Source organism: Xiphias gladius, chromosome 6 (assembly GCF_016859285.1).
Source record: "Xiphias gladius isolate SHS-SW01 ecotype Sanya breed wild chromosome 6, ASM1685928v1, whole genome shotgun sequence".
In the NCBI taxonomy this organism is placed as follows: Eukaryota; Metazoa; Chordata; class Actinopteri; order Istiophoriformes; family Xiphiidae; genus Xiphias; species Xiphias gladius.
Genome location: NC_053405.1, coordinates 5353310 through 5424380, shown reverse-complemented (window position 1 = coordinate 5424380; position 71071 = coordinate 5353310). Strand labels below are relative to the sequence as shown.

Here is a 71071-nt window from a genome sequence, read left to right as displayed (position 1 = left end):
GCGGTGGGGCTGCCATGAGCTGCCATGCTGTTATTTGTCAGGGGAGAGAAAAGGAGACAGAGACACACATCATCATCTCGCTCCTCATCGCCGTAAACACTGGTGTGAATGACTGGTCACGGCGAGTCTAATCCCGCCTGCAGACGTATCTCCCATGATCCCCCTCTGCAAAAAGGGTGGTGTGTGATGTTGTTCCGCTACATGACAACAACATGGACGTGGATGCAGAGGTAACAGCAAGGGATAGAAAAGTGTGGCTCGCTTAGATGTGGTTTGATCTTGAGCTTAATACCCTGTTTGGTTCTTATTTATATATATTAATGATGATAATCTTGATACCAGTGATGCATTTACTCTTTAAAAAGTGCTTTACAGATATAAAAACACACACACAAAGATATAATAACGACTAAAATACATGATAATTATTAAAGTTGCAGGCGTTAGTCAATCAACCAACAACTATTTTGATAGCAGATTAATAATTTAGGTAATTTTTTTAAGCAAAAATGCCAAAATTTCACTAGTTTCAGCTTCTCAAATGTGCAGACTTGCGGCTTTTCTTTGTTTTATATCATTTTAAACCGAATACCCTTGGGGTTCTGGACTGCAGGTCGGACAATACAATACGTCTGAAGACATCACCTGGGACGTTTGTCTCAGTTTTCTTAAATTTTGTAGATCAAATAATCGATTGATTGAGAAATTAATCATGAAAATCATGAAAATAATCATTAGGTGCAGCCCTTATACATATATAAGCTAATAGTAAAAGTAAGCAAAATGAATGAAACTGTGCAGGGTTTTGAAGCCAAAATTGGATAAACTAGAAACAGCTCTGAAAATGCTGTGACAATAAAAGATTAACAATCCAAAACAAATTAAAAACCACAATCCTAATTTTAAAAAATGACAAATAATCCTGCTGTTGAATTATGCTAAAATAACACAGAGAATATCCAGCAATTATTAACCTCCATATCATACGTTCAGAATTACACATTTACATTCCAATATTTTGATAGGATCTAAATCAGGAAGTCAAATATATTCCAGTTTTATTATTGGGCCAATAATGAGTAGAGATTGTTTAATGCCAGTTAAAAGAGGAAAAGGGCTTCTGTAAGTAGAGGGGGGGAGGGGCGTTACTAATGATATAAGAGCGAATGTTGGAGCATCTCCTGGAAATCTGGCAGAAATCCTAATGTCGCTCCTGTCCCCCTTTTAATGCAAACCAAATGAGCCTGCACTGTAATAAGAAGCTTCCCAGAATTAGTTTCCGTTTGCAGAAAATTGCGAGAAAAAAAAAAAAAAAAAAACCCTAGTACTTTTATCTATGAATTTCACTCCAGCATAAGCAAAAAAAAAAAAAAAGGCAGACCCTCCTCCGACATTATTTGGATGACGTTCCATCAGAAGCAGCAGCAAGAAATAACATTGTGCAAATTCTATGCATGTTAATGATAAATAGGAATCCACCTGCTCACAGATAAAATGAGTTTAATTTCCCCCCCACCCGCGCCCATGTGCCTGCCTGGCCTTTTAGAAATTACTTATGCACAGCTATTATTAAAATAGGGCCAGAGCAAATGAGAAAGAAGTGCTATCTCTGGAGAGAGTGGCTGGGTTTAGACTGCTGCTGCTGCCTCTGCCGCCGCCGCCGCCGCTGCCAGGACCGTCTGCTTCACACAGTCAGCATTTCTTTCCCCAGCACACACGGACGCACGCACACACATGCACATATGCAAACGCGCCCGGACTGAGGCTTGTGCACACACGCCTCACCTCCTTCGCAGCTCTTGCGGTAGCTCTGACCCTGTGTTTACTAAATGAATCCGAATCTTTTTTTTTTTTGGAGGGAGTTTTATATTGTAATGGAATTTGAAAGCTTTGTGAGAAAATTTCCATTTGTACGAGTGTCTGCCTGCGTGCACGCGCGGGCTAATATGCATGTGTGCGGCCCCGCGCACATTCGTACACTTGTTTTGTATCCAAGAGTAATTTTGTTGTTGGAGGGAAATTTCCTTCGGGTGTACAATGTGCTTGTCCCTGCATCTTCAGAGTGGCTGAGGATGTAACAATTGAACGCTGAAGGCTTGGAAAGTATCAGTCACAAGTGGTGACTGGAATATTTAAATACGCATGGACAAAAAGGGAGGGAAAAAATGAAAACTGGGAAAGGAGGTAGAGAACGTAGGCCAGGTGTTAGAAAGGGGGGGGCGGGGGGGTGTCAGAGCAGGAGTGTTTTTGTACACAGGGCACTGTTGTGTACCGCCACCTCTGCTCCATTAGCGAATCGACAGATTCCTCTCGTTTCTCACTTTGGCCTTGAACATTTCCAGAATATTCCTCCTTTATATCCACACAAGCTGAAGGGATGTTCTGATGTGTGGCTGTGCAGCCTCCCTCCAAGCCTGAACTCCTGCCTTTTCATGGCTCAGATTCAATAACGGGTGTAGGGAGAGGGGAAAAAAGAAAAAAAAAATCCAAACTGGAACTCATTAGTCCAAAAAAAAAAAAAAAAAAATCTAAATTGGAACTGACTTGAACACTTGATCCGCAAGGCTGCCAGGAAAGACAGGGTTAACACACTGATAATTGAGCTGTCAAAACCATATGGCAAAAACAATGATTTAGTCTCTGCTCATGTGAGAGTAAAAAACATCAGTACAGTAAAACACAAAGTCAGGAATGTTGAACGCCGAATGCCCACTGTGGAATGACGAGAATTCAAAGAAACATGATGCCATCAGGTGGTGAGGAACAACTCAGAGGACACACGGAACAATGATGCGCAGACTTGTTTGCATTTCGTCTCGGGGCTTCCTGCTGTGTGCGTGCTCTCTAATGACCGGCTCGCTGGGAGGAGAAAAACGGCCCCTGGGGGATGTTAAGACTCCGATAAACGAGGTCCACTCGCCACTTCGTGCGCTCTCAGAGCAGCAATTATGTCAAAACAGTGTTTATAGTCGTAACAGTAGAGAATATTTCTGCCCTGTGCAAACGGGCCCTCCCGCGCTCGACAGCTTTTCCTGAAGTTGAAATTACTACGGCGCTTTGTGATGATGTCACTACATTACGTTCCTACATGATATACCATAGTTTACAAACACTGTGATTATTATTAAAGAGTGTGAGGACTGAACAAAAACCCTGTAGACATACTATTGTGTTGACGCACTTCACCATTAGACGTCTGCAGCACTTAGTTTAGGACTGAATGATGTATGTACATATATGTAAATTCAGGGAGGCAAAGCATCAACTCAGATGAGGCTAATAACGGAAAACAAGTAAAAGCCTGTGAAATCAGTGCTGTAATGTCCCCTATGGCTGGCGAGGCGCTTTCTAAATTTTGGAAAAAAACGACTGTGATTCACACCAGCTAGAGCGTCCCACTTACGCCAGGGCCTCATGACTCAGTTTCCTAAACAAACAGAGATGAGAGGGAGAAGGAGAGAGCCTGGGCGGGAAAAAGTTACCGGTGAGTTCTGAGCTCAGTCAGAGACTGAGCTGAATACAAACGCAGACACAGTTAGTACTGTACCTAAGTTCAAATGTGAGGTACTTGCGCTTCACTGGAGTATTTTCTCTTCATACCACTTTATGCTTTTACTCCGCCACAATACAGAAAAAAAAAAAAAGTGGTACTTTTTACTCCGCCACATTTATCTGACAGCTTTCGGTTACCGGTTACCTTACAGAAATCAAGATTTTCACACATAAAACATACGAAGAGCTCAGAAAATGATGATGCTTTGCTATGGATTAAACAGCCCGGCAGTTCGCACCAGCAGAGCTGGAACACTTGGTGGATCGATTTGTCAAGAAAAGGAATCAGCAACTATCTTAACCCCCTCAGTCAAACTACGGCAGTAATATGCTGCTTAAACGTTAATGCATCAGTAATAATAATCTGATGATCTGATATATAATAATATAACAGTCACAGGGGTCATTCTTCCCGCTGGAGTACTTTACTTTCAATACTGTAAGTACATTTTTCTGATCTTACTTACATATTTTCACTTAAGTAAAGATTTGCAGGACTTTTACTTATAATGGAGTATTTTTACAGTGTGGTATTATTACTTTGGCTTAAGAACAGGATATCCTCCACCACCGGTGGCAGGTGGTAGCTAGGTCTCAGCTGACGTCTTTACTCTTGGTACACTGGCTGTTCGGTATAAACGTCTGAACAAACACGCGGCCCGGCACAAATGAGGCAAGTCAGAAATTCACTTTACTTTCTGTCTGCAAACGCCTTAAAGTCAGGACGTTTCATCCTCTACTGCTTTCTGTTTTGATGATTCTCTTTAATATCTATCTCTCTTAAGTCCTCCCGAGTGCAATGCCAAATCGCTCAAGTGCCCCTTTAGTCTGAACCCATCGACACACAATGAAGCTGCGGCCTCTGGGGGTCCTTGATGGCTGGGCACTGGACTGAATTGGAACTGAAATCCAGCCCCGGTTACCGCGCTGTGAAAGTCAGACCCACCTGGCTAAACAGCGTAGGGTAGCGGGAACAGAAACGCGGCGCACCTCGCCGGATTAAGCCGCTCAGGACCAGTTCTGGATGATTGCGGAAATTATTTTAGGAAGTTTGAAGTTTCTGTGGAGTATTGTGACAGCGCTGAGACGAGGGCCGGTGACAGCGACAGGGTGAGAGTCTGATTGAATGGCAGCAGAGGACCATACATCTTTAAATTCCTCATTATCCACTAACACACAGACACCACGTCTGCTCCTATTCCATTACTTACTCCTCCGTATTGTCATGCTCCGAGAATTCAATGTAGTACCCTTTATTGTAGAAAATGAAAAATGTCATTTTCCCCTTCTCTCTCTCCCTCTCTCCTAACACTAATTTAAAATGTCTCATCTCCTTCTGCGTGTTCAACAGTCTGATTGCCTCAGTGCTGAAGAAAGAGGCCTAAGAGGAGGAATCCCCTCTCTTTGTGAAAAGGAGTCCAGGTGGGAACAGGGGAGGGGGAGGAGGAAGAGGAGGAGGAGGAAAATGGAGTGGGATGATTCATGAAGGCGAGAATCTGCAGCTTCATCAGAGTCGGTCAAGCAGGACAGCTGCTGCCGCTGACCTCCCCAACTGGCGGAGAGACCCGCACCTTCACGGACTAAAGGTCTTCTTATTCTTTTCCCTCCGGCGGTCACACCGCTCTCCCTCCTTCCGTCCTTCTGTCTTTTCTTTTCTCTGCCACTTTTTCACTCTCAGCTTATTGCAACAGTGCAGGGTCGGGACTTAAAACTCCCCGAGAAATAGAGTCCTTCGGGCTTTCAGAAAAAGGACGAGATGTGATGAGGTGCCTCTGCGGCTCAGATACAGTGTACGTGAACCTGCGTTGACGTGCGTCCCTGAATGAGTTGTGAATGCGTTATTGGTAGGATGGCGTGGTAAACAGAGAGATAACCGTGGCCTCCTTCATGAGGCAAAAAAACAGCAACAGAAACTAAAATGAGTTGGGTCTATCTTCAGAAAAGCATAATTTTGCTTTCCTTAAAAGGCCATGGCCTCAAAAGTATGATATATAGGAAACACATTAGTTGTTTACTTGTGACTTAAAGTTGGATAAATTGAATTTTTGCTGGTTTACTCACCATTACATCCACATAAGGGATGCTTTCCAAAACTATGGCTGTTTTGTTTTTCTGTATTTTCACCATCTGATTCTAATAAAGTTATAAAATGTTCCTATAATATAATATATAGAAATGTTCTGTTTCAAGCGAATATAACAAACACCCCTCTGGTTCGAGCTTCTCAGACGTGAAGATTTTCTGCTTTTCTTTATCTCATGTGATAATTAACTGAAGATTGTTGCGTTGGTTGGACAAAAGAATCAGATGTTTTCACCTTTGGCTGTTGAGAAATTGGGATGGCCATTTTTCACAATACTGTGACATTTTACCGACAATATGACTAATTAATTAATCAAGAAACTAATTATTAGTTGCAGTCTTGGTGAACTTTCTTCTTCTTTGCCTATTATTATGTTCTTATCTATGATCCTTGGTACATTGTTTGCCACACTTTTTTTTTTTAATTTCACGTTTTGTTCTCATTATAATTTATTGGGTTTTTAAAAAAAAAAAACTAAACAAATAACTAAACTGATTTCCAGATTTTTGCTGTTATGTTTGTATAAGTGCCTTACAAGATTTAATTCAGGACCACAACAGTTCTTTTGTTATGGTTTTGGCAATAAGATGAAAATCACGAACACTACTTCACTGGGTTTTCCAATTTTGTTGCACCCAAGTTTTCCTACACAAACCTCATGATCAGTTGTGTTGAATGGAAGAAAAAAAACTTTAAATGAATCAGGGGGGCCAAGACCTGGACAGGGGCCTGGAATTATAGATATAATATTATTGTAAGATGATACGCTCAGTTGGCAGTTTATTAGGGACTCCTCGCTAAAGCTAATGCACTAATGCATATTATTTTGTCCACTGCATTTATATCAATGACGGCAGGCGAAATAACAGCAGCAACTCTCTGTAGCACCACAAACTACGTCCTCCAAAATGTTCAATGAAGTTGAATCAAAACCTCTCAAAAACAATTACAATAAAAACTGAATATTATTTACTATCGTATTAGACCGCATTCGTTTTAGCCAGGTGTTCCTAATAAACTGCCAACCTAGTGTATATGATATTACTGATTCAGGGTCCCAAGTAAAATGTGTTTCAAGGAGACCCAGAATTTCTAGCAGCACCCCTGCCTATGAGGACCAGAAAGGCTGCATTTTTTATTCATTAAAACCAGAAAAACAGTGTTGTTTGTGAAGGGCATCGGTCTGTTTCAGGCTCCCAGATGGATCGCGATTTTAAGAAAAAAAAGAAAAAGAAAAAAAAAATCACATTTCTCCTATATAAAATGCAACTCCGTACGCGAACAAAGGCAGACAGCTGCAGCAGCGTGAATGAGGAGCACACTCCCTATGTTCCCTTCTCTTTCCTAAAATCCACTGCTGGTGTCCACAGGCACGGTGCTCCACTGCCCCCCAGTGGACGGCTGCAGAACTGCCGCTCCGACGCACCTGCACAGTAATGAGGAGTGTATTTCTTCTCCAGCCCAACATGAACTTTTAGAAGCATTTGGGGGTGGTCACCCCTGAGTCAGATCGAGCTGGTTTAAAAGAAGGGAGGAGGAGGGGGGCAGTGCCTTGCTCAAGGACACTTACACTATGGATGAATCCCACATTTCCATAACCGAGGGGTTGCTGTCATGGATACATCTCTACCGGTGCAGTATCTAAGGTTGGCTGACCCTCTGATATACAGTACTGTGCAAAACTTCAGATGTCTAGATTCTTATCCATCACCCTACACCATCAGGGAGGCCTCTGACTGGTCCCACATAAATTCTGCAGCACGACAACGACCCCAAACACACAGCCAGGGTCGAAAGGAACTATCTTCGGAGACAAGAAGAGCAAAGAGTCCCGTCACGGATGGTCTGGATCCCACGGACCCCTGATCTCAGCATCATGTAGTCAGTCTGGGATTATGTGGAGAGCCAAAAGACACTGAGACACACTAAAAGAAGCACAAGGGAGCTGTGGCACGTCCTGTGTGCAAGTTCACCTGGAGGATTTCATGCTCTTTTAAAGGCAAAGGGTGATCACCCCAAATATTGATTTGATTTACATTGTTTCTGTTTTTCTGCACCTTGTATGAAGTTAATTGAGAAATAAAAACCATTCATGCCATTATTTTCTAGAGCACTTTACATTTCAAACTTTTGTCGAGTACTTTTATGTAAATACCATTTAAAACAAGTCTAAAAGGCTTGTGATGTATACAGCAGTGAATGCACTGTATGTGTCTGATCACTCTGACAATATTCTTTGTAGGTTTGTGAATGTAGATATGAAAGTTATGAAGCTAAAAAGATGTAGTCAAACTGAAGGCCGCCTGCAGTGTCCGAGACACCTGTGCTTACTTTGCACGATATTAAAACTGAAACGTCGATCTGAGCGATTGTTATGAACGTAAGGTGGGTCAACCTCTTCGCAAGGAAAAGGAAACGATATGATAATTTACGGAAGGGAGAGATTTCAAGACCCCCTGGATGAAGTGTGACCTTACTCCCAGTTTTGCCATTGTTCTCTCTGCTGTAATGTGTAGAGGGAAACCCAAGTTTAGTAGGTTCACCCAAGAGTCAGAACTCACATCCATGCTTCATGATGACTTCAAAAAAAAAGAAAAAGAAAAAAGTGGAGACTCATCATAAATATACTGTATTTTTGCTCTTCTGACTAAAAAATCTGATTTCATTGATGTCTGTCATCCAGATGTGCACAACAAAGGGTTAAAACCAGACCTTCTCTTCCAACAGTTATTAAACATTAACTTTATGCAGGGTCAAATACAAAATTCTTGGATTTCATATCAACATATTACACATTTTATTCAACAAGGTGTGCAGGCTGAAGATAATATTAGAATTCGCGGATAAAAAAAAATCTGACAACCCTTAATTGAAAGTGCGGCGCAAAATCAGACTGCAATCCATATACCGGTACTTTTTAAGATGCACAATGGCACCAGAATAATCCATGTGCTCAGTGATGCGTCTTGCCGAGGACCAAAAACTCCTACCTCCAGTGCTTCTTTTGAGGTCTAATGATGACCCACAGAGTGAGCACCCGGTGAGACCAGCTGAAACGACCGCAGCCTCTCCTGGAGTCAGTATTTATACAGATTAAGATGTATGGCGTCCGAGACAGAAAGGACAGGATCAGGAGTCTGTGTGTACAGTAATGGATGAAGAGGCTTCTTTGCCGCCTGTATATTAGTGGTTAATCTGCCCTAACAAGATAGAATGCGACATGTAGCCTCTCTGCTGCATCACTGATGATGGGACCAGTAATGATTGAGGAGGAAAGTGAGAGGTTGTCAGCTAAGCCTAAAGTAAGCTACTTTGGAACCGGGGGGGGCGCACACGGCCGGTCGCACTGCCGTTGATCTGTGTGTGCGTGTCCAGTTATTAAATCAAATATGTGACACCAAGTAGCTTAAAGCACCAATAAGCCACAAGGCCACTTTTGGTTTAATTTTGCTAAGTTCAAGCGTGAGAGACAACCGCATGTGTTGGAGCGTCGCATTTTCAGGGCATTACTGCCTGTTTGAACATATATGGAAAAACATAATAAAAATCCAGGACCAAATCTCCACGGACAAGATCTGGTGTTTAACCATTTAGCAAAAAAAAAAAAAAAAAAAAAAAAAGCTATGTTAAATCAGAAAAGTAGTATTAACAAGAGGTCGAAATTTTCTTATTTTTGGGTCTACAGTTCTTCATAGCTTGCGTGGCAGAGGAACAACATTATCCCAGCTCTACTTAATACTCCTGGTTGAGACATTGTCTCGCTTCAGATAATCTCCTCTCAAGTGCCACTCACAGATTTTTTCTGGAGCTTTCCTAAAAGTGCTCAAAAAATTTGGGGAATTTTGAACGTCCACACAAGCAAGCTTCACCGGCTGATAAAGATCACGTGCTGTTACCGAGGTCAAGAATTAACTGTGAAGCTCGGTTCTCTCGCTCAACCCCATGTCGCATCAAGCCAGGCAAGCAGTCCCCGTACAAACAAAAGAATTTAATGGATTTTATATCTTACATTTATATTAATATGCCACATGCTAACATCGGCATGCTGCCATGTTGGTGTGTAGCAGGCATAATGTGTACAATGATAGTGCAGCATGTTGGCGTGCTTACTTTGGCTATGTTGCACAAAGTACAGCTGAGGCTGACGGTAAGTGTCATGAGTTCTGCCTAAAGTATCGAATAATCAGAAATTTTCACCTGATGATGGTGTTGGAGGAAAGATTCATCCTCTGGGGAACATGAAAGTCAGAACAAAATATCCTGGCAATCCATCGAGTAGATGATGAGATACTTTACTGAATAAGTGAAGATTTTGACCTGCTAGTGATGCTAGAGGAAAAGCCCGGGGATCACCAAAGTCACCAGGATTCATCCTCTGGGGAACATGAATGCCAGTACAAACGTTTACGGCAATTCAGTCTGGACCAAAGAGGTGGACCAACAAACTGACAGACGGACATTTCATTCCCTGGAGCTGCCAGCATGGCTAAACACATCAGTAACGCGTCTTTTCAGAGACAATATCCCAGTTAATCTCAATAATCCACATAACACACTGTCAGTTTCTTTCAGTGGAACTACTTCCTACCAAAGAAATTACTAATCTGAGCACCACAAACAAAACGGCATTCCCCACTATTGTATTTGGGTACAGACACAAAGCTCACGGATTAATATGTCCAACATGAGCAAATAAAACCAAAACACTACTGGATACCACACTACGTGACAATACGTTGATTTTATCATTTGTGTGGACCAGCCCTTTGCCAATATCCCAGATCAGTGCTGTGTGATGTGTCTCTGTGTTTTCCCTTTTCACTTTCGGGCTTGTCCCCCAGTACAGTTTCGGTCCAGTAAGTGCAGAGGCAAAGCCACGCGCGCCAGCGATGCTTGCTCTTTATTAAGACTTCAAGCAGGCCAGTTTACAGTAGCTTCCATGCATGTTCAGGATCCATATTCTGCCGGGAAATGACTCCTCTTCCACACATATTACTGAGCCAGAAGGGGTGGCAGGCCCCCGCAAAACACAGTGGTATTTCTGTCAGGCAGGTGTCTAGCTGATCCTGCGCGGGTCACTTGAAACGAGCCCCACAGCTGAGTCTTTCCACCAACACCACATTTGGCTTTAGATTTTCTGCACTGTTGCATTTACAACATCATGGGCCTGGTCCTCACATATGTAAGCTCTTGGCAAACGTAAACTGGAAACTCTGACTCTTTTGATGGTACAGTGTTTTTTTGACCTTGGATTCCTGATGCTGTCCTCTATCATGAAGATGTTTTTAGTTTGACATACAGGGTTGGTCTCTTTAGGTCTGCTCTGGTCTTGATTTGGATTAAAGTGACTGAGAAAATCTCTCTCGAGTGCATTGTGCATTTGCCGCCAAATATACTTTTATATTACTTGAATTTTACCTAAATTTTGGTGGCGCCATGCCTTGAGTAGTTTTTCATCACTATGAACAACTTTGAAGCAGCCTCCTGTTCTGTTATGTGCAGCCAGAAAGTCTGTATTTCCTTAATCAAAGTACTTGCACCAATAATTGTGAAATAGTGTAACTGTTGCAGGAAAACCATAATTTCTCCAAATTAGGTGTTTTTGTTTTTCGTTAACTGTTGTTTCTTAGCACATAAAAGGATGACAAAAGAGATCTATTATTAACATATTACTTCAATGAACTATGTGAATTTAGTAAATTTGAGGTATTAGTCACGTAAAGACCAAAATAGTATACATGTTAAATGAAACACAAGGAGAGAAACAGAGAGCCTATCCAATGAGTGTCAACAAAATATTCACTATAATATTCATTTCAATAGTATTGTTTCAAGTATTACTCTAACATATATATGTATATGTATATATATATATATATATATATATATGTAGACACACACACACACACACACACACACACATTTGTATTAGTTCTAAATAATGTAGTCTTGAATAAGAGCTATAATCTTAAAAATTTTTGGACCCCATTTAGCCTGGCCAATAAAAGGTAATTTAATGTTCATCTATGTCGCTTCGAAGCTTTGGGATTATCAGTAATCACACTTTATGTAGCATAGTAAAGGATGCTGCTTTCCTGTTAAATTAATTAGTAAAATATTAACGGGCTAATGACAGTATAGGGGAAATAGTTGATAGTCAATTTCTGTTCCAGTATTTATAATTTACTATTGTGCTAGACCATCTCAAACTTTATACGAGGGAAATCTTTTCACAAAACAAACAGTAGTAAGTTGGAAAAACAAAAGGCAACAACAAGGGTAAAAAAAAAAAAAAAAAAAAACTGTCGCGATCAACTGTATGCAAAAAAATAAATAACTGCCTTAAAACACAAAGATTTAAATAACACAATATGTAGTTTTGACATTTTAAATGCTTTATTGATTCAATTGAGTTCATTTTACGACAAGAGAAAATGTGTTTGGAATACAACTGGAACATGTGTATTGTTTAAAGCTGGACAAAGTACCGTGGACCTAACAGTCAGGTTGTCTGGGGAGAGATTTAACAAGCCACAGGAAGAATGCACAAACTGGCGCAAGGCAGTGAACATAAGGCAGGATCCTCTCCACTGAAAAAAAGCCTCAACTCAAGATGAACAAAAAAAAAAAAAAAAAAAGCCTGTAGCAACTGATGTGACACCAAACTGCCAAATAATGTCATAACCTGTCAAAGAAAAAAAAAATGACACTTTCAAGTGGGATATTACCCCAGCTAACGTAATAATATTGACTAAAGATGTAATATCTATAGTCAATCATCGATACTCTCATATTGAGATATTATTCTGTAAAGTTATTTAATTGGAAATAATAAGTAGAAATGAATTCCACTGATAGTCACCACTAACAACAGTAATATGACGTTATCACATTATTTGGGATAGTATTTTCAAAAGTATTTGTATTTATAGTTTCAATCCATTCAGATGAACAATTAATTACACTCCGACCAGCTATTACCCAGCAACCATTGCAGCTGACTACAGGCCTACCAGAAAGGAACAGACATTTCAAAGCAAAATTAGTCATTTCCTCCAACACCGAAGGTAACTTACAACGACTTGGACATTCAATCGGGTTCTCGGGTGTATTATCTTGATGCACAGTCCAGAGAATGAATGAATGGTACAACCACCCATTTCAAAGTCTCTTTTCCACAACACTTATATTTGGCATTTTTCGGGGCTTTTGTTTTGGGGTTATTTTTTGGGCTTGACTCCTTTCTCCTTCTCAAACTGGGCAATCTGATTGAAAATATCCCGCAGGTTGGCAGGGAGGTCTTTTTTAGGCCTCTCCCCTGGCACTGAGGTCGCACCACTCGGTTTGTTATGATTTCCAGCACTTTCTGATCTTTTACCGAGTCCACCATCCGGCCTGCTGCTCTCTTCCTCCACTCTCCCCTTTCTGCTTTCCTTCTCTCTTTTTACGTCTTGTACCTCACAGATTTCCTCCCTCCCTCTGTTCTCATACCTACCACCATCGAAGGAGTTCCTCTTTGACGAGTCACATCTCACCCTGCTCTCCAGATGTTTGGAGGCAGAACCAGAGTATCCTGAATATTCAGATCGGAAACTAGATTTCCGTGAATACTCAGAATCAGCTGACGAGCAGGATACTTTTCGTTTTCTGTTCTCGTCTAAGCTACTTCTTCTCTTAGAGTCACTGTTTCTCTTGTTATCTTCCTTCCCTCTTTCCCTGTTTTTATCCCTCTTTTCGCTACCCCTGCTCCTCCGCTGCTCCGTTTCTATGCTTCTGCTCAGACTGCTTTTCCTTCTACTTGTCGTGTTTTCCTCTCTGTCGCTTCTCTTTCTCTCTCTACGTGAGGAGTCCGACTCTTCATTCTCTGAGGCCGCCGACAAAGAATAAAGCTGACAGATCCTTCTTTCCTCAACATCGTTCTCCTCTACCTCCTCCTCATCCCTCTCTCCAAACCCCGGGCCTCCCTTCCGGTTGAGAAAGGTGGCAGAGGTGTTGGGAGGTGCGGGATACCACTCTACCTCGTCCTCATCTTTCTCCCTCCTGTCTTTCTCGCTCATACCCTCCTCACTCCTCTTGCTCTCCCTTGAGGAGATCCTGCGATGGCGTTTACTTCCACGCTCGGACTTCCTGCGCTTCTTTTTCTTCTTTTTGGACCTCCTGCGCGAGGAGGAGGAGGATGAAGAAGCAGAGGAGTTCCTAGAGGATGTGGAGGAGGAAGACGAGGAAGAGGCTGATCTCTTCCGTTTTTTCTTCATCCTGCGGAAAAGAGACATCCACTGATAATCTTATTCCGATCAAACGGCTGGTTGACATGAGATGCTTTACATGCCTTCACCAGCAGTATATTTACCTGCCATACCTTTACAAAATCAGGGCCGACTCACCTCTTCTCCTCTTTCAAAATCTTACGCAATTTCTCAGCGCTGGTCTGGCCGCTCTTAGCTTTCACCTGCTCCTTAGCCAGCGCTTCTTCTCGCAGGCGAATTGATTTCTTCACGGTCGCCGAGCAAGGCAAGACAGGGCAAGGCAAGATAACGGCAGGCGAAAGGCCACGGACATATATTCAAACACATACACACCATGACCCAAAACATGCAACCGCGACCGCAAAAATGGCATTCAGTCAGTCATTCGTTCATTTATTTATTCAGTCATTCATGTCCGAGTAAGAAAGTATGGTGAGGAACAGGAAAGTCGAAAGTTTAAGACGGACAGAAGAACATCACAACAAGCCACAGGCGACAGAACGATAGAGGAATATACGGAGAGTCACATATTTACCATAGAAAAAAGTGGCGTGATCCAAGAGCAAGGTAGTCGGCATACAAGCAGATGGATGGACAGAGGTACAGGCAGAGATGTGCAGAGAAAACACAGAGCATTTGTTCCCCATTGAGACAGAGAAGGTTTCAACGTTACCGTATTGGACCAGAGACACGGCACCACGCCCAGTGTCCAGAAGAGGAGTCATTGTCATTGTGCAGTTTTGGGTTTGTTTGTTTTTTTCGCCCCCCGCAAGACAGGCGACAAGGTTGTGGCAGTTGGAGGGTCAAAGGGCAGAGTCCCAAAGGGCAGAGTCCCAGGGTTGCAGACACACACACACACACCAAAACACTCCATCAGTATTACAAACCACAGCGTCATGAGCATGTGTGTGTTTATGCACAGCAGTCATATTCACAGTTTAAGAGGATGTTGTTCATAGTTTTTTTTTTTTTTTTTTTAAGTGACTTCTCTTTCTATGTACAGTATCTGTACATGATACATGTTAATGCCCATGTAAATGCTCTAAGACATGATTCAGCACCATGGACAGCACTTCAAGGTGCTCCGGTTCAGTTATAGTTAAAGCCTCCGCACAACCCTCGTAAAAACACACACACACACACACACACACACACACACACACACACACACACACACACACACACACACACACACACACACACACACACACACACAGAGGTGCTTTCACTTATTCGCCTTATTAGACCTCTTCACTTGAATGTGTGGGCGTGTACAGACCGCTCTTGACTTTCAGCTCTCTCATTCTCCGTGTCGCTTTTAGGGCGGGACAAATCACTCCTTTATCATTAGCTATGTCCAGAATCCATACTTCTAAAACAGTCAGTATGCACACTGACAACCACCCTGGCGACATAGCTCCGGGAACAGAAAGAGAAAAAAATGTTTTTTTGTTCTTCTTTTTTTTTAATTTTAAAAACTTTCAAACAAAAACATTTTCCTGTCTCCTTGTTTTGTTTAACTGGCAGTGGCATTTTAAATTAGATTTAACTGACAAAACTGTATTTCATCTCCATGTTGATATGAAACATGAAAACACAAAGTGTTGGTAAATATCTTTGATTCTATATGTCTTTTATTTCTTGTACACTATTTGCAAAAACAGTACACTTAAAGGATTGTAATATACCATATAGAATTCGTATGTTGTATGGGCAAAGCAATTCCTTTTAGTGAATGCAGCTTTGACCTGAGCGGACGTCTGGTCAGCCAGAAAAAAACAAAACACATGTGCGGTGCCTTTTTCCAGTGTTGTTACATGATTTATTTCAGTTCAGAATATAAAAAAAAGATATGATAGTGTGGTTATTATTATAAAAGGCGTCTGTATCTACCTAATAGAAATAAACGGAAGCCATTTTATAAGGAATATGCACTTAAAAGTACATTTGTTGTTTTGTTATTTTAATAATCCCCCGAGAAACATTCTATAAATACTGAAATTTTAGTCCGGGCATGCCTGGTGACCAACAGCAAACCGTTAACGAGCGGATAATATTTCTTCTGTGTTACATAAAATTGATCAACTTTTCCTGAGTGAGATGTCGCGCATGAACCGTTTTAGAGTGGTACACACAAAAATGCTGATCTTAGAATGAGTCATGCTTCGATATAAACCTTTAACCAACATTTACTAGTCAACCATTAGCAGACACACTGAAGTTTTGATCCTAACTGTTTAACTATGATCTATGCCCCACCTGTAAGTCTACATAAACGTCTTGTGTAAACTTACAGGTTTGGTCAGGTTTAACGGGCCTTGGTATGATGCTACGTTGGCATCAGAGGCGCAGCTTCATTGTAATATCATCTTAAAATTAAAACACTCAGGTTGCGAGTCTGCTGAGTGCTGGTCTGCATACACTTAAGACTTGAAAGATCCATGTATGTCTCTGTGGTATTTGAATTTAAATACCTGCAATAACTGACATATTATCACCTTTTAAGCCGATATGCTGAATTTGTTTGCGACCGACCAAGTGCTCAAGTTACACCACTGGTCAGCAACATGCCGCGTGACTGAGCGCTGACGTTACACCATTGGTCAGTTTCCCACGTCAAACTCTGAAACGCCCTAAAAGCCACGAAGGATCGGGCGGCAAAAACACTGAGTGATGGTTTTTCATTTGCTCCGCCTGCTTTATTTGTTTTTCTGAAGTCATACATGACACTGCATCAAAGTAAAGGTGTAATAAAGCCTTGCTATCCCCTTTATTGTTAGCACGTGCTCTAATTAGTTAGTTAAGCCTACAAATCCACCGTGCATACCTGCCAACTTTCCTGAACCCTTCGTGTGTGTGTTGTGGCCCGCTCACCTGTATAGTGTCTGTGATCTTGTGCAGGGCCTCTTGTGCCTCAGGGTTGGCGTCGTCTAAAGACAAAGCTCTCCTGTACAGTCCCTCTGCTGTTACTAGTTTCTCCTGTTCTTCAAGCCTACACACACACGCACGCACGCACAAACACGCACGCACGCACACACACACACACACACACACACACACACACACACACACACACACACACAGTGACAACGAATGGAACAGAAAATACGGTCAGGAATTTTAATCAGTAACATTCATTAATTACAAAATTCCTGTTACCACTCCCATCTCTCCGCTGACCTGCTTTTTGTCCTGGATATTCTCAGGGTTTTCCCTCCCAGTATAAGACGTAGGCTCAGAGCCTGAACCGAATGAACGGAAAAAAACTACGCTGAGACTCCTCTACTGTTCTGGAGAGAAAGGATGCTGTATTGGCCCTAATAAAAGACAGTTTTTTTCCTTAAACTGAGGTTTAAAAATGCAGGGGTTGACCTGTATTTCAGGACTGGACAATTGTGTGCCCATTCATTACAACAAATATTCCTTTTTCAATGATTGATTTTTATTATTTTATTTCACCGTAGCATTATTTATCTTAGATTTTACCACTCTGAACTGTTTCCAGTGTCAATTCACAAAATAAAGTGCCAAACTTCTTACTGTTTTCCTCTCTCCACCAGCGTCTGGCAGAGGTACTTCTTGGCGTTGCGGTGATCTGGACAGCTCTCCAGAGCCAGTTCAAAGTCTGTTATAGCCTTCATGATGCTGCCCTTGTTAGCATACCTGAGCACGATGGAAACGCACATAATAAGAATAATAAAAATCTAAAACGAAAAATCCAGCCATATTATTTACAGGGTGTATCACAATTTACTGACAGTTATGTTCTGAGAAGAATTTATTTTCATTTCCTTTTGAAATATTTATGTCAAACTGCTTAAATCTGCTCTTATGGTTTTACTAACTAGATTTTTAACCCATAACTAATGTCCACAGAGGGAGTACAAAGTTGAAGCTGCAGTTAAATTAGTAAGTAACAGACAAAGGCTATAAATCTTTACAATAAATGTTTTGTGTGTGCAATTTTTTTGCATCATTTATGTCCTATGTAATTTATAAATGAGTTACGTTTTCTGTTATCCTTTCTGTTGTCATTATACCGAGCAGGTACCAAGCCAAAGAGCTTTTTATGGCAACGTAGAAAACGAAATTTTGACAGATACTGGTGTGGTGTTAGAAATATCGATCCTCATATCCTTCCAAAATAACTGATGCATCCTCTTCATCTGAGGCATTCTTAGTCAGTGCTACCCACGTTTTTTCAGTTTAATGTATGATTTAGAAAACATTTTCATCAACAATTTCTTATTAAAGAAGACTGTGACTTTTTGTAACATTCACCAAAATAAAAATACATAAGTAAATGCAGCTTGTGAAACTCTAAGCATGGGTATACAATGCATGCATGTCTAAAAATTCAAACATTTGACGTCGATGAAGACCCTTTGTAAGACTTGTAAATATTAGAAATTATAACACAAAACAGTTATACAGTATATTAGCTTCAAAAGTAGGTTGTATGACGTAAAATAAGAATCGACTCACAGAGCTCCCCGTGCCACCAGTGCCTCTACATTATTAGTGTCAATCTCCAAGGCCTTGTTGTATTCATTCATGGCTTCCACATGGCGACCATGTTTGAAGTGGTCCACACCTGCACGTACACTGAAATGACAATAAATAAAATAAATGGATAAATAAATACAATAATCAGACTTGGAAGACTGAAAACAAACATTAATGTCAAGTCAGAAGAGGCCAGAGGGATAAAGACTAGAAGCAAGGTTAGAAAGTTCATCAGTGGCACATTTAAAGGACACTGCTCCTTCTATTTGCAGTGCTCAAAATTAAAAAGGTGTAGCATTACCACTTCAAGGCCCAGGATGCAGACTGTTTCTTCCTGATTGCGGAGGCAAAATCCTCCTCTAGGAAATTTTTACTGTGGAGAAAAGAGGCACAGGTAAGAATTCTGGTGACTTTCCAAACAGTCACTCCCTCGACCTCACAGGCACTCTCTCCTTCTAAAGGGTACCATTATTTACCAGCCTTCCAACAAGGCGAGTCCCTTTATCTCGGTAAGTGTCTCCTTACATGTAAACGCTCACAGGCACACAGACGTTTTTGATTTTAGGGTGTTCCATTCGTTGTCAACTTACCCATGAAACCACATGACATAAAGAAACTAAAACCATCTTTGTTTCCCTTCATGCATCACTGCCTCAGCTCCTCCATGATATTACAGTATCCAATAAACTATGCTGTATGAGTATTATCTCCAGAGTAAGGAAAATAACATTTAACAGCTTTCGGGTTTCATGTCATGTAACTGAAAGAGGTCGGCCAGTCGACATGTTTACCTCTGTAGTCCTCTCATCATTGACGGTGGGTGGGTGTCGCTGATTCGCACCTTCTCCAGCAGGTAGTCCACTACAGAGGGGTTGTGGTAGCCATGGCAGCACCCCAGTATACACTCATACGTCTCACTGGAGTCATTGGCTGCACGAATGCTACGACTGAGAGGAGAGAACTTAACAGTGGTAACTGGTTCATATCATTCAGAGTACCAATGTGACAGAGTCTCGTGCTTGAACTGAATGCAATCCTTTCAAAGAAGATGCCAAACAATGGCTATAGCGATTCATGCCACAATAAGCGAGTTTGTTTATCTCATCTGGTAGCCACAAGAACCTCAACAAGCTCACAAGGTAAAAATTTCAAAATTTCATTTTTGTCATATCACGTTGTGATGTTACCTGTAGTGTATGGGCAGCTCCTCCCGGGTAATGACTCCCAGTTTGATGTGCTCCAAGCTGGGAGAGAGAGACGCCTGGTGGAGGGACACTGTGATTTTCTCCTGGTAGCGGTCAATGTCTTTCACTCCAGCTACAGACCAAGAAAGCGCAGAGCTTAGGAGAAGATTTGTCTTACTTTATCCGTCAGCCATGTGTCTCGACAAAAACAGCAAAAACTCACAGGAGAAATGTTACGTCTTCATATTTAAGGAGCTCTAATCTGATTGGTAAGTGATTCAAAGTCATGCACAAATACTCTCAGATATGAGCTTGAAAGCTTATCAGATGCCAAAACTATGCACAGCGGTTTATATTATTAGGAGGGAGGATTTTACACTGAAAAGATGGCACGGTGGCACTCATCACCCTCTGTCAAGATGATCACGTGGTAAACAGTAGAATTTGATTAGACGGCTTTTACTGCAATGTCAGATTATGTCACACTGCTTTGCAGTAAAAGCCGTCTTTTCCTACCCTCGACAACAGCGCTGTTTTGTTTTATCTTGTTTCGGTTTTTTGCAGGAGCCCTTTGCAGCGGCATCCCCCAGTGTGCCGGCACAGTGGACGAAATGGACGAGGGTGCAGCACCCCTGTGCTAATGTCGGTCTAAACAAAGCTTAAGGCATTCCAAATAATTGAAGGCTCTCTGAAAAGAGCTGGGCTAAATGATTCTGAGATACTGGTGAAGTTGACTGATGGCAACAAATTGGTTGCTTTGGTGATGAAAACTCCCACTGAAGACTGCATGATACAAAAAAAGGTTTCCTCTCATCACCAATATGCTTCCTGTCAGATTAAGCCCAATTACCCCAAAACCAGCAGAAGTCAAAACTCAACTTCTTTGGGATCAAAGCTTTGTAATAACTTTGGGGAACATTTATCTTTGTGTAGACCTTGTGTTAACCTAACCCTGGCCGTGACCACACTACACCCAGCTGGTTGTTTAAGACAAAGCCAAATAAGAAACTTGTGGAGGAATAGTTTGTTTATCATTTATTCACTTTTGGTGATGCTCCCATAGAAGTTTCAAGGTCTCTCCCAGGGGCCTTAGACAGATGTTTTATGAGTCCAGGGGGGCCTACTTATGGAGCAGCCTGTCGCCTTACGCCTTAAGACAAGCTATGCTGTGTCTGGGCGTCATTTTATGGCCAGTGGATGGGTAGCGCATGAACATTATATATGTTTCTATCTTATTTGACGATGTGTTTGGGTTGAACTAAAGATAACCAATTGGGACTAAGTTCTTTGTCTCAAAAAACACTATAAAGATGATTGTAAGACTAATTCTATTGAGAGACTCTCCTTTGACTTCTCCTGATAAGGTTTGTTTGTCTCCTATAATGTAACTATATATTTCACTTTAACCCTATCGGTGTTTTGTGTGTTTAATTGTGTTCAGAGTCTTTTATAGAAAGTCTTCTACAACATACTAACCTTTGATCAAGTCTCCAATCTGGTAGTAGGACAGAGGATCATCATGGTTGCCAGTGGAGGGAATTTCTCTGATGTGACATAAAGCCTGAAAGTAGAAGGGAAAACATGTTTAGTTAAATTTTGGGGGGGGGGCATTTTAGTCTTTATTAAACAATAATGGTACAGAGTCTGGAAAGGTCTGGGCGGCGGAAGGATGATGTCAGGTGTTGGACTAGTTTGGAAGAGGAAACAAACTGATTACACAGCATTTGCTCAAACCAATCAATCACCCGAGATACATACATACCATCCATGTCAGTCATTATACTTTGCTAAGATATGCATCTCAACCTGCGCGGTTCATTGAAAGACACATTGTGAAATCCTCCTGGCAGTCATTCAGGAACTCACAGAACCACAGAGGTGGTATTTGCGCTAAGGCTGGCCAACTGGTGATCTGAGACTTCCCCATTTACAATGGCTGACTAATTTTATTTAATGATCTGCAACTGGGTGTGATTTTTGACATGGTTCATGTACAGTCAACTAGTTTGGCTCGTTGACCTACCGACAACTCTAGGTCTTCTATGTCTCTCTTCAGTCCGCCTGCCATGCACAGCAAAGTGAGAAAGAAGCCGTATTCTCTTATGTTGTTGATCCTCCCCACCACAATGTCTCCTCTCTCCAAGTCCCTGTACAGCATGGATCTTCTCTCCTCGTACGACACCTCCATGAACAACTCCACTGGTGGCATGATGGCGTAGGGCTCTGGGGAAAGCACAGGCAGAAAGCGGAATCAAACAAGTGCCATGCACAGGCACATCTCCCATTTCACACAATCACTACTATTTTGGCAACTATTTTAATACATGAATAATCATTTTTGTCATTTTCTAAAAAAGTTTGCTGGTTCCAGCTTCAGCAAATAGGATGATTTGATCCTTTCTCTGTCGTGCGTATCTTTGGGTTTCTTGACAACACAAGAGATTTGTAGACGTCCCCCTTGTGCTAAGGAAACTTATAACAGGTATTTTTTCATTATTTTCTGACATATTATATAGATAGAACAATTAACAGAGTAATTGATAATGAAAGTAATTGTTAGTTGCAGCCCCGATGAGCTCAATTCAATTTAAATTTGGCCTTATTAAAACGCAGTATAGGTGAAGAAAGAGAGCAGGAGGGGACTGAAAGCTGAGAGCTCAGCATTATGGTCAAGCAAATTTTTGTTCTTTGCCAGCTGAAGAGAGGCAAACAAGGAGTGATTTAGCAGTTTTCCTATTGTTCAAGTATTTCACCCTCAACGGAAATTTTCAAAAAAAAAAAAAAAAAAGACCTGGAAACATTAGTTTGGATCCACATTATTATCTTCAAACAAAAATGTTATTCTAAACATTTGACGGCTTAGTGTGGATGGAGCCTAAGATATGTGGTCAAACCATCACTGACCTGCAGCCTCCTCTTCCTCCTCCTCGTGATCCTCTTCTTGAAGAATGACGGTCTTCCATGCCGGACAGAACAAGATGTCAGCCTTCCTGGCAATGAACTGCTCCACAAGGGGGCTGCCTTGCTCTTCACCCTTGCTGCACAGAAAAAATAAACATTCAACAGTGGCTCTTAAAATAATCTTTAAGCTAACCAATACTTGTCTACGTAATTCACAACTGGTGGACAAGTGCATACGAAAATGAAATCATGCAATAGGAAAAGCTGAATTGTTTGCACACAGTCAGCAATAACTGTATAGGAGATGTAACATTTAGGTAACAGACCTTCATCAGACAGTAAATTCACAATATGAAATAAGAACAACTTAATTTTTGAGCCAAAGGCTGCAACAATCAGTCAGAAGGGGAACCAAACACCTGAGACAATTACGCTATCAACAATTGATAAAAACATCCTTAAACTGGGACTAGAGTTTATACTATCTTTCTGGGTCAATTAGTCGATCAACAGAAAATTAATCAGCAAGTATTTTGATAGTCAATTAAGCATTCCAGTCAGTCATTCGTATTTCAAGCAAAAATGCCCCATAATCAGCTTCTCAGATGTGACAATTTTCTGCATTTTCTTTAAATTAAATATGTTCGGGCCTTGGACTGCTGGTCGGACAAAACAAGCGCTATGAAGTCATCATGCCGGATTTAAGGAAATTGTGACAAGCATTTTCACTACTTTCAGACATTTTACAGACCAAACAATTAATCAATGAATCAAATTACTGGTAGATTACTGGCAGATTGATTTATATCTGCAGGGTTCACCAAGTTAAATGTAAGACCTTTTTAATACCACATGGAGCCCAATTTTATACCCTTTTCATGGTAACACCAGTCAAAGAACGAGAATGTGGTGGAAAACCAGTGGGGACAATACGAGCAAGAATTATTTATATCCCTTTTTTTTCCCCCCCATTCTTCCCAGCAATATGCAACAATAATTACAATAATATAATGAACTGATTAATGCACATTAATCAATGCACCCAGATAAACACCATAAAATTGGTGGATTGACCAGTTAAATATCATTAATTCATTTAACTTCGATTACGTTGGCGCAATCGGATACAAAAACGTTACTGATTAGGGCAGGCAAGAAAAAATATTCCAGAGCTTTGTAAATGAAATCTGAAATGTCTTTAAAACCATGTAAGGCTATTTTTGTTTTGTGACAACGGAATTCAATGCTTTTTAAGACTTTTCAAGACCTGTGGTTACCCTGGAAAATAACTACTACTAGCTAAAGCCCTATATCTACGTATATAAGACCAACTATATGTCAAGATCCATAAATTCTGATGGGCGATGCAAGAGCTTTTTTTTTTATCTACAAATGATGCTAAAATTGTAGGAGATCGGACAATAAGAAAAATCAGAAAATCCCCTTCAAAGGCCAAGTATGTTTGTGCGTGTTTGTGGAATATGACTGCGGTTTCTAGTGGCTCTCTATGTGCTTACACACGGTACACAGTGCCAGTAACAATGTCCAGGGATGTACACATGGACATACAGCAAAAACGAGGACAACAAAGCTGAGCAAAGAAAAATAAAAAATAAACATGTGACTATTGTGTACAAGCCAGTAAGTAAGAGGGAGAAAAAAAAGCACATATATGTAGTTAAGAAAAAGACACAAAACATTCATTAGTATGACTATAATGTACAATAAGAACTATCTATAAACAAGTCAACCATTGTGCAGGTATGGAAAAGTGCAAGAAGTGCTGACATAAATATTAACTGGCTAATGCAATATGTTACTTGACATACACACAGTAGGTGGTTAGGGTTATGTACAGTATGTGCAGTTATACACGTACATGTACATGTACAATATATACAGAGTGCTTGTATTTGCCAAGTGATGGATGATGCGTACATGATACTGCACAATGTGAGTTTTAAAGTATATTAAAGTGTGAGTATTTTTCTTTCTTTCTATGAAAGCCACACGTGGAGCCAAAAGAGACGCCCCAACTTTCTGACTTACCTTTCGGTCGTGGCCTTGCACAAGTCCGACACCACAGCCTGGAAGTCCGGGTTTTCCGTTTGTTCACATTTCAGTTTGTTGAACAAGGACTCTCCGTGATACGCGAGACACTGCCTCAACAAGTCTCTGTCCATTTTCTCGTTTTTAACAGGACTGCGGTCACATTACTGAACAAGTCAAAGATACGATTTAGCTGTTAGCAACATTCAGCGAATGTGGTATTTATGTCGCGACAGAGACGTCATTTTATAAAAACGCCAGGCACAGCAGTTTAACAGATCTGTCTGCAAAGTCGCGAAATGTCTGATTGTTGAGTGAACACGCAGAGAAATACAGTTTAATGGCCTCTAGTTAAATGTCAGCGTTGCTTAGTGTCGTTTAGCTAGCTGGTTAGTCAAACAAACGCTAGTTATACAGGCTAACACTCCGGCACTAGATTTTTTTTTTTTAGTTTGTTATCTTCGTAAAAACTCACAATATCGCGATAGTTTTGCACATGGAAAGTCCACCGGTCTCCTATAACACGACACACAATTATTGTTTTATTTGCACAAAGTTTAGCTTCAGCCGCTTCACCAACAGGCGTAGACGAGTGAGCATGCGCAGGGTGTGTTACACTGAGGCTGTCCGGAGAAACAAGTTCCATCTAGGAACCATAGTGACTTATGATTTGATTTATTAAATGTGTGCATATTATTATTATTGTTGTTGTTATTGTTGTTGTTGTTGTTGTTGTTGATTCTGTTGCTGTCTATATAATAGATTTTGAATTATTAATTAAACAATATTACCTTTTTTTATAGACAAATCATCTAGCTCACAGCTATATCCTAAACCATTTACAAAGCAGTTTAATTCTATAGCACCTTTCAACAACAAGGCATTTCAAAGTGCTTTGCATCACACATAAAAGGCATAAAGAAAACAAACACAAGACAATATGAAAGGAGACATTTTGATGTTGTAAATGAGGTGGTTACCAGGTAGATCATGTGCGGTATTGACAAGTTACACCAAACACATCCCTATCTCTGTACTGGAAGCGATCACTTGTAACGACTATAATTATATAGTGTCATGTGTAATTAATATGGACTGATGAATACGGACCTGACTGGCTTTTATTCATGCTGCCTAGTGACAGCTATCAGCCCTGGAAGAGTGTCCTCACTTTAGTGGGCGTCTTCCCCACCCCCCCACCCCTATTAAACATGCTCAAAACCATGGGGATAAGGGAGCACTTAAGGGATGTGGGACACCAACAGCTCTTGCAGCCGAGGAAGTTCAACCTGTTACAGAAATTGGTGATCCAGTTCTACACAGCAATTTCTGAGTCTGTGCTTTGTACGCCTACCAGTGTTTGGAATAATAGACCTTTTAATTTGGTTCCAGTTATCATCAAAACATACTAGTCTGTCATGTTTTCTTTTGTTATCTACTGCAAGCTCATGCAGTTTTAGAGGCATTTCAGTTAAGATTGTCAAGTGTCATGCAGAGACTTCGAACCAGGCATCCATATTGGCGTGTCTGGCTGGCAGGGTAAATAAAAGTAATACCCCTGAAACCAAACTTGCCTCTTTAAAGACAAACTTAAACAGGGTTGCTGATAGGGAGCCAATAGTGGACTACACAGCCTTCAACCACACTGACTTCTGAACCATCATATTCAGTGCATGGAATTACTTACCAAGGCTAATTAAAACTGGCTAGCTCTGAAACTTTTTGGCTCGTGATCCTTAGAAAGTCCCTGGAAAGTGAACTCATGATCCCTTATTAAAGGTTACATATTTCCAGGGACTGTGAGCTCTTCAAGCAAGCAAAGTTGTTTTTTTTCCCCTTCTTGGAATGTTTGATGTAAATAACTTTTTGGGGCTAAAGAAGTAAAATTATCCAATAAAAATTAAAGATAACTGTTTAATATGCATTTGTAGATTTGTTTCTTTATCTAGTTTAAAGTTCAAATCAATTCAAAATCAAATGGAAAAACATATCAGCTACAATATGCAATAGTACCTCCTCTTTACCTCCTCCCCCAGAGGAATCAGCCAGGAAGTCTATTGGTCGACACTCCCCAGACACTGAACCCTCATCTTATTCAGGCCTTAGATGTTCACAGCTAAAATGCAGAAAATATACACAGTTTCTTTAATGATCCTGTACAGACATGGAAAGTCAAGAGTAAAAAAAAAAAAAACTTGGCACTTACCAGTAGTAGTTCTCCTGGGATCCTGTTCAGGGAGCCAATTTGTGATGGAAATCTTGTGAGCTGCTAGAAGAGTTGTCAGGGGACCCAGACGTCTTAGGCAGAAGCATTTATTGACGCTCGATCGAGGAGAATAGAGATAACACCAGCACAGATAAAACCGTGCAATGCCACCAAATTCTGAAGGTGTTTCTTCCTGCCGGGGGTATTTAAACCAAGGCTACACTCACATAACACTGCGACATGTGCGAAGATTCTACTGGCCACCAAATCCTAAATAAAGAATCACGTTCACCCAAGTCACGTCGAATAAGGAATACTTCCCCCGGGACAGTCTGTCCCTGAGCTGAAGCTCCTGTGTGATGACAAGCCCGGAGGCTTGGTCCATGACATCTGTAGGGGTCTGTGAGAAATGCTACTGGAATCTGAGCCGGCTGGATTTCATCAGTGTCTTCACTGTTCTCCAAAAGACAGACGATGAACTATTTTAGAGCCTATGTGTAAGTAAGAGGCAGGCGGCCACCCACCGCGAGCCAGGTTCTGTTCGCGGTTTCTACCAGTCAAAGGGGAGTTTTTCAGCAGAAACCATCAGTATCATATCGTTGTATGAATAACTTTATTTAGCACAAATAAGAGTTCAGCACAGGTTACTAAACTAATGATTGCAAAGTGTACAAGATGAATTAAGGTTTAAATGTATAACATTCAAGAAGTTTCAGCTATTGCTTTGTTAAATACATAATCATGGGTTGTACAGTTCATATACAGCATTGATTGTTCTGAAGGGAGTTGCATACTGTATGTTGCAAAGAATCTGCACAGTTTTAAATAAGGGTTGAGCGTAGAGTTCACAGTGTATAGATACACTTTAATTAAGAAACGGATCGTAGTAAAAACAAAGTGCTGATAGGAAATAGTAGGGTTTAAACTCATGTACCAAAAAAGTACATGGAGCAGAGGAATAGAGGATTTGCACTACATGAATAAGAAACCTGCTTGACAACCTTGATGAGCGTTTCCAGTAATTATTTGGCCTTGGCAAGAGCCCAATAAGTTCAAAGGCATTTTAACTGGGGGAAACTCACCATGTTGATGCTGCCGTACTTTCCCCCCCTCATTGAATTCCAGTTATTTGATACCAGCTAAAGTAGTTCGAAAACCCAGGGGATCCTCTTTGTTTGACAAGATTTTCCAGCAGCATCTCTACTACTTGCCCACTCTTCCGTGGACATTTACTGATCAATCAGATACAGGAGTGGTTCATTCATATCTACATGAACATATTAATTTAAGATCAAAAGGAAAGGGCCATACCAAGGTCTTACACGGCATACGTTACATCAGCACCTACGTGCCCGGCTTAAGCTCCTGTGGGCCCCTGTGACAAAAAATTAGTCGTTGACCCCCACTGTTAATGGCAGTTTCATTAAATCAAATCTATATGCACCACCTTCATGTAGGAGTTATGCTTAAGATTGTGGTGTCTTATGTGTTTATAGTGCCACATTCCGTTTTAGTAATCTTGTATCTGTGTTGAAATCAAACACACCTTGTCCCTAAACAATTACTGATGAACCGTAAATGATGTACTCTGTCTAAGCATTTCCCATCTTGGCTACAGCTTACAATACAAACTTAGAGAAAAAGAGTCCTTTTTCACTGATGAATAACATTCAAACAAAGACCCAAATGTGTTAAGACAATCTGATCTTGCTAATCGCGACTCACTGGAACCCATAACAGTAACTGGTAGTTATTCATGAAGAACCTGATTGTCAACCTAATGCTACGTGGTGTAAGGTTACTTCAGATTTTTTTTCATTTTTTTATAATGTGTTTTTATGATTTAGTATATATTTTGTAAACATGCGTTTCCGTGAACTTACCCGTTTTTTCAGGTTATCTGAAGGCATAACCTCACTCCCTCTGTAGCTGAGGGAGGAGCAATTCACAAACTACTCCCAAAGTGCAGTCACAGAAGATATACCTGTCTGTACAGGGCGTAGCAAAGAGTCACATCACCCATCATGGAGAGAAACATCCTTTGTTGGATATTTTTCCTTGGATATTTCCATGCATCCTCCGGACAAGGTCAATATTCATCAAAAGTTTCTTTACAAGTTTATTTTCTTTATAAGATCATTTTATGGCTTTGGTTGATTGTATTTTATGATATGTATTTTGGATCAGAGTAGACAGAAGAGTAGTAGTACACATGAGTATTTCCAGAGGAGGAAATTTTCAAACCTTAAAATAGTATGAATATGTAAGTGGGTTTTATTCTGTGTTATACATTTGAAATTCAAGAAAAAAAATGGCTGTATGTTTTTGCCTGTTGTTGATGCCTCCTTAAAAAAAATATTATTGTTGTCTAATGAGTAATTTCCACAGTTTAAACTGCTGCAAGCAAGACCACACGTCAAAAATTAGACAATTAGAAAATGTGTTTATTTGTTTATAGCACTTGCAAGACATTGACTAATTATATGTATAGATACTTGTATGACTGTTAAACCATCTTAAAATTAAAATGAATGAAATTTGATTAGTTTACAGAGATAAAATAAGCAACTACTTATGACCCACCTACCTTAATTAAAATAGGGTTGAATAGAGCCGAGTCATTAGCTTTGGTTTATTTCCAAGAGGGCATTTAATGCTTCAACGGCTCACTGTCAAGGGCACTGGAGAATCATAAACAAGAGCACAAACATAAATTCTGGCGTGCTGACAGCGTCAGGTGCCACTCTCTCACCTTGAGTTGACGAGGTTATCATTTGCACCTTGTAGCAGTATTGGTTTAATAGAATTTCTAGACAATGAAAACATTAATATACCCAAAAATGTATATCTGATTGTAATAAATTCTAAAATCCAGAAACCGTTCATTCCGTATTGAAGGCCATTTGAAGGCCATATAAAACCACAGATCACATAAAACAGTGAAACACTCATCAGCCTCAGCCAAGATCTGATTACCAGCATTTTGCTTTGTCAGTAGTCAGTAGTGTACTGTGGAGATGATGGACTACGACAGTACGAGGTGGGAAAAGTTCAGCCCCATATTCAATTCTCAAGTAAAAGTGGTTGTCAGCTAAATCACTTATGTATTTAATGTGATAGCTTTTCTTAAATTCCACAATTGCGCCTTCAGCTACATCTGCTGTCCGACTCACCACAACTGGGGCTTCAACGACAACAACTGCAGCACCATCTTTCACAACTGAAGCATCAAAAGCCACAACTATGGCCGCAGCTGCTACAACTGCAGCCTCAACTACAACTGCTGCCACAACTACAAAAGCTGCAGCGCTGACTACGGCAACTGCAGCCCCAGCAGCAACAGCAACAGTTGCACCACCAACCACAACTGCAGCTGCGACAACCACAACTGAGGCCCCAACCACAATAACTACAGCCCCAACAACAACAACTACAGCACAAACTACCACAGCTGCAGCATCAACCACCATAACTACTGCCCCAACGACAACAACTGCAGAACCAACTACCACAACTGCAGCCTCAACAACAACTGTTGCACCAACCACCACAACTGCAGCACAAAAAACCACAACTGCAGCCCCAACCACAACAACTGCAGAATCAACTACCACAACTGCAGCACCAACAACCACAACTGCAGCTCAAACGACCACAACTGCAGCACCAACCACAACAACTGCAGCACCAACTACCACAACTGCAGCACCAACTACCACAACTGCTGCCCCAACTACTACACACACAGCTTCAACCACAAGTGAAGCCCCAACAACTACAACTGCAGCTCAAACAACCACAACTGCAGCCTCAATGACAACAACTGGAGCACCAACAATCACAACTGCAGCATCAACCATAACAACTGCAGCCTCAATGGCAACAACCAAAGTACCAATGACCACAACTGCAGCACCAACAATCACAACTGAAGCACCAACTACCACAACTGCAGCAACAACGACAACAACTGCAGCACCAACCACAACAACTGCAGCACCAACCACCACAACTGCAGCACCAACTACCATAACTATTGCCCCAAAGGGAAAAACTGCAGAACCAACTACCACAACTGCAGCCTCAACTACTACACACACAGCTTCAACCACAGCTGAAGCCCCAACAAACACAACTGCAGCCTCAGTGAAAACAACTGCAGCCCCAACTACTACAACTACAGCTCAAACTGCAGCACCAACAACCACAACTGCAGCACCAACCACAACAAATGCAGCACCAACTACCACAACTGCAGCACCAACCACCACAACTGCAGCACCAACCACCACAACTGCAGCCTCAACCACAACTGCAGCACCAACCACCACAACTGCAGCACCAACCACAGCTGAAGCCCCAACAAACACAACTGCAGCCTCAGTGAAAACAACTGCAGCCCCAACTACTACAACTACAGCTCAAACTGCAGTACCAACTACCCCAACTGCAGCACCAACTACCACAACTGCAGCACCAATTACCATAACTACTGCCCCAGAGACAAAAACTGAAGAACCAACTACTACACCTGGAGCCTCAACGACAACTATTGCACCAACTACCACAACTGCAGCCTCAACGACAACTATTGCACCAACTACCACAACTGCAGCCTCTACTACAATAGCTGAAGCACCAACTACCACAACTGCAGCCCCAACTACTACACACACAGCTTTAACTACAACTGCAGCTCAAACAACCACAACTGCAGCTCCAACAACTGCAACTGCAGTCTCACTGACAACAAATGTGGCCCCAACTGCTACAACAACAGCAGCACCAACAACCACAACTGCTGCCCCAAGCACCACAAGTGCAATCTCAATGGCAACAACCAAATCATCATCAACCATAACTGCAGCTTCAGTGACAAAAACTGCAGAACCGACTACCACACCTGCAGCCTCAGTGACAACTGTGTCACCAACTAATACAACTGCAGCCTCTACTACAATAGCCGCAGCACTAAATACCACAACTGCAGCCCCAACTACTACACACACAGCTTCAACCACAGCTGAAGCCCCAAAAACTACAACCGCAGCTCAAACGACCACAACTGAAGCACCAAGGACTACAACTGCAGCCTCAATGGCAACAACCAAAGTACCAATGACCACAACTGCAGCACCAACAACCACAGCCGAAGCACCAGCTACCACAACTGCTGCCCCAGCAACAATAACTGCAGCCCCAACTACCACAACTGCAGCCCCAACTACTACACACACAACTTCAACCACAACTGAAGCCCCAACACCTACAACTGCAGCACAAACGACTACAACTGCAGCGCCAACGACAACAACTGCAGCCTCAATGTCAACAACTGAGGGACCAATGACCACAACTGAGGGACCAATGAACACAACTGAAGGACCAACTACCACAACTGAAGGACCAACTACCACAACTGAAGGACCAACTACCACAACTGCTTCCACTACGACAATAATCGCAGTACCAACGACTACAACTGCCGTCTCAGTGACAACAACTTCGGCCCAAACTACTACAAATGCAGCACCATTGACCACAGCTGCACCCTCAGCAACAACAACTGAAGCACCTACTATCACAACCACAGCACCAAATACCATAACTGCTGCCCAAACCACCATAAATGTAGCCTCAACAACCACATCTGCAACCCCAACAACAGCAGCTGCTGCAATAACCACACCACACCAGCTGCCGCACAAACTACCACAACTGCAGCATCAACTACCATAGCCCCTCCCCCAGTCATTACAACCACACTTCCGACTACCGTAACCCCTGAAGAAGAAACAACAACCCAAGGTGAGTAATTCCAATCGGTTTGGATTACAATTAAAAAATATATTTCTCCAGTGTGGTTAAAAAAAAAAAAAGCTTAAGCAGGATTGTAAATCTAGCTGATAACACAAAGCAGTGATGATTCATTTTTAGTCACTGTGGACATAGCCACCACACTCTGAAGAAAAGAAAATCCCCGATCTTTTTTTGTTTGTGTTTGTTTGTTTTGGATTACTAAAGTACTGTAGGGACTTCGCTGAAGTTTACTTTCAGCTGTGGCTATAAGCAATATTTGCAGGGTCTCAACAAAGAAAATTCATAAAAGGGCAGCTGAACTGCTTACATGTGACAAACTAAAATGAACTGTTTTGTTTTTGTTTTTGTTTTTTTTACAAAAATTGACTAGATAATATAGCCATAAAGCACACCTGTAGGGGTTGTTTAAGCAAGGTGCTTAAACAAAACATAAAATGTCGTCTGCATTTATATAATAAGCATTTTTTAAATGTATGTGTGCAAACTCTTAAAGCTACAGTAGTAAGCAGTCAAAGACTTCTCTGAAAAATAGTAATGGGACCACAGTAACTGTATATTCAAGGACAGGCAGTCTTTTAACATTGACATACATAAGTCAAATATATATTTACATTTTTAAAAAAAAAAATCAATTTCCACATGTAAAGTGTTATTAATCCCTGCAGGCCTGGTGACAATGGCACATCTAAAGATGAGAATAACTTCCTTTGGCGAGATCAGCAATGGAACCATCATTGACCTCGTCAAACAGGTATGTAATACAGAAGGTGTAAAATGACTTTGTCTTGGGAATTCTCTTCAGCCAACATTATCAATGACAATGCATACACACAACACAAAAGGGTGGGGTGAAGTGAGTGAGATAGACCTTCTGATATTTTATTTCGTGTTTCCTCTCCGTTTAGTTTTTTAGAGACCAGCTCCTGAACGGCACGGCCCACAGTGTCACCGTGACGCGCATTCAGAAGGTTAGAGGTCCCCCTTAGAAGCCTTATGTGGACAGATGCAGTTAAAAGTGAATGCATGAAGTCTTCAACTCAAGGTTGTGCTGGTGTCGATTTAACAAAAAGTGAAGGGGCAGCTGAATCCAACCATTTCATCATATCTGGAAAGAGATGTTTCTTTTGGGTTTTTCGAGAGTTTGAGCAGAACAGATCAAATGTCACTGTTCTCCACTGTTCTGCAATGATTTACGACAACTATTTCCAAAATACCACAAGTGCCTGGATCATGCTCCAGGTGTAAAAAAAAAAAAAAAGTGCTTTTGAGTAAACAGAGGCTTAGATTTTAGGAAAGATCCCCACGTATGCCTCTTTATCATTATTTTGTCAAATTAAATCTGAAATATTTGCAGTACTACACTGTTGACTGTAATTACCAGGAATGTGAATAGTGGAGATGTACATTTGACTAACGTGTCGAATTCTTTGCACAGTGCAATGGGAAGCTCAATCTAAGCAATCAGATCCCTCAAAGAGGTGGTTGAAAAGTGTCAGTAATTCCCGTGCTTTGTAACTGGAGAATCGGTTGCCACGCTGACCAGCCTCGTAACCAGGGAACTGTTAAACCATGTTTTCCCGCCCACTCCTCCCTTTCATTATACGCAAAAGAGGTAAGGTTTCACACAAAAACCACTGGCAACAAAAACTTTGTGAATGCCTTATCTCAAGCGTGTGACTAATGTAAACCCGAATCAGGGAAGTGAATGGTTTGTCGGGGTATTACCGGCAAAATGCACAGTAATGTCTACTGAGCATGAATCTGTTGTCTCTTCGGACATTAAGAATCGATTAATAAAGGGAAGAGGAAGAGGAAGTGTGAAACATTCTGTATGCACCTTAACCCTTTAAAACCTTCTATTACAGGGGCTGCAGGCACATATTAATGAATACCTGTATATTCTGTGTGGTTTTTATTTGCCCTCTCTTTCAGCTCATTTAGTAAACTTGCCTCTCCTGGTATTGAGTTTACTAAGTGTCAAATATACATAAGATATATAGAAAAATGTGACGTATTTAAGCATGGAAAACCATTTGTGATCCCTTTCTTATTCCCTTGCTGCAAGGCCAAACAGCTAGCGTCTTGTAATTTTTTCATCTGCAGACAAAATGTTTTGGACTTTCTCCTCTATATCACTGATTTAAATGTTTTTTCAAATGATTATTTTAGCACTAAAACTCTTATTTATTGTTCTGACATGCATTAGATCTTAAAATTATTTGTTGTTGCGTTTTTGTCTCTAGCCACAGTCACTTTCACTTAAGGCTATATGGCCATTTCTGCACTGTCATAGCCAAACCTTTACAGACTTTCTGGCTTTGGCCTAGATTTAACACTAGATTTGTGAGAGAAGATCAGCAGTACTGTTATTTTATGTTGTGTTATATCCTTTTGAAAGGTAAATAAAGTATATTTCTTTGAAGTGCCCATTTGTGAGGTTCTTAAAAGAAACTTTATTCAACATTTGATTTTAAAGCATATAGAAGTGTGTGTGTGTGTGTGTGTATATGTATATGTATATATATTATATTATATATTATATACACATCACACACACATCACACACCACACACAGAAGTGATGCAGTATGAAAATGTGTGTATTTTGGAGGTGCATAGGTTTGTTGGAATAACTATTAAAAGATTAAAACAAAACATGAATGACAGGCTCATCTTGAAGATTGAATCTGTGGGGGAAGTTCACTTTCCTTCAATACAAGTCATCGTATCTGATCTGATATCCACAGCAGCCAAAAGTCCTAACCCTTGTTGCGGTCACAATCACAATTAACATTTCCCACTACTTTTCTAAAAGACATTATTGTTTCCATGACACAAAAAGAAATTACAGCATGTGCACAGCTTCAATTATACCACTGACTCTGAATGAATGAAGGTTTAAACATAAACAGGGCTAGGCTTCCTCGTCAGATCACGTGAGTTATTGCGACTAATGCAGCTACCTGCTCACAGCACGGCACTTATACTGTGGTGCGACTTTTCTTCTCAGCCACATTGTTAATATCCTGCAGAAAACTCTGAGCTCCACAAAGACAGCTTCAGCAGGACATGAGGTGTCCAGGGGGGCTTCCAGTTCCTAAACTTGTCATCACTTCTGTGCGGCCGTCCTCTGCCTCTCCCTCCGTCTGGAGACGTGCAAAGCCCAGGGCCTCGTGCACGGCTCGGCTCAGCAGTGCCAACAGATCCGCAGCCCCCGCCACTGCCCGCGGCAGAAAGAGCTCAAGAGCACAGGTGGAGGTGTGGGGCAGACCGTCCTGGAAAAGGAATTGAAAGTGAGGGAAATGTGACATGAAGATTTATCTTGAGACACAAGAAAAGACACACTCCACCGGGAAACAGTGTCCTCAGCGAAGCGCCTCTTTAAAAGACATGTTTTTAGTTTTAAATTCCACTACAATGTTGAGTAGCACATTATCATCGTTTTATAAAAAAAAAAAAAAAAAATCCGTTATTGTTGTAATCTATCATTACAATGCACTATCCAGGATAATGATGTCACAATTGAATAAAAGGAAACTGAAAAAGGAAACTGGACATTGAATTCACAAATGGATGTTGTTACAGGGGAATTAGAAAAATTATGTGAAATTTAAATGGAAAAGATTTAATATTAACGCTAAAAACTTAAAAGCTTAAATGCAAAAGCTTAGATGAAAATGTGCAATGGAGAGGGAAAAAAAAAACATAAGAATATTAGAAAGGGAAATGTTGTATAAAAGGTATAAAGTTAGCTTTTTGTTTTGTCATTTTCCTCCCATTTTGTATTTGCCCTTTTCCATTTAATGTTTGGTTTTCAAGGGTTGAAAGAAACCTTTTGAATACCAGGAGGATTCTGACTGCTAAAAAGCAGATTGTAATGTACACTGATTAGACTGCAAGCGTTTACGCAGCCACGATCCCCTAATTGAAGCTTTCAAATTCAAAACTGACTACATAGGAAAATACTCGTTGCGGTGTAGTTTTACGTCTTCATCAGTTTTAACCTGGTTAGAGCTGAGATTTCTGTGTCACACGAAGTGGGCAGCATTTTAAGCGACAGCGCCATATCAGCGAGTCTCATGCTGATCGGGTAAACACCAACCTGGGAGTAAAAACGCAGGGAGATCAACCTGGGGAACCCAAGAGGAGGCAGGTGGTCAGCTCCTGTGACGAAGGCGAGGACGTCTTCAAAGGAAAAATCTGCCCGACCATCTGATTGTGCACCGGGAGGAATTATTTTAATTAGAATGCTCTCTCAGTACAACCGGTAACACTTGCAGCATTTTAATGACACTTTCAACTCTTTCTTTTACCGGTCCCTTCTACAAGAACCACAAGAGTCTTCTTATTTTTTGCTTCCACCCTCCATCCACCCCTCCATGCTTACTGCTGACGAAGGTGAGGACCGTTTCCCAGTGTCCGGCTGTTGCCTCCTCAGCTGCCCTCAGCTCAGAGTCTAGATGGCTGTAGCAGACGGTGAAGAGCTGTTTGAACTCTTCCAGGGTCAGAGGCTCCCGCCGTGCGCTCGTCATCACTGGCACAAACACCTCCCAGTGGGACTGTACCGTATCCCACAATCCACCGCAGCTGTTCAGCCCCTCGGTGAACTGGGAGATCATACTGGCCACCCTGAAGGACAGTAGAGGGACTTAGTGATTGTTTCATTGGCTCACTAGCCCACTGACGATGACCTTTCTATATAATCGGATGCGATTTGGTCTGAAGAATGAGATAGCACTGATGAGTCACTTCACTTAACCTCTATAAAAACTTTTCTTTTTTTTTTCCCCCCACTGTCACTGGCACCTGAACTTGCAGCAGCCATTAAAATACAACGAGGACATGCAGAACCTTCAAACATAAATGTATGAATCCTGTATATGCAAATAAAAGAACTGGAGACAGTAGATCACAGGGCAACAAGCTCTGAAATTAAAAGGAGTTAAAAAACACTCAGCAAACCAGTTTATGGGATATAAACAACAAGTGTGTGAATGCGTGTTGTGTTATCTATATGTACATGAATGCGCGTCCAACCTGTGGTAGATGTAGTGTTTGACCAGGCGGATATAGATGGCTGGTACTTCATCAGAACGGGCCGAATAGATTCCAGGGATCCCGCAGCTCGACACCCAGTCACACAGACTGGGAGACAGCAGCTTCACATCAGTACAACTATGCAGCTACGAGAGGAGCATCAATCGCGTTTACGTGCATGCGAGACCCGAGCTGGGAATTTATTTCTTTTTATGTGGCACACTTGCATAAAACGTTGCAGAGAAGAGCAAAAAAGATCAAATAAATTTGCCCAGCGTTGCGATATATTTGGTTTTCTACGCTGTAATCCCTTCCTCCTTCATACTGCCTCCACACACATGCAGGGTGTGTGTGTGTGTGTTTTACCTGTTGCAGTCGGATCTGTACTTCGGCGTCGACAATATCTTTCCAGCTGAAGTCTTCCAAAGATGTACTGCAGCCACACATCAACTGTTAATACATAGTATAAAATATATTACCGTGAGATCACAGTGAGAGTGAAACATGTCGGTGCCAAATGTCAGCCCCAGCTTCATGGCTTTCCGCTCAGGGGTTGTTGAGAGACAAGTCTGGGCCGCTGGCTTTCAGACAGTAGAGCCATGCATCTAGCACAGCTAAAAAAAAAAAAAAAAGCTTGGCCATTTGATTTGTTTTTTGTTATTTTTGGAAGCCTTTCCTTCTGCAGCAATAACAGTTTGCTGGAATAAACAGACTTCAAAACTGCACAGACATCATGGGCAGTGATGGCTGAAGAGACACAGAAAACAGCATTGCCTACAGCACAGAAACAATCTGACAATGAAGAGACACACACAGTTTGACAGATGAGGAGGCGGAAAGTGCAGTGAACAAACATCCAAGGAATGAGCGCTTGGCGTGAAAGTTGGAGACGACATGACAACCACAAGAATCTCCCGCGACAGCAGGTCTTTGACGTAAAGAGACGCGTGCACACAACCTTGTAGAGTGCAGGGTGTAGACAACGAGGTCCAGGCCCGCCCTGAGCCAGAGACCAGCCAATAAGAACACCTGCTTGGTAATACTTCCCGTCTTCAAGAGCCGTGAGGTCATAGGTCAGAAACAAGCGTCCCGGTTGACCCTCGAAGACAGAACTTTGCTGCAGCTCGAGAAGAGTCAACCTGTGTGAGAAGAGATTACCGATTATACTTGAATGACCGGGTGGACACCACCGTAATGAAAACTGAATGCGTAACTCCTCTCCAAAACAATTTATCAGCGCTGAAACAATTAGTACTTTAATCGGTTGGTTGAAACTACTATCAGGAAAAGGTGCCAGACACTTGCTGCTTCCCAAATGTGAGGATTCGCTGTTTGTCTCGGCTGAATATCATTGCAGATTGAATTTGTTCAAAACAACAAAAGCAATTTGATCAAGTCACCCTGCGCTCTGAGAAATCTGACAGGCATTTTTCAAAGTTTTGTGGCATTTTACAGGCTAAACAATCAATGAAGCGAAAAAATAATCACCAGGTTTGATTGATGAAGGAAAATAATTATTAGAGAAAAAAACTGTAGCAGGAATATGGAAAACCAGCAAATCCTGACAGCTCCGTTCATGTTTTTCGACGTGTGATAGGACAGTTACGATGTGTGATTGAACCCACCATTGATAACACAGCACATGTGCTTCAGGTAAAATATGAGGTAAATAATCATAACCTGAAGAACTCTCTGAGAGGCCCCTCGTGGCCGTCGGTCTCCTCTCCGCTGAAGGAGATGACGGGCGTCGTCCTGAAACAGAAACCCGGCCTCCTCACCACCTTCAGAGCGCTGTGGAGCAGGTCTCTCCTCCTCACATGGATGCGGGTTTCCACGTCTCGATCCATGTTCTCCTGCCTGAACAGTCTCAGGACGGTGTCCAGGTCGAGTGTGAACTGCAAACCAGAGACAGATTTAACAGGAGACACAGAGGAAATGGTGTCCTCTCTGTCCTCTAGAAATTCTTGGACTGCTTGGTCAAAAAGTTGATGTATTGGTCCGTTTTACCATCTGGCCAGATTGAAACAAACTCACCTCCTCTGTGGTCCTGCGAACACGAGGCTCGGTCTGTCTGCCCCGCTCATTGTCTTCATCTTGGCAGCTCTCTGTGCTGGCCTCAAGACAGAACTCCTTCCTGACAAGAGACATCACACACGTACGTTCATGTAATTCAGTAACGTGATTTTCACCATTCAGCATTTTTAAATGTTCTGTCAATGCTTTCTTACCTGTTCACCACGGGTGCCTCGCTTGCTGAACTCTCAGACTCTGCCTGCTGGGAGAAAAGTATTTTTAACTTAATGCTCTGTGGAGGAAAATATGTAAAAGTTAAATGAAGCTGTTTAATTTAAAGGTTAATGAAAATAATCTAAATATAAAAGGGAACCCTCGCACTGCATCAATGATTTTTAAGCAACATACCCAAAGTACTGAATCCATTTGTGTCCGAGCACTCACGGAAAAATACTAAAAGGCAGGTGGCAATACAACTGGAACTATCACCCTTCTCCTCAGGAAGCTAAAACGGCAACGACGAAATCAAACCGAAAAGAGAAATACAGAGCAGCCGGGGTTTACCTCTGGGTATTCCTGGTGGGTGAAGATATACAAAGGGCCGTGTCCAGAGATCCTGAGAGCCTGCTCTCCGGTCCAGCCCTCTGCAGGGGTGTCTGGGACAAACAGCACGCTGGAGCCCTGCACGCACTGCAAACAACACACGCCATCAAATACAAATGTACTAAAATGAAGATTAATTCAAATTAAACTTGTCATTTGCCCTCAGATTTTCTTGAATCCGGACAGGAATTACAGCCACAAGTCGCACGTCCTCCAAAATTTTATTCCATAATGTATTTAATTTAGGAATACTGTGCTCATTCACACTAACATGGACATATTGTGTGTGTTATGCTTGGCAAACTTAATCCTAAATTAATTCTGAATTTCTAAACCAAGTCTTGATTCTTAAACCTCTATAGAACTAAAGAAAAACTAAAACATATGCATGCTGAGGGGAAAACAAATATAAAAATGCACCACACACACATACACACACACACAAACACACACCTGTAGATATGTGAAGGAGAACCTTTGTTCTGCCCGTTTCACAAACTGCCCCCTGAAGAGCGTCGCCAACCGACTCTCCATCTGATTCGCTGACCAACTGTAGTCAATGGTGATACGAGCAGCCATTCCCATGGCCACTAGAGATGCTTGTCCTTTGCCTTGTGGCATGACATGTCTATAGGGACAGAAAGAAATATTTACCGTGTTGACTACTTACATTTTTATTGGATATTAGAGTATTGATACACACCAGAAATTATGATTATGCCAATGGAGACCATGGCCATGAATTAAATAGTGTAAAAATTTGGCCGTAATCATTGCAGAAGCTGCTGAAGTGAGCGTGAAGGTAAAATTTGAATGGCAGTTTGCTTTTTTAACTTCCCTAACGCTAAGTTGACATTTTGGCTTTAATGGTGGCTCTGGGGAAAAAGCCCCCAATGTCCAAGATGGAAAGGGTTCATCCTCTGAGGAAAATGAATCTGCGCAGTAAACTATATGGCATTCAGATGACAATTAGTTCATAGTGATGGGGGACACCTTGTCATGGACCAAAGAGTTGAGTCGAGAGGAAGTTCTGACTGATAATGGTGCGACAAAAAAAAGGTCATGGGGTGACAAAATACCAAGAATAATCAACAGGGGACGATGAATATCCACACCACATTCCATACCAGTCTGGTACTTTAGATATTTGCGTTGGAGAAAACCCTGGACAGCAGCCGATTAATACCTTACTGAGACAGGTAGTGTTCTCAAGAAGGATAGAAGGATAGACTGATGATTTTATGTTACAACAGCACCGCTCACGTGCACCAACACTCTCACCTCTCCAGCTGTGCCAGGTAGTGTCCCCTTGGTAGACAGACCACATCTTTGACCACCAGTCCAGTTTTCTGCGGAATCACTCTCTTCCATTTGACACGACTAATTTTGTTTGGCGATGGCTGCAACAGACGGTGCCGGCGTCACGCAAACAGATTCAGTAAGTGGACGGACAGACCGGTAGATTATATATGCTGATAAATCACATTAACCAAGGCCCTGCGCAAGAATCCTAACGTCAGAAAGAAAATTAACAGGAAACGACGGGCTCTAGTATGGAACAAACATTAACACTGATTATTGATTGACTAATTAATCAACAGAAAATTAATCAAGTACAAGAATAATTTCGGTAATTACTTAAACTGAATTTCTTCAAATAAGCAATTGTAAGACAAACTCTTGAATGAATAATCAATAAAACAAATCAGTAAAAGAACTGAATCAATATTGAATTAGTCTAAAATGGTATGAATGAAAGAAAACACAAGCAAAACAAACATGAAAAATAAGCGAAAAACAAGAATGAAGGAAGGACTCAAACATACAAACGGCTACATTCTGACACGTGTAAGAAAATGACATTATCCATGTATGATTAGATATATAGGTTTAAAACATGTCTGTACTTTAAGTTCATTTTTTACACACAAGTTTGGCCCTTTCTTAGTGCGTCCGTCTAATTGGTCACTGTGACATAAATAACACTTCACTTTATGATGGGATTGAGCTCTCACACTGTACAGCCTGCACACTGCAATACACGACAATAGTATGGGCAACACATTAGTGTTGATTGATTGACCTACTGATTCACTCTCTGAAAAACTTACTAAGTAATAATGTTTGAATCCAGCCTGCCTCTTTGTGCTCAGGGTTTACGCGTGAAAGAGCTTTAATTTGGCAAATACGCTGAATATAACATAATGGAACTGATGAGTGTAACTGATGAAATGTTTAAAATTAAACATGATCTTGACTTTGTGTTCAGAGACACCATCGTCAAGACAGAAAACATGCAAAGGGGGGCTCGGAGACTGAGGAGCAGGGAGGGGGTTATTTCAACAGGAGATCGAGAAATCTGTGGGTTTGGGCCTCATTTGAATCCGGTAGATTAGCAAATGACGAGCGTAATAAAACCTGAGGAGTCATATACCGGGGTCATGATGGAAGGGTCGTCCGACTTTATCTCCACTAGCTCAATCTCAGACGCTCTGAGGGGAGGAAACACCTGCAGAGAGGGACGGGAAGCAAGAAGAATGGAGACAAAGAAAATGAGAAATGCGTTATCTATAAAAACGCAGATGTTACACGCTAACCAAAGGCACTTTAAGATCGACCTGAAACAGCTGCTTAGAAGAAAGTGTGCCGGTGTGTGTAGCCATGACAGAGCTCTATTTATTTTCTACCACCTTACACTACATCCATCATCATCGCTAACCTCCATTTCTATCTCTATTTCCTCCGTGAAGCCTGGGGCAGGAGGCCTGTGCTCAGTCTCTTCCCTTGCGGGGGGCTCTGATTTGGGCTTGGCCTGCTGCCTGGGTTGGGTCTGGACCTCAGGCTCTGGTTCCTCCTCACAGTCAAGGGCCAGAGGATGCTCCGGGTGTCCCTGCGTTCAAGAAGAGAGAGAGGGGGGGTACTTTATTGTACACAAACATTCAAATGATCCCAAAAGGGACAAGGGCGATGCTGCATGAGGAGGGAGTATACTGGAACCATGGCCTGGCATTTTAGATTGTTTACACCACGGTTTTGATTAAATAAAACAAAAATCTACATTGCAAACGTTTCCATGAATTTCAGCTGTTTTGTTTGTGACACGGCATGACTACCTTCATTTCTTGTTCAAATAGTTGTCCAGTTCATTGTAATTTTCAAGCAAATTATGAAGTTATTCACAAGGAAGAAAGCCAAGAATAAAGGAAAACTTTAAAAAATAAGCGTAACATGGTGGATTTTTTTTCTGCTTTCTTATCTTCTTAATCATCTCTTGACCCTTCATATTTGTCTCGCATCCCCCAGTGTTGGGATCCACTAGTTGTATTTCATTGGATTTTATCATATCAGCAGCTACGACTTGTACCACAGCCACAAAATATATATATATATATATATATATAAAAATGAGGTGTAAGGAATTTTGTTTGTGCAGCTCAAAGCATTTAAAAATATTTCATGTAAAAAAAAAAAAAAGAAAAAAAGAAATCAAACAGCAACAGTTCTTTCTAGAAACAATACAATACCCCAATTAGATAGTCATCACACGTAGTTGTTGTGTAAATTTTTCAAAATTTTGAAGAGTCCATGAAAACTGTGGACGGTGTGGCCGTTGGATTCTCCAGAATAACTGGGACGTGTTTCTGAGAAGACATACGTCTCTTCAAAAGTACGGTTGAGAGGCTCTGAGCACCACAAACAACACTGTTTTCCCCTGCATTGTATTGGCCCGGCAGCAGTAGTTTCTGTCAAGTGTCCGCATGGCTGGGTACTGCTAGGAGAAAGTGAGGAAATATCTTTATTTGGGATTTGAAATGATCCCACAACGTGACCTGAGGTTTAATCCAACAGATAGTCGCTACAGTGACATCGACTGTGAAGGAATCAGCAGTGCAGTAATTGTTACATACATCTACAACTATTCCTGCTGAATGGATTTCCATTGACCCCAAGTCTCGCCAGCAGAACACACTATCTGGACTTCCTGTGTATTAATCGAGGCTTTTACGAACCACAAATGAGTCAATTAGCAGACTGAGGATCGCAACGGCTTTCTCCTAGTTTTCCTTTTGTTTAGGATGCGGTGTTACGGAAGACAAACCTGGTGAAAGCTGTGTTCTTCCTCCTTCTCCCCCTCCTGTGTTGTTATCACCAGGCAGGGCTCCTCTGAAGAGAACAGCTCCATCTCAATGTTCTCTGTGGTGGCCAGCAATGCCGCCTTCTTCTCACCCAACTTCATCCTTTCAGACACAACTAACACTTTATATCTCCTTCAAACCTTACTTTTCTACTTTCCTGATCCTGCTTTGTTGTTCTGCTCCTTGTCGTAACAACCTCTTTTCCACTTCTCCTTTACTTAAGTCCTTTTCTGACCTTTTTGTGTTCAGTCCTAGCTTTAGCCCAAGCTTTCCTCACTCTCTTTCTAATTCTCTCCTTCTATTTTTCCCTCTTTCTCTCAATCTCCTTGGTCTCAGTCTTGTTGTCCCCCCTTATTGTTTTCACGGCTGGTACTGCTTTCCATTTCCGCTCTGGTGTCTCCCCCCAAACAGCTGGCCCTCCAGATATCCCTCGGGTGATGGTGGCCCTCCAAACATCTCTACAGCTGAGCTCTCATTACCTCAAGCTGAGACCTATCAGAGTCCAAAGCTCCGATTGGCCCAGAGTTGTCCTCTCAGGCTGTGATTGGTTCTGTGGACAGCTCGGAATATGTCATTGGTTTAGAGGTTTGCTAAAAAGCTCCGGTTGGTTCAGCGCTATCTCTAGAAAATATAAAATGTGGCCTGAATGTTTCAGTTATTTGCTGTCACTTGAATTTCTAAGGTGAATTCAGGTATGCAGAGGAGGCCTTTTCATGAGGTGACTGGTATAGATCAGATACAGAGTTTACCGAAGGTCAGTCAAGAAGACTGATGAGAAAAAAGCACCACTAGTGTCACACACATTAACCTGATGATTGAGTCACTTTCAGTTGATTACTTAACCAATATTTGTCCCCAAAGTAATCTCCTGGGTTACAAAATACTGTATGACTTTAAAATAAAAAACAAGAAAATATTGGGACGTATAGACACCAACATTATTTTGGAATTATTTCAATTTTTAAAAAAAATTGTTTTATTCTGTGGTTTTACTGCATTTGTTCTTTGAAATTTCAATCTTGACTATTTTTTTTTCCCATTTTACATCAGGGGATTTTACATCTTTTCTAAAGCACTTAGTAACTTCCTTTTGACAAGTCTATATAAATAAAGTTGTAATCATTCTAATTAGGCCATTATTATCAAAATGATCTACGTTAGTGTCTTTGCAAGTCAAGTAAATCAGGAAATTTCTTGAACTTTGCATTTAAACAGCAACAGATAGAATTCTTTACTGATAAAGGACTTAGATTGATGACATGGATCTATTATCTAATCTTCATTTCTTGGACGGAGTCAAAAATGCAAAGTGCTTGTTAAAGGTCAGGCCTCCTTTCTCAGGTGATACTGCGGTGACTTAACAAGACACACACACTGAAAAAAAAAAAAAAATCTCTAATCAGTATGTCAATCAACTGAAGCAGCATCACAAGGTACCTCTGGTTTGCCGAAGTGATTGTCTTCTGACTGCAGTATCAGCAACCTCCTGCACTCACAGTCAAACTCGCAAGCAGCTTGATACCTATTCTTTAGTAACTTACACGAGTTTCACCTGATCCTGATGGGACGTCGTGAAAGCGGGAATGACCGTTTTCGGATTTTTCTTCTGGAGGAGGAAACACTTGAAAGCATTCGTTTTAAAAAGGAATTGGCGAGTAAGGAATTTTTTTGTTTTTGACTGCAGTTTGGTTTAAATAACTTTGGGATACAATCCAAAATGCCCGGTGCTTGAGTGACAAACAGGGACCTATTTCTGCGATCCTGAAAAAAAAAAAACAGTTGCATCACAGAGACACTAAAATCTGAGCCACCCCAGAGATCCGAAGCGCTCAAAGCTCACTTCCTGGTCTTGGGACTTCAGGACTATGAACTCTAAATGTAAAGCTCTAGGCTTAAAGTTCAAGACACACGTTACAATAACAACGGACAAACAAAAGTTACAATGTCCATGCACAAAGAACAAACTGAAAAATCTAGGAAAACAGAAGCATACTAGACATTCAGGCCGCAGCTCCCAGGAACATAAAGAAGATGTGACTTAACACGTCGCAAGGACATCATGAAAGTTTTTTTCTGAATAAAAATGTAACTCTGTAACTGCACTGCTGTGTTGTTTTATTGGCTAGATTGCAAATACAGTATATGCATTGGTTCAGCAAGAAAATCCCAACAAAAGAACACTGTGAGACTTATATGGGTCATAATGCAACAGGTGCAGCAGACTCTCACAAAAACTAAATGAAAAAATTCATCAGTCTATCCCTGAATTCTCAAATTCTGGATTTCTATATTGTTGAAATGAAACGGAAATAGAAAGTATTTCCATTATTAAAATATATATATGAAACAGGGCCTTCCCCTGGAAGTTATACTAATGATTACATGATTGATGATGATGATGTCTGAGGTTAAACGACCAAATGCCTGGTTGAATCATCCTCAGTAACGTCTGTCAAGAGTCCTGTGAGCAAAACGCCGAACCTCCAACTTTTAGCCTCCGACGTCTAGACAAAGGCAAACGCGTCAATACAGGAGGCGTTGACACATTTGTCTCTGCGCTTGCGTGCGCGTTCGTGTCGTCTCAGGCCAGCAGGTGTCTCTGGCTGCACGTCAACAGGTGAGGCAGGAAGTACGCGGCCGTGCCGTCGTCGGGCATGAGCTCCAGGAACTCCGCGGGGCTCGTCTCCATGGCCACCACCACCAGCGTCTCTGTCGGCGTGGAAACACAGCCCCGTTTAAACCCAGGTGCCGAGACATCGAAACAGAGCTGCTCTCTTTTTCTGACACTCCCGGTTTCTTTGGTGTTTTTCATTCTCATTAGAAACAGTACATCGATATAAAGCAGCCAGCTGTTGTGGTGAAGTGTAATAGAGGCTTGTCACCTCTTGGTGTCAGCGGGTCAGAACGCCCACAGTTAACTCACGGCCATTGCCAATGAGAAACACGAGGCCATACGTCGAAGGTCCCCCAATTTTATTAACAAGGTGGTATGAATATTTGAACTACTGTGTCTTATTGCTTGTGACTGGCTTACATGTTTAGTGCATGATATTACAATTTTACTAACTTTCAAACTATTTCTTTCAAGATTAATATTGTCGGTAAACACAGTGTTGCTCATTCGCGCTCTGTTGCTTCATAGTGCTTTGCATTTCTCCCATAATGAAAAGATTCTTTCAGTTTTTTTTTTTTTGTTTAGTTAGTAGAGATACGGACAGGAAATGCAGGGAAAGAGAGGCGGGTGACATACAACAGAGCTTTCCAGCTGTCAGGTATGAGTCCCAACTACTCACCTGCCGGACTCCCTGACTCTAAGATTTCTTTCATTTCATTTCATTTCATTCTTCATATTGTATGTATTCAGCTGGTCGGTTGTATTTTCCGTAAATAAAATTTACCATCACGAAAATCTAAATGTTGTTTTCAAACCTCCCTGTTACTGCCCGGATTAAAATTCAGGAGGAAAAATGGTGAATCCTTTATCAATTTATCTATTTTGTTGGTTTAAAGAGTGGTCACATTAAATGTAAAGGATTCAAAGGCTATCAAAGTTAAAACATCACCTCCCCTTATATTTTAACACCCCCTGGACATCACGTCAGTGTCATCAATAGTAACTACAGCCCTGATTTCATTTTCTGGCAGTTAAAATGAGCCAAATTGTCAAGTAAACTATCACTCTGGTAATTGACTCGGGTATATATATGATGATGGGATACCCTTTGACAAACACTGCAGCAAGATGACGTCTGGCCTTAACTTAATAAGAGAGAGTCGGGTACTTTTCGGCCGACTGTACTCTGGGAAAAGCTTCTACCTTTGAGAGCAGCCAATAGGATGCCGTTGTCCGCGGCAGCTCTCGTCCGGTTACAAAGCTCCGGGAGCAGCTTCTGCCACCATAATGCCTGCAAAGATCAGACATGGCCGTCAGGCAGGGTCATACTCTTGAGAGAAACTGGTTATAAAATTTAAAAAATGAACTAAAATGCAGCCGTGATACAGAGCGAGGGCAGCAATAAAGAGAGATTCATTCTTCACAGTTCAGGCCACTGCTCAGTACAGACCATGTTTTTGTCTTGTAGCTGGTGATTGGCGTAGGCTATGATGGCCTGGGGACATCTGTCCAGCAACTTCTCAATGCTGCGCTCGTACTGCCCCCTTCTGGTGGCGCTGAGGAGGTGCAGGCTAAAGCCCCACAAGGTTTCCTCGGACAGACGCTCCAGCAGCGGCAGGACAGAACCAACGGACAAGGACGGGCCGCACAGGAGAGACTGCAGAGACGATGCGAGCACGGAATGATTAAGATTAGTAGCCGAAAGGGGGATGATGCAGGTTTTAAAGGATGAAATAACACAATCTTTCTCTTACGATTCAAAAAGTTCAATTCTTAAGGAATTAAAAACACAACATTGTTCAATATCTCAGGAACCTGAAAAGATTCTGTTAAAGTTTTTATTCATTTGTATATCATTCCTTGGTTAATTCTTTAACTTCTCTATTGCACTCTTTGTAAAAGTTTTCATTTATTTAAAACCAGCTTAAATTCCCGGAGTTTCTCTGCTTACGGCTTTTACGTTGTTTTCGAGGAGTTTTCTCTGCTCTGCCGGGAATAAATTCTGGTGCGAAAAAAAAAAAAAAAGAAAAGCCCACCTCAGATGTTGTCGCCCAAAAGGAGTGCATAGGGTCTAGTCCTGCATTACCTGCAGTTTGTGTAACGCCTCCTGGTGCTGGAGGCTGGTAGGGCGAGGGGGGCTGAGAACGGTGAGCCACGGGTACAGAGCACCGAAGTGGGAGTACGAGTTGATCTGAAACATGCACACAAAACAGGCAGGCACCTTGGTGGATGAGACCGATAACCGTATGAACCGATTTCTGGTCCTTATGACATGCTGAAAAAAAATGCCTATGATTTCGTCTAATCAATACTGGGAGGTCAAATACCACACAGACTTCTGCACCCAACTGAAATTGTATATCAGTACCTTCAGTGGATATTATAGGTTTGTTCTGGCTTTCACGTGAGATCATGAAACACAGCCTTTTATACATATGTGGGACGATACATGCCGGTTCGGAAATACACAAGCCACAGATAGCTAGATCTCTACCGGACAAAGGTAACTGTACCAGATCGTCAGCGCTCTTCAGCGACCCGTGTCTATGAGACGCGTGCGGAGGGCCGGAGTGTGTATCCGAGTTTGTGTATGTCAGTCGATCGATGTAGACAGAAGCCAGTCGGAACAGAAGCTCCTGGATGACAGCTTCCTGCGAAGAGGCCATGAGCGTCGCCTCCCAGAAGTCCACCTGTAAGCAGTTCTCGTAGCCCAGCTCCTAAACACACAATCACACACACACAAACCAGCAAACATATGTTTTCATTGCTATACTTTTGTGGATCTTGTAAGTACAACTGATTAAAAAGGACAAAAAAAGAACCCTTGTTCTTATTTATCTTGTGAGCTATTATTTATTAACTTTCCAAGTCAATACACGTAAACAATGTGACAAACCAGTGGACTGATTTTACTAATGACACACACACACACACACACACACACACACACACACACACACACACACACACACACACACACACACACACACACACACACACACACACACACACACACACACACACACACACACACACACACACACACCTTGAATATGTGATCAGCCTGTTCCAGCTGAACTTTGTGGTTCTCATGAAGAGCCACCATGCCAGCCACCAGTAGAGCTGGATGGGACTTTGCCAGCTGGCGCGCCAGCGCTGTGGGACGGATTTGTATGTGCCGACCTCCACCTCCGCCGTGAAGCAGCAGCCTCGGCTCCTCGATGAAACCGTACACCAGCAGCATCTGAACGCGCACACACACAAACACACACACAAACACACACACACAAAGAGGAAACAACCAAACCAGATTTCCCATCTTGACAGCATCACGGCTTAAAATCTTTAATGCTCTGGTTTCTCGACCCTCGTGTCCACAAATATTTACGTATATTCCACTACTGAAGGAATTAATTCTACATATTTTATGTACTAACAAAAAAGCACAAAATCTAAAAACTTGCAAATGCACAACAGTATGTTAAAGCTTTGTGTCAAAACACAATAGCAGTACCCTGAGCATAAGTTTAGCGTTCACAGCTGCAACATGATGTTAGACAACAAACAAGCGCGTGCTTCCCACGGTGCATCAAGAGACGCACATACAAAATGGTAAAAACTTTTTAAATCATTTGTTCATTATCAATAAAAAAAAAAAATCATCACTTGCTGAGTAGCTCCAGTAAACCATGAATCAGAGCAGGCAGCTCTGAGGGACCTCATTTATATGTCGCTTTGGATAAAGGTTTCTGCCAAATGAATAAATGTAAATCTCAAGTTAGGCTAAATTATTCATTACATCCTCTAGGAGTCAGCAACACTGGTAAAGACGAAAAGTTAACATGTTACAATGAAATATATATCACAGTGAGGTTTAAAAGAAGGTCTGTCCCTTGGTGGCAGGTAAGAAATTTTCTAGATGGGGAGGGCGTGAGATATTCGAGCACTTTCATTTATCATCCCAATATGATTTAGTGCAAACTGCAGGGTATCAGAAGCACTAATATGTACCGTGCTCTTCAACTTAAGTACTATATTCAATAATTATTTAATGAAAAAATCTCTGACATTTTACACAAAAAAAATGTATTTAAAAAAAACAACTTTCTGAAAAACTTTTCGACTTTTATATCGTCTATTATTATACACTGAGCCTGTTGAATGCTTCTAGGAAAGCTTATATCAGCTTATTTTTAAAAAGGTAGCCATTAGTAGCTCAAACTCAAACTTCTGACAGGTAGAATAACGCACAGTGCTTGGTAATCTACCGTCGCCAGAAGTCACTGAATGCTCACGTGCTCTGATAACCAGTATGCATTATGGGAGGTCTGATTACTGAAATAGCCTCACATGCTGTTCAGAAGTTCAGACTTCAGTGTCTTCCTCGCCTGGTCGCCCCCTTCATCCAACAAACGGCACATCCTCTGTCCCCACTAACCTCAGCGTGTCTGGCCATTAGCTGTGTGTACTGTGGCAGGTCGTCCAAACGCAGCATCATGGTTGCCATGGTGATTGTCAGCGGAACCGACACGCCCGCCGTGTCCTCCAGATTTTGTAAAATTCGCAGCGTCCGCGCGGGACTGATGTTTATCATGGACGGGCTGGCGCACACGCCGATGAGCTCCGAGGGATCTGATTGGCTAAAAATGTCTATGACCTCATCGGCTGATTCCTGTGGGGAGGGAATTAAGTTGTTTGTTTGTGTTTTTTTTGTCATTTTTATTTAGTTTCATTTCGCTTCACTAATTATTTCATTTCACAGCCGTAAAACAAAGCTCTTAAACAACTGATATAAAAAATAGCTTTTATTCATAATTTTTTTTCCGCATTTACTGGTAATTATGAAATGATGCGGTGTACTTTTATCCGCAGTCTTTGCCTATTTATCAATTACTTTACAACAATCACTTGACTCTTTATTCCCAGCTAGGACGAGGCATGTTAAAGTCGCTAGCATCCACAGCGTATCTGTCTGTCTTTTGAAAGAAGACACCGACAAGCCTAAGAACGACGCAAGTGTAGTGCAGGGCTTTTATTCATCTGTCGTGTACCTGGCTGAGGCTCTGCTCTGTTTCTTCTAACAGGTAATGTGTCAGGTAAAACAGGAAGCCGGGGCCATAGGAGCAAGGGCTGCTGGGGAGTGGGCGGTTCCTGGCAATGACCTCTGTGCACGACAGACCAGACATCCTGTAGTACGGTAAAGCCAGGTGGCAGTCCTTCTGGCTACCCCTTATAGGAGGGAAGAGAAAAGAATTAGTGCTGAGACAATGACTAGTTTGCAGTTGTATACAGAGTATAAAAGTTGATACAAAAATACATGATGATTCATGACAAGTGAAAGGAAATCTCAAAACTGCATTAAAGATATATTAGGATTAATGTAAAATGGCCAAAGAATGAGTAACTTTAAGGGATAAAATGAGTGAAACTGAAATGACAAAGGGCAAAGCTCTAATTTGTTTCAAATGCGCTCATCACGCTGCTTTTACATGAATGATTAAGAGGTCAAACCAGGTAATTTAAGGAACATTCGGGCGATGTGTCACCTAAGGCTGCGAGGTTAAAATTGAGGCATCAATTTTTAGGGGTTTTCAGGAACCTAAATTTGTTTAAAGTGTAGAGATTTATAGATGATTAGTGTGCTTTTTAAGGAAGTTTTACAGGACATTGGTCCCATAGTGTAGGCATGTGTGTAGGTGTGTTGTGAGAGTTTGACCTTTTCTTTTAGGGAGGGTCAGCAGGGTTTCTCTCTCGGGATTTAAGATTTGTCAGAAGTCAGGTTTTTGTTTTAAACAGATGTTAATCAGTCTCCGCGTAAAAACAGTCCAACAAAACTCCAAAGTTCACTCTGGGTTTTCCTACTCAAACGTAACTCAGTTCCGTTCAGTTTAATTCAACAGTTTACAAAAAGGGAAAATTTATTTCATCTCAAGTTACACAGTTCAACTAAAATCAAATAAAGTTCATTCACCTGCTGTAACAGTCTCCCAGCTGTGCACAGTTCTGCCTGAGTGCCTCCTCCAGTTCTTGTCTGTCCGTCTGTGCAGCTGTCTGTCTCTCAGGCTGCCTGTCTGTGTCTTTCTGCAGAGACACGGTGGAGTCGCCCTCGCTGTTCTGCTGCTGCTGCTCTGATGTTTGGAGTAAGGAGGCGCGGAGGAGGAGGTGAGCTTCGCTGAGCAGGTGCTGAAGGCTTCGGGCCTGTGGGTTGGTCTCCGCGTAGTGCTGGCTGTATTCAACCTGACACACGCCAAGACATTTACTGACTCATAAACGCACACAGACCCACACATTCGGACAAAAATCTGTATTTTATCTTGTATTTTCTGAATAAAATTGAATCCTACAATCTCTCTTTCTTAAAAACAAGTAAAACAAGCTGCCAGTACAGTAAGAAAAATTCTACCTTTTTTAATCTTAGTACAGGCGAGGCCTTTGCACAAAAATCAGGAAAAATAGAAAATATTTGAAACAAGTTGATTTGCGACAGAAACAAGTTGAATAACTCTTATTGCGCTTGCAAATGTTTGATTTTGATGAGGTATACTTTGCGGTGCAGATGCGTGACACAGTCAGTGGTCTTTTCATGTGCTCCTTTTTCATTTGCATTATCTTCTCTTTAATTTTTCAACAAATTCAATGTAGGTTTTTGTTCTGGTTTCTATATTAGCATTTCATGAACAACATTTTGCGCCAAAATGTATGAAGTAAACTGGAACCCAACCACAAGGACAATACATCAGATAAAGTTTTTTTTTCTTTTTTGTACAACAGTAAATAAAGTGATCATGTCTGTGTTACCATCTCTTGGTAGAGAGTGAGGGGGGAGACGGTGTCGACCACATACAGGTTCCATCCGTGTCCTGCTGCGCTGGTTTCTTTGGGAGAAGAGATTGTCCACTTCCTGCTCCTGAGGTCAGTCACACAGAGGGGTAACGAGAAGTACATTCAAACCGGGCAAGGAGCCCAATATCCTCCGTGACTTATTTCACGGAGGAGCTGGGAATTTCCCACGATTCATGGCACCACTGATGTGAACACAAAAGGACGGTGACTAGAAATGTAAACAGGAGCTAGGTGCACTGCATCAGTGGTTTGGCCCCATTCTGAAGTATTAAAACCGGGGTTCAGCCTAAATATCTCCTATTTAAAGTTACTTTAAAACTATAGGAAAACAATGACCTTACTATAAACACCAAGAAATGTCTGTAACAGCAGTTTAATTCTTCCCTGCTGTTCCTTTACCTTCATTTTCCGTTCCTGTTGTAGAAAGGCTTTCAAATACAGTTTTTTTTTAAATCTGCAAATGGCTGATAATACACAGGGGACATGCACAAACAGGTTACGCACAACAGGTGTTCAATGAAGAGTGGTTCCTTCTCAAGTGTCATGACATTGCGCATGCCAAAGAACTAAACCAGAGAGGAGGTTGTGATACAGCGATCGTGGTCCCGCAGCGCCTGCATCACCACCGCGCTCCCAGTAAAGAACAACATCTTGGGCATTGTGCCATGTTTTGCATGAACAAACAAACAAGTTAGTGAGCCAGTTAGTTAACAGGTTAACGTGGGTAACGTGACGGTCCTTGGACATTGAATAGCCTGTGTAGCGTGCGTGTGAGTGCGTCGTGGCAGCTACTCACATGCAGCATGTAGCCTCAAACCTGTGGTCTGGGTTTTTATTATAAACAGGCACATTTTACAATCTACAACGTACACACCCGTTATGGCTGATAAATCGGTGGAAAGGAAATGATGGTTGATCCGGATCATTTACTATGAATTTCAAACTTTTCCTGTGTAGTCTGGTGTATGTTATTTGACAATGGCCTTGACGGAGGTCTGCAATCTCTTAAGTGTCCTTCTAGTTAAAATTGCTTTCAAGATTTATCACAGCAAGATTACAATTGAAACACGGACCATGTCGGGGGGGTGGGTGACACCAGACTTCTTGGCGTTCCGACGTCACCTGCCAGAGACTTGTGCATTTATTTGGCAGTGGGGGTAACGTCCATAATTGCCTAGTGAGAGGCTCACAGATGACAGCAATGCCCAAAATACTTATGTATTAAGTAGTTTCATTTTTAATGATAACATTAAAAATAGATAAATAAATAAATATCTGTGTGTGTGCATGTTTCACAAGAAACCGAGAACCTGTCTCGTAAAGCTGGATTATTAAGTTAGCTGAGTATATTTCAAAACATTTCTTTTAATTTCAGTCCAAACGTGATTAGTTTGTGAGCAAAAAGTCACACACACACAAACACACACACACACACACACTGAGGGCAGTTAGGCAGGTTATGGTCGGCTAGGTTTAGGGACTAAAACAGGGTGTGTTGTCCCTTTTAGACCAAGCTGCAAAGTCAGACAGATATTTGGATCATAAATAGACTCAAGCAGAAATCCTTGGCTGTTTTAGGCTTTCGATATGTTGCCATATGGTTTCTCAGCTTCTGGATGAGACGTAATCCCTTAACCGCTAAGGATGCTTAATTCTTTATCTAATGCAAAAATTACATTAATTGGGAGGGAAATATTTGGCAGCTGTCAAATTTAATCAAAAAGTAAAGATTTGTCTTTGTAGGCTGTAAACTTTATATGGTTTGTCTCTCCTTATATGTTGCATTTACTGTATACCACAGGTCATATGCAGTGTATTTCCTGCATCAGCGGCACCAATGCAAATCCACAGTTAACTTCCAGAATGAAGTTATGAAATAGTGAAAACTTGAATTTCTTTTTTGTTGGAATTTAATAAATATTTGAGCATTTATTTTGATACAAAGCAGCTCACATGGAAAGCACCTGGTACATTTACTTCCACATTTTTTTTTTTAGACAGAGTCGTACTTCATGTCCCCAATAAGGGGTTAGACTGAGGGTCTTAAGTGAGGGCAAAAACACACCTTGAAATGTTGAATCTACGAACTAATTTATTCTAGGGGAAACTTGCCTCACTGATAGTCCAGTTTAAAATAATTGCCACTGTTAGATTATAGCTAGCAATATTGGTTTCACTGGCAAATGCAAAAAAAAAAAAAAAAACAAGCTGCTTCGCTGGATGCTGCGAGAAAAAGCTTTTGGTTCTGTGACATCAAACTTGAAACCTCATCTAAGGATTCGGCTGATAGTATTTTGAGGGTTTCCTTGCGTTGCAGCTCGGCCTGAAAGTGACAACAGAGACTGAGGGGGGTGGGGTTGGCGTCTGTCTTACAGGAAGGGGCGTGACAGAAGGCTCTCCAGAGCCGGCGTGGTTGCGGGATCGATTCCCACCGCCAGGAAAATACCAGTCAGCATGGTGTGTTCTTTCAACTTGCTAAAATACACAACACACACACATATACACACACACACACACAGTAAAACAGGTTTATAAATTTATATATGTCTACGCACACACATCACCTGTGCTGATGAATCCCTAATTAAAGCATTCTGCTGCCTGCAGGGAGGTGTCCGACGATGGCCCCGATGAAGCTGAAAGGTTCATGACTGATACAATATCATAGTCACGTGGGTGTTCACGCATGACTGTGTGTCAAAGTCTGTATATTTTGTGTGTGTGTGTGTGTGTGTGTGTGTGTGTGTGTGTGTGTGTGTGTGTGTGTGTGTGTGTGTGTGTGTGTGTGTGTGTGTGTGTGTGTGTGTGTGTGTGTGTGTGTGTGTGTGTGTGTGTGTGTGTGTGTGTGTGTGTGTGTGTGTGTGTGTGTGTGTGTGTGTGTGTGTGTGTGTGTGTGTGTGTGTGTGTGTGTGTGTGTGTGTGTGTGTGTGTGTGTGTGTGTGTGTGTGTGTGTGTGTGTGTGTGTGTGTGTGTGTGTGTGTGTGTGTGTGTGTGTGTGTGTGTGTGTGTGTGTGTGTGTGTGTGTGTGTGTGTGTGTGTGTGTGTGTGTGTGTGTGTGTGTGTGTGTGTGTGTGTGTGTGTGTGTGTGTGTGTGTGTGTGTGTGTGTGTGTGTGTGTGTGTGTGTGTGTGTGTGTGTGTGTGTGTGTGTGTGTGTGTGTGTGTGTGTGTGTGTGTGTGTGTGTGTGTGTGTGTGTGTGTGTGTGTGTGTGTGTGTGTGTGTGTGTGTGTGTGTGTGTGTGTGTGTGTGTGTGTGTGTGTGTGTGTGTGTGTGTGTGTGTGTGTGTGTGTGTGTGTGTGTGTGTGTGTGTGTGTGTGTGTGTGTGTGTGTGTGTGTGTGTGTGTGTGTGTGTGTGTGTGTGTGTGTGTGTGTGTGTGTGTGTGTGTGTGTGTGTGTGTGTGTGTGTGTGTGTGTGTGTGTGTGTGTGTGTGTGTGTGTGTGTGTGTGTGTGTGTGTGTGTGTGTGTGTGTGTGTGTGTGTGTGTGTGTGTGTGTGTGTGTGTGTGTGTGTGTGTGTGTGTGTGTGTGTGTGTGTGTGTGTGTGTGTGTGTGTGTGTGTGTGTGTGTGTGTGTGTGTGTGTGTGTGTGTGTGTGTGTGTGTGTGTGTGTGTGTGTGTGTGTGTGTGTGTGTGTGTGTGTGTGTGTGTGTGTGTGTGTGTGTGTGTGTGTGTGTGTGTGTGTGTGTGTGTGTGTGTGTGTGTGTGTGTGTGTGTGTGTGTGTGTGTGTGTGTGTGTGTGTGTGTGTGTGTGTGTGTGTGTGTGTGTGTGTGTGTGTGTGTGTGTGTGTGTGTGTGTGTGTGTGTGTGTGTGTGTGTGTGTGTGTGTGTGTGTGTGTGTGTGTGTGTGTGTGTGTGTGTGTGTGTGTGTGTGTGTGTGTGTGTGTGTGTGTGTGTGTGTGTGTGTGTGTGTGTGTGTGTGTGTGTGTGTGTGTGTGTGTGTGTGTGTGTGTGTGTGTGTGTGTGTGTGTGTGTGTGTGTGTGTGTGTGTGTGTGTGTGTGTGTGTGTGTGTGTGTGTGTGTGTGTGTGTGTGTGTGTGTGTGTGTGTGTGTGTGTGTGTGTGTGTGTGTGTGTGTGTGTGTGTGTGTGTGTGTGTGTGTGTGTGTGTGTGTGTGTGTGTGTGTGTGTGTGTGTGTGTGTGTGTGTGTGTGTGTGTGTGTGTGTGTGTGTGTGTGTGTGTGTGTGTGTGTGTGTGTGAGCATTCATGTAGAAACATTATCCTTCAGTTGCACGTGTGTTTATGTCAACGCGACGAATATCAGCCCAACATTCACTCTCCTTTCAGATCTGTTTTGGTCTCTGCCAGTTCCTGAGAAACATTTCTGACTCTTCCGCTGCTGGATGTCCTGCTTTCTCTTGTATGTCCGCTGTTTTGTGTTGGAGAAGTAGCATGCTAAAACCAGCTGCCTGCTGCTGCTGCTGGAAATGGAACTAATGGGAGCGGTGAGGCTGAACCGTACAGTAAATGGGATTTTAAAACCCCCCCAAAATCAGCTAAAGGAGGCTACAGAGCGGGACTCTAGGGTCAGGAAATACTAGTCGAGGATTAGCCTCATACCTTCATGGTGGTATCGATGTAGGGGTCTTCAATCCTGGCTGCTAGAGCTGCACATCGCACGGTGAAACACTGCAGCGCACTCCTACCAGGCGCGCACGGAAAGAACACTTACTCATTTTCCCCACACATAAATCTTCAGACTATGGTAACGAGGAACGTGAATGAAAAAGCAGACGGAAAAGATCACATACTTACAGCTCATGTTAACTTTAGTTAGAATTATTATACCCTGTGATTGAGTCTTAAAGTAATTTCTTGGGCATTTTGTAGAGACAGATCTGCATGTTTTCAGAGTTTTGATGAAAAAAGTAATACTTTTGAAGTATTTGAAGTAGTGATAATTTCCAGTGCAAAGCTGTGATTCAGTAAAGATGAAGCGATTTTCCACGTCGAAGCAGACCGGAGACGTACTTTGTTATCACGTGCAACAGGTGGTCTGTTAGCACCGCCTCCAGGACCTTCTCTGGATATTGATAGGCTGAGAGCAGCTCGACTCCACCCTTCAGACTGTACAGGTAGCCGGCGCTGGGGAGAGAGACGAAGCAGAACACACACACCGGTTCTTCCGCGGGCACCGACTGGTTACCTGGAGAGAGAGAGAGAGAGAGACGTAGCGAGAGAGACGCACAGAAAACGTGCAAGCTGGCACAAAACACATTCATTCATCAACATGCCCAAAATGCATTAACTTTGGTAGCTACTCAATTTTGAAACTTGTATATAAATATTGCAGAGAAAGCTCCATCTCTAAAAGTAATTGTGTCTGTTACGGAGTCCTAAAATGGTTAATTTTCTATGTCATTTCACCTGATTTTAATACAGATCAACTTGAGAACTTTTTCGAGAATCAAGTGTCACTTTACTGATTCTAGTTCGGCAACCTGCACTATTCTGTCTTGTTGAAAGATGCTGAAACTTACTTATATAGCAACCTCGTAAAACCAGGCAGTCAGTACTGATAATGATCCACCTGCCTGTGTCTCACATGTTGTACTCACCGGTGAAAAGCGGGTAGAGCTGCAGGGAGTGGAGTTGCATCTCCTCCACACCGCAGCCTTGGAAGAACTCTGGAGTAAAACGCCTGCAGGAGGGGAATGACACAGGTTAAATACACCTCAACTGGCGGAAATATTCTGCCAGCTGATCTAAAGTTCCGCCTCAAAAATACACACACACCTGAAAAGGACATATGACAGTGTGTATTGCCCTTTGTCCTCCAGCCCGGTCTTTTCAATGCTGACAGGGATGTCGCAGTCTTTGGCTCGATCGCCGAGCAACTCCTGGTGCCTCGGAATGAGCATAAAGTCGGTCAGGTCTTCGTGATGATCCGCTGCACAAACAAGGACACAGACAGACAGACACAAATGATTCTCTCACGTGGTCCACCAGGGATGGAGGCTGGCCAGTGACACCCAGGGATACATACAAGTTTAGGGTACCTAAACTTACATCTTGGTGCCTGTGCTGCACAGGGGAAAAAACATGACGATACTTTATGAAACAGCTTGTGGCAAACACAAAGAGCTTAAATCTATGGTTTTCTTTTGTTGTGTGTCATTAGTCCCTTTAAAATCTTAAAAAAAAAACAAAAAAACAACAAACCTACAAGAATCCCTACTGGTCAGCTGCAGTTAAGCCTCAGCCAGATGCAATAATGGTAGCTACAAAACAAACACCACTGAACTTTTTTTTTTTTTTTACAGCAGTAGTTATGGTCTCAGAAGCTAATTTCACCCCTTTTAAAACGGGCCTTATAGTGGCAAATTTAAGAATCCCTATGATAAAGTGGGCAAAATGGATGAGGTCTCATTGGAGCATCGTCCCTTTGCCCCAGAATCAGGTTTTTCTGGATCAGTAACTGCAGCAGGCAGTAAACTCAAAACTACCTTCAGTGACGTCACGAATGGTTAAAGCCATGCTTTCCTACGGTCTGTCAACTAAACGTAACCAAAAACAAGCAGACAACGGCATCAAGCATTGAAGACACTGAAGACGTTGTGTTATTAATACTTTTTTGGTCCAATGATTCGTCCAGGGTTTTCTGTTCACAAGATGCATCCAGTTTCAGTACCAGCACCTCCAGCTCTGCCTGCACTGCTACATACCCTCCACACAGCGCCACCTGACACACACACACACACACACACACACACACACACACACACACACACACACACACACACACACACACACACACTTTAGTAGTTTAAACTTTGGAAATAGCAAAACAAAAGCAAACACAAGTCTTTTGTTTGTTTGAAACACAGTGTGGGTATAGAATCCATATTTTAACATGTATTAATATAACAGTGTCTGATAAAAATGTAAAGCACAGTTAGTGCTGATAGATTATAGTTATTGTTTGGTATAAACAAAGTAATTATACTGTTGTATAAAGTTATTATGGACTAGACCTACTTGAGCCAATTAAGCACTTAATCAACAAGAGAAACCAAATACGTGAGCCGCTAGCGTGGGTGCTATTTACTGCTATCGCTTCGTAGCAGATAAATAAACTGGGCCATGGAGACAAACACCACAAAAAGAGATGAAGAGTTAAAAAACCGAGGAATAGACGGAAAGTACCTGTTTAGGTTTGATTTTTGGAAGATGCACGATGACCGAGCGTTCAAAGTCCAGGATGGAAAAATTCTGGTTTGAACTTGGGGTCTGACCTACGAGCAGAAAAACCAGGAAAGGTCAGATTAGTCAGAGGAGGAAACCGTCTTGGAGTCAGAGAGCATCCTGGTTCCGCTGCAAAAGGGTTTCCTTTTTCATTTCTTCTTTCGGGGTGCTAACTAGAAAAACTCTACTCCAGGTTCTAAAGACTGCATACAGGTTTTAGAAGAAAACGAGTCTTTGTCTGAAAGTGTGCTCACAGTTATGTGTTACTTTCCTTGAGTTACCTTGACTCTGACTGGGGCTCTGCTGAGTGTTCAGCCAGGGGCTCTGAAGGTTCTGCTGACTCTGATTCTGCTGTTTTTTTTGCAGAGAAAGAAAAAAAATTACATTTATTGTATCAAAGAGTTCACTTATGTTGATTAGAGTAGGTAACGAACAATAATATTTGCACTTTAATGTCCTGGAAAACTGTAACCTCATCAAAAACTATGAATCTGTAATGGTGACCTTAACCTGCACTAGTAGGCAAAGAAGTAAACATGCCGTTTCATCGTGTCTTTAAATGGAGGTAGTTTACGTTAAGATCCACAAAGGAGGCAAACTCCTACATTTGCAGCTGCATTCTTACCAGGTTCTGCTGGTTCTGCCTCCTCAAAGTAAACAGAACCAGAGTGTTCTCGCAGCCGACCAGGAGGTCTCCTGTGATCGGGCAACACGCCACGGCAACGGGACGCTCCGACAGAGGGATCTCAATGATCTCCATCTGTACTCCGCCCCGCACAGATGCCCCGCGCAGCAGGTGGCCCAGCAAACGCACCCCGACACGGGCTCTCTCTTCGGCCTGAATGGAGAGCAAGAAATTTAATACATGAAAATACATGGAATACAGGTGACAAAGGCGGTAAGGTTATAGTCCAGTAAATATACAGGTGGCAGATTAACTATAAGCTTCATATACAGACACAGCTAAACAGAACTACTCTTACCACGCTGACAGATGCAGTTGCGGTTTTTTCTTCATGATCTCAGTTTAATTCATATTTGTGCTGCTTTCTTACAGTTTGCTCATTTACTTTGGACTGGACTGGTGGGCCTAAAAGGTCTTTATAAGAGCTCATTTGTCTTTGCGACTATTGCCAGGCAAATCCGTGCACCAAGACCAAGCCAAGCCAGGTTTAATGTCATTGCCACAACAGAGTGTCTGTAATTCCAGGCATTTTCCCTCATAGAGAAACTGTTTTCTTTTCTATTTTCTTTTTTTGGTTAAATAAAGGCTGCTATATGGTTTGTTCTAATCGCGTGTTTAGATCACATTTAAGTGAAAATTTTGCTTAATTAAAGATCAAATATCTTTGTATATCATAACATTAGGAAAAAAAAGTTTATAAAAAGTACAATGGGACTTGCTTATGTTTCTTTGCACTTTGATATAAAGAATGTCTGAGAAAGCTTAGCTGGTGGGCGCGTACCTGGTATCGCCAGTTGGTGTAGGCTCTCAGGTAGGTGGCGCTGTTCTTTTCCTCAATGGTCACCAGGTAGTCTCCTGGATGGGAGAAAGCCAGGATGCTAAACTGTTCTCTCTTTCTCTCTCCAACTCACACTGTAATCACTACCGCTGTCAGCTGCCCCGCTTACGTGTGACAGAAAACCAATGAGCTGCCACGCGTGAACAGCAAATTACTGGTGTAGTTACGGCCGCAGAGGCCGAGGCCGAGGCTGACTAAGGTAGATGGGGAACTGTTACCCATCTTGCTGTGCTGGATCCTCCTCACAGAGCCCATGGTGGCAAAGCGACAGATGAGAGGGCAGCCCTCCTCCTCCAGACTGTACGCTTCCACCTGGGTTCAGTACAACACAGTCAGTCTCCTGCGGAAAACACTTCCACTTCCAAAAGGTCACCTCTCAAGAATGAAGATGATCAGCGCTGCCATTCATGAATATTCCCACAATATGCAGACATCTACATTGATGTATTAGGGCTTACCACCTCTTTTCTAATTATTTTATGCTTTCTACCCCACTGAAAGGACAGGTTCGTATCTCTGTGTTAATGAGCAACTGTCCCTGAAAGAATTTCCCTTTTCTGAGAGTCAGTGGGGACTTTAAAAGTGTTTTCATATTGGTTTAATGCATTTTCAGACGCTGTTTTTCACCTTGGCAAGAACAAAATGATGGCAGAAATACATTGTTTTGAGGCCAGATTTTAAGTTATTTAATACCAACTATCCAGCATCTAATATCTAATGATTTTAGCCTCAAAGTCTAGATATTGGCCTGCATCAGTCACATTTTCCTAATATGCCTCTGGCTTCTGTTCAGTATGTGTATCCATTTAGCATTGTATGGCATCTAGTAAGACAGCAATAATAGCACTCTTGCAAGTCAGTAATGCAGGTTCAAAAGATGATATAACAGTCTCATTATTTGGCATAAAGAATATTGGTGTATAGTTTTAGGCAACCTTGCATCCCCCAGCAGCCACCACGAACAGGGTTCCACCTCCACAACAGACTAGTCCGGGCTCCTGCTCCACCTGGGCCACAGAGGGAGGGAAAGTAGATAAGACTAGTGCAAAATTATCAATGGTGATTAGTGTTTACTTTAAAAAATCTATAATTAAAAAAAAAAAAAGGATCTATAGTATTAAGGCTCCACTGACCTGCACGATCTGCTGCGAGGCGAAAGGATGGCAGTTGTAGACGTGCACCATGTTTGCTCTGCCCCCTGGACTTTCAGTTCAACAGAGGCTGGAAATGTCTATCAGCCTCTGACTGCTGCTTTCTCTTCTTCTGATGGTGCTATGACGTTGAGAAATCCATAAAGTCCTCCTCCCTTTTATGTGGGCTTCTTGGAGGCGTCATCCAGCAGGACACCTACTGCTACTGCTAAAAAAAAAAAAAAAAAGGAAAAAAAAGAAAAACAAGGTTAACAAGCATTTTAGTTTATTCCAATGTAATCTTCCATTACAACAGTAGACTCTTACTAGAGTTCGACATTTTATAGATATCTAATCATGATCTGGGATTTTGGTTACTACACAGAGTACTTATGCAGGATTTTCTCACTCGTGGTGTGTGACTGTGCAGATACTAAAATCACACGTGTTTTTATCATATGTAAAACACATTTCTCGTGTTTAATCACATGTGGAACGGCATCTCACAAGTGAGGAATTCACATTCAGGCGCATGCGGCTCGCTGACATCTCACTTGAGATATGCTCACATGATGTGGGCACCACTGATTTTCAGATATTTCAGATTTGGAAAGTGCGACATCCCATGTGAAAATATCCCTTTAACATGTAGTATCACATGCAAACTCTCTTTTACACGTCAAAAATTCATATACAGGCAAATGTTTTTCTCACGTGAAGAAGTCACAAGACCAAGAACATGTCATTTATAAACATTTACATGAATTTCACATGCCCGGTACAATGGAGGTAAATGAATTTTTTTTTTGCAACACGTTTCTAAAAACAATGCCCCTCTTACTCTTGATAATCCACAGAGTTTCTCTTTATTTGGCAGAAAGTAGTTCCAAAGAAAGCTGTTCACCGGGTAAATAAAACTAGAAGTGGCTGCACTTTCGGGGGGATGAACCTACCATTTATTGTTTGTTTTTCCTGGGTCTTCACGGCTGCATTATGACTGACACTGACAGCTTTGTGAAGTTGAACACTAAAAACAACAATAAAATGACCGGCGGTCGCCTCACCGACCGGTCGTCGCATCCACTGAAAACCCCAAGTCGAAACTCTCCTGTGCATAGCTCAGTCTCTCCCGGATGCTCCCTACCATCACATCGAAATATGCCAGACCTCCATGTGATCAACTCCAGTTCTGACACTTTAAAACCCAACCATCAAGGTTAAAGCGACAAAAGAAGATGCCAGAGAACCAACGGTGCAGCAAACGTGCAACAAAGGGAAAGACAAGACTAACTTGTATGTTGAATTTAAGCTTCCTCTGTGTCAAGCAGGGTGGGTTTCCCTAATCGATATCACATGCCGCAGTCTTGTGAGCAGCAGCAGCTCCGGGTGCTTCAATTCAACTCAGATTAACACGCTTCATCCTCGGTTCATTCTCATTTTAGCTACCGATCAACTTCCGTGGCCTTGCCACAGAATGAGGGCTGGATTATTAGTGAATTACCTTCTTTACTGTCTGTTTCTCCGGTTCCTTCCTGCTTGCCTCGGTCTTCACGGCGGCGGTTTATTGATTTCACGCTGCAACGCAGGAAGTCGACCACAACAACGAAGCGACCGCCTCCTCTTGAGTCTCATTGGCCGCCGTCCCAGCAACGGATGGCGTTTGGCGTTCCCATTGGCTGTCGAGCCGTCATAAACTCCAGGGTGGAGCCGACTCTGTTATGATTTTCATTTTCTCTGTCTTTTTAGGCGTTTGTTTCACAATATGTTTTTCCGTACCGCTTTCAGCTCCAAAACGATCTTTTGTTTAAACAAAAAAAAAAAAAAAATCTCGAAATAAAGATCAATTCAAATCGGTGATCTGTGACTTTTATATTCCAAACATGCAGATGTGAGGTGTGTTCAGGTTGAACGGGACAGTTTACAGTGCGAGTGTTGACAGCCAAACACAACAGCTGCTCTTGGGTCACTACTGAATGTCCTCTGGACAGCAGGTCTCGGTGGTGTTGTGGTGTCAGTTTTTAAAACTGCCTCATACTGATGCACAACAGATGTTGATGCCGACACATGAAATGCTATTTTTGTTGGAATAAGGGCTAAAACAATTAACAACAATCTAATTCCTCTTTTAAACAATGTTCATTCTGTTAATGTCTTAAAACATATAGCAAGAGATGGTATCTATTCTAAACAGATTTTTAAAAGATGTGAAGCACTGTCCCAGTCAACCTGACAGCGTTAGATAAATTGGGAGAGGGGGTTTCAGGTTGAAGTGGGACAGCACTTTTAAAGTATAAAAACTCTTCATAGAAACACGTCGGTGTATTAAAAATGCTAAAACGGTAATGATCTGTTGGTTTAGTTTTAAAAATAAGTTATATGGACAGATAACTATATACAAATCAGTTAAATTGCATGTGCGGTTCATATTTTATATTACTTACAGTTGCAATCCGAATTTATGCAAACCCCCCCCCCTCACCTCAAACGACATTATAGTGATGTGGATGAAAGATAATGACAATAAATGACCAAAAAACCTCATTAAACAACAAAAAAAATATTTATTGATACATTTGAGTTGTTTTGACATCAGAAGTTGACTTAACTTTGAAGTTCAAATGAAAAATGTAATTCTCTTAACACATGTGCAGTATTATTCAACCCCCAGCTTCAGTACTGTGTGGCGCATCCTCTAGCTTTTATAACTTCTAACAAACGTTTTCGGTAAGTGCTGACAAGCTTCCTACACCTCTCGATCAGAATCGCTGCCCAGTCGTCACGTGCCAAAGCCTGTAGCTCAGTGATGTTTGATGGCTTCCGTGCTACAACTGCCTTCTTTAAATCCCACCAAAGATCTTCCCAATCGGATTTTAATCTGGTGACTGAGAAGGCCACTCCAGGATCTTTTTCTCAACCAAGCGCTGGTTGATTTGGAGGTGGGCTTGGGATCATTGTCTTGCTGAGAAGTCCAATGAGCACCAAGGTTTAAATTTTGTCAACAGAAGGCATCACATTCCTCTAAAATGGCCTGGTGTTTCTGGGAATCCATGATGCCAGGTACACGATCAAGATTGCCAGTACCTGGCGCAGAAAAACAGCCCCACATCCTCAATGACCCACCTCCACGCTTTAGCGTGGGGATGGCATTCTTCTGGTCATAAGCCTGGCCTTTCGCACGCAACATATACCGCTTTTCCACATGTCCGAACAGTTCCAGTTTGGTTTCATCAGTCCAAAGAAATTTCTCCCAAAACTCTGTAGTCTCCTCCAAATTCCTCCTGGCATATCCTAGTCAACTTTTGACATTCCTTGTGGTCCAGAGTGGAGTGCCTCTTGGAGTCCGGCCGTGAAGTCCTTGTTTATTCAGTGCACGTCTTATAGTTGCCACTGAGGCACTTGTACAAGCCTTCATCAGGTCATCCTGTAGGTGTCCTACAGTCACACGGGGGTTTCCTCTCAGTTGCTCTGACTAAGTTGCTAAGGGCCCTTGATGAGATGTTGGGCTTTCTTCCACAGCCAGGCAGGTTTGCAGCTGTTCCATAAATTGTAAACTTCCTTATAATGCTCCCAATGGTGTCTCTTGGAATATTAATTTTTTTAGAAATCTTCATGTACCCACAGCCCTTCAGGTGTGATGAAATAATCTCCTCTCACATCTTTTGTGGAAGCTCCTTTGTCTTTCCCGTGATTGCAGCTCACCTTAAATACCTTCATGGTTGGGGTTTATATATATATGCATCACAGCTGAAGCAAATGAAGGATCATTAAAGAGTTCCCAAAGGCTTAATTATGTTTCAACTCCACTTTAGGCCATAAAAACTGTCAGACAGCTTTGAAAACAACAATATTATATAGGGGTTGAATAACTGTGACATGGCTATCTTAACAAAATATACTGTTACACACAAATACTACATCATGCATTCTCTGTGTTGATTTTATGTATCACTCAACTCATAAAGGAGTCATCTGAAGCGGAATCTTGCTCTTTGAGAAAACTTTCATTGAGAAATCCTTAAAATCTTGGGGGGGTTCGAATATTTCTGATTGCAGCTGTAGCAAACAGGAAATGGCAAGCCCACTGCTAGGGAGAGGAGAGAAAAGAGGAGTAAAATAATAGTAAAATATTTAGGAAAGCAGAGTGAAGATGAGTTGGCAAAAAATAATATAACCATGGGTGAAAGACAATAACAGGGGCTGTAAGAGGACTGAGAAAGGACCAAATGACCAAAAGATATATTATTAAGACCTGACGGTTGGACTAATTAAACAATAACTTGTCTTATCCGTTCGTAATCAAACAACAATATTCAAGCTTTTTTAAATCAGTGAAATTTAATCACTTTCAATCCATTTCCTCCTCACTCCTACGCTGACCCCCTGATTCACCATATTCCGAAGCAGCGTACTGGATTACTGAATTCCATGAATCAGCTAAATATGGAATTTGGCCGAACAGAGACATCTCCGCCAGAAAACAGTCGAGGTTTGTGTGGCCGTAACCCATTTTCAAATTATTTCTACACTGTGATTTCACTGTTCGATGTTGATGAACACATCAACTAACAGGACATGGATGTGGACAAAGATCCGTTTTGGTGTTTTGATGTCTGATTTTGTTTTAGTCTATTTTTTTTTCTTTTTTGACATCATACCTTATAATAAATTCAATTTCAGTTTGACTTGATTTGCTATATTCTTTAATTTTACAACAATTAAATTTTAAAAACAATAACGTTCACAGTCGTGGGACTGCTCCAGAATTAAATTTCTCTGTGTGACCCAATGACTAAATCGTGATAACATTTTATGGTGCATTAAAGTGAATATTTCAACCACACTTTATCCTTTTAAAAAAAAATCTAATAGATACAGGATGTATCAGCTATACATATTTTTACAAATGAACATTTGGTGCTCTGGCTTGAAATGCATGTGTGGCTCACAGTTACACGGTTTGAAATTAGAGGAATATTTAACACAGGCTCCAGCAGGTTGTTGGTATCCGGTGAAAAAGGAAAATAAGAGCCTTTAAAAAAAAACAAAATCTCTGCATGGTAACTGTGTGCTTTGCAGGTCACGGTCCTGGTGCAGTAACTGAAAAATACCACAGTGGGGCAGGAGTTGACAAAGAAACAAAAAAAAAACCCCAAACCAAAGCAGAATACCGGGTCACGAGTAAGACACATGAGAAAATGTTTTCACGTGCAGTCCATGTGCCGTTTGTTAGGCTGAGACGTCTTCGTTCAGCACAAGGAGAAACGTGAAACACCTTCGCAAGTACAAATAGGTACACCAACACATGCAGGCCTCTGCACGCTGTTTATTTCGTGCGGCGCGCCTGGCTCGTGTTTTGTGCTGCGTTTTATGGCTTTTATTTTGTAGCTTCCGGCGAGGACTGAAGTGTTTTAGTTTGAAAGGGTGGCGCGGAAAACAAGGCGAATGAACGGTAACGGAAAAAGTAACGAAGACGGCGGCGTTAGCGGTACTGGAGAGTTTTTCCTCGCTACAGTTGAAGAGGAAAGAGCGTATATACACACATATATATATATATATTAAAAATTAGCGTTAGTTCATTTGCTGGAAATGATTTTCCAGTCAGTTTTTACGTTACAAGTTAACTAATGTAACGAAGGTATGTAGCGGTCACTTGAAATTGGTAACGACGTGTGGTTTATTTTTTGCGTTTCTGTGGATTCACTTAATTTCCGAGCCCCCAAGAATAAATAAACAGCGTTTAAAGCTTTTCAAACTGTGCCACGGTGTCCGGTGCTACTCTGCCTAAATCATGCTAGCCACCTGCGAGCAGCTGCGTGATCAAGCGGCCTGTGTCGTGTCGGCTAAATACAGACTATTTGCTCAGATCTCGTTTTTTTTTTTCTTTTTTTTTTCTTTCCCCGGACTAGTTTCATTTTAGGCTACGGTGACGGTAAAATGACAACAGCGGAGGAATGAGGGGAGCCTCAAGCCATGAGCGCAGAATCAGTGTTCCCATACAGCATATGTCCTTCGGTGATGTTTGTGGTAACGTACAGTGAAGTTACCCGTTAAATTATCACTCTGGCACGTCACGTTTGAGTTTGTTATTCCGTGTAAGTACTTGTATGTGATGCGGACCAAGTTTGATCTCAGTTCGTGAAGGCAGCATCTCTCTCTCTCTCTCTCTCTCTCTTTCTCTTGCTCTCTCACCCTCTACCCCCCCCACTCCCGGTGCTGACAGGTACTCCAGGGTTGTGGCTTCCTGCAGACCTCGGCCGAGCTGTGGACCGGCACCTCCCTAAGCTTGCTATGTCATTTCGCCGGCTGACACTTCGCAGCGACCAGTGCGACGTGCCAAGGCGCGGGTGCCGTGATCAGCGCCCCGACCGGTGTCTCCCGCACCGGCCCCGCGTTGCGCCCTCGGCGAGCGCCGCAGCTTGCAGGCGGCAGCCCGCGGCACCGGCTGCGCGCATCGGTGGCTCTGTGGCAACTCGCGCAAGGTAAGGTGTTTGTTAACTCCACGACGGACACTCCGATGACTCGTGAAGAGGAAAAAGGCGGCAGTGCTACAGAATATTTCTGGAGGAGCGTTTTAAGCCCCCTGAAAAGTCTCTGCCTTCACCTGGCAGCTTGCAGGTTTTGCAGAGCGATTCACCCGATTTGCGACTTGCAACATGATTTGGTGGCCAGTTCAAATCAGGGAGAAAAAGGGGGGGAAAAAAAGAAAGAAATTTGTGTTTTGTGGGAATTTTTCTAGATTCCAAAACCTTTTTACTTCAAGGACTTTCAAACGGATGCGTTCTTAGACCGCCGAGTCCTGCTCTGCAGTTATGGTTCGGCATGTCCTGGCGTGAAACTGATCCTGTAAAACAGTCGTGGTGATTCTCGCATTGTAACATTACAGGGATCCAGATAAGAGAGAAGCGAGAGCAGGAGTGTTCCTTTTTGCTGGGGCGCCCCGCATGTCCCGCGGGGCCTTTCTCCACAGTTCCTCCATTAAAAACAAAAACACAGAGATGCTTCTGTAGCAGTATGTCTACAGTACGTGCAGAAGCCAGGCAGCTTCCCCCTTAGGAATGCCCTTACCTCAGAGCTGAGTCATGCAAATTATACCTCCCTTCTCTCTCTCTCAACTCCTATCTTTAAGCCTATATCATCAGGCCCAGTTACTCCATGTCGAATACAAGTTACATTTCATAAATATTTCTGTCCTCTTCAAGCACAGATTCTTAAAATCATTTTTTTTTTCATAGTATCCGCTTTCTGGAGTGACGTTACAAATTGCGTTAACGAATATAATCCTAGAAACAAGTGGCTTTTTAAAAAAGATTTTGCAACGAGAGTAGAGGAAATAGCAAAACTTGGCTAGAATTTTCATTAAAAATTTCAAGAAATCTGAACTGAACAGAAACAGCAACCCAGGCACTGGATGTTGCAAGATTTCACTGCAGTGCAATGAAAAGTTTTAC

General features: G+C 42.0%; 4 protein-coding genes across 8 annotated transcripts in view; 1 reads left to right on the top strand and 3 right to left on the bottom strand.

Annotated features, from left to right (window-relative positions):
* Positions 1-12034: 12034 nt before the first annotated feature.
* On the bottom strand, positions 12035-25155 carry ttc14 (tetratricopeptide repeat domain 14). Of its 4 annotated transcripts, XM_040127970.1 has the most exons (13): positions 24997-25155; positions 24522-24688; positions 22476-22609; positions 21595-21794; positions 21048-21132; positions 19575-19704; positions 19179-19334; positions 18689-18760; positions 18367-18486; positions 17422-17544; positions 16756-16873; positions 14020-14126; positions 12035-13891 (listed from the first exon to the last, which is right to left on the bottom strand). In XM_040127970.1, exons 2-13 carry the CDS (start codon positions 24653-24655, stop codon positions 12856-12858), a joined length of 2415 nt encoding a protein of 804 aa, XP_039983904.1. In that variant the 5' UTR covers positions 24656-24688; positions 24997-25155; the 3' UTR covers positions 12035-12855. The 4 variants fall into 4 exon arrangements, with proteins under 4 accessions (XP_039983904.1, XP_039983905.1, XP_039983908.1 ...); XM_040127971.1 differs by having other exon boundaries at positions 24522-25155; XM_040127974.1 differs by lacking the exon at positions 14020-14126 and having other exon boundaries at positions 13729-13891.
* A 9936-nt stretch (positions 25156-35091) lies between these two features.
* LOC120790376 lies at positions 35092-44843 on the bottom strand. Of its 2 annotated transcripts, none has more exons than XM_040127809.1 (15): positions 44299-44843; positions 42919-43089; positions 42634-42708; positions 41481-41599; positions 40653-40827; positions 40161-40286; positions 39812-39855; positions 39618-39717; positions 39264-39478; positions 38542-38722; positions 37950-38033; positions 37584-37729; positions 36934-37175; positions 36649-36758; positions 35092-35821 (listed from the first exon to the last, which is right to left on the bottom strand). In XM_040127809.1, the coding sequence occupies exons 1-15, from the start codon at positions 44434-44436 to the stop codon at positions 35606-35608; spliced, it is 2142 nt and encodes a 713-aa protein (XP_039983743.1). In that variant the 5' UTR covers positions 44437-44843; the 3' UTR covers positions 35092-35605. The 2 variants fall into 2 exon arrangements, with proteins under 2 accessions (XP_039983743.1, XP_039983742.1); XM_040127808.1 differs by having other exon boundaries at positions 35093-35821; positions 39812-39858.
* Positions 44844-46142: 1299 nt separating this feature from the next.
* hps3 (HPS3 biogenesis of lysosomal organelles complex 2 subunit 1) lies at positions 46143-65233 on the bottom strand. The gene is made up of 24 exons (XM_040128503.1): positions 65125-65233; positions 63627-63852; positions 63429-63500; positions 62712-62805; positions 62437-62510; positions 61596-61808; positions 61252-61321; positions 60932-61020; positions 60356-60467; positions 59522-59675; positions 59344-59426; positions 58757-58931; positions 58346-58427; positions 56166-56326; positions 53748-53856; positions 52921-53186; positions 52001-52178; positions 51388-51621; positions 49996-50193; positions 49463-49666; positions 49036-49140; positions 48400-48606; positions 48153-48240; positions 46143-47044 (listed from the first exon to the last, which is right to left on the bottom strand). The coding sequence occupies exons 2-24, from the start codon at positions 63675-63677 to the stop codon at positions 46917-46919; spliced, it is 3147 nt and encodes a 1048-aa protein (XP_039984437.1). The 5' UTR covers positions 63678-63852; positions 65125-65233; the 3' UTR covers positions 46143-46916.
* A 4770-nt stretch (positions 65234-70003) lies between these two features.
* Positions 70004-71071, top strand: part of bcar3 (BCAR3 adaptor protein, NSP family member) — an 80635-nt gene continuing 79567 nt past the window's right edge. Inside the window, exon 1 of the mRNA XM_040128502.1 lies at positions 70004-70102. The gene's annotated coding sequence lies outside the window, so the exon portion shown is untranslated. The remainder of the gene's footprint in view (positions 70103-71071) is intronic.

Excerpts from the sequence above, each read along its gene's own strand:
- ttc14 (XM_040127971.1), bottom strand. The coding sequence starts at position 24,655 with ATGGACAGAGACTTGTTGAGGCAGTGTCTCGCGTATCACGGAGAGTCC. Across the intron at positions 19,335-19,574 it reads GAGCTGCCCATACACTACAG|TCGTAGCATTCGTGCAGCCA; the intron begins GTAACATCACAA and ends CTCTCCTCTCAG. Across the intron at positions 18,761-19,178 it reads ATGATGAGAGGACTACAGAG|TAAAAATTTCCTAGAGGAGG; the intron begins GTAAACATGTCG and ends TTTTCTCCACAG.
- LOC120790376 (XM_040127808.1), bottom strand. The coding sequence starts at position 44,436 with ATGAAGTTGGGTGAGAAGAAGGCGGCATTGCTGGCCACCACAGAGAAC. Across the intron at positions 38,034-38,541 it reads TACACCCTGCACTCTACAAG|TTGATGTGTGGCTGCAGTAC; the intron begins GTTGTGTGCACG and ends ATGTATTAACAG. Across the intron at positions 37,730-37,949 it reads TACAGATCCGACTGCAACAG|CTGCATAGTTGTACTGATGT; the intron begins GTAAAACACACA and ends CTCCTCTCGTAG.
- hps3 (XM_040128503.1), bottom strand. The coding sequence starts at position 63,677 with ATGGTGCACGTCTACAACTGCCATCCTTTCGCCTCGCAGCAGATCGTG. Across the intron at positions 50,194-51,387 it reads TAATGGCCAGACACGCTGAG|ATGCTGCTGGTGTACGGTTT; the intron begins GTTAGTGGGGAC and ends GTGCGCGTTCAG. Across the intron at positions 49,141-49,462 it reads TGAAGAGCGCTGACGATCTG|ATCAACTCGTACTCCCACTT; the intron begins GTACAGTTACCT and ends TGCATGTTTCAG.